Source organism: Salmo salar, chromosome 26 (assembly GCF_965601325.2).
Source record: "Salmo salar chromosome 26, fSalSal1, whole genome shotgun sequence".
Classification (NCBI taxonomy): Eukaryota; Metazoa; Chordata; class Actinopteri; order Salmoniformes; family Salmonidae; genus Salmo; species Salmo salar.
In genome coordinates this window covers 49,282,744-49,354,832 of record NC_138316.1, presented here as the reverse complement: position 1 = coordinate 49,354,832, position 72,089 = coordinate 49,282,744, and the positions used below count along the sequence as shown (strand labels likewise).

The 72,089-nt window shown below is 44.6% G+C and overlaps 2 protein-coding genes across 2 annotated transcripts; one reads left to right on the top strand and one right to left on the bottom strand.

The window, feature by feature from the left end:
• The first annotated feature begins 13,440 nt into the window (after positions 1 to 13,440).
• On the top strand, positions 13,441 to 39,328 carry cdhr5a (cadherin-related family member 5a). The gene is made up of 14 exons (XM_082969812.1): positions 13,441 to 13,714; positions 17,348 to 17,520; positions 17,922 to 17,987; positions 19,147 to 19,236; positions 19,466 to 19,552; positions 19,747 to 19,851; positions 20,300 to 20,485; positions 21,118 to 21,208; positions 24,959 to 25,056; positions 31,762 to 31,968; positions 32,292 to 32,405; positions 33,339 to 33,405; positions 34,937 to 35,097; positions 36,623 to 39,328. Exons 1-14 carry the CDS (start codon positions 13,615 to 13,617, stop codon positions 37,214 to 37,216), a joined length of 2,139 nt encoding a protein of 712 aa, XP_082825938.1. The 5' UTR covers positions 13,441 to 13,614; the 3' UTR covers positions 37,217 to 39,328.
• Positions 39,329 to 39,655: 327 nt separating this feature from the next.
• Positions 39,656 to 55,001, bottom strand: LOC106587969 (cathepsin D). The gene is made up of 9 exons (XM_045708990.1): positions 54,758 to 55,001; positions 52,702 to 52,864; positions 49,492 to 49,615; positions 48,945 to 49,063; positions 48,464 to 48,663; positions 47,994 to 48,116; positions 45,789 to 45,933; positions 40,981 to 41,079; positions 39,656 to 40,394 (listed from the first exon to the last, which is right to left on the bottom strand). The coding sequence occupies exons 1-9, from the start codon at positions 54,817 to 54,819 to the stop codon at positions 40,233 to 40,235; spliced, it is 1,197 nt and encodes a 398-aa protein (XP_045564946.1). The 5' UTR covers positions 54,820 to 55,001; the 3' UTR covers positions 39,656 to 40,232.
• Positions 55,002 to 72,089: the final 17,088 nt, after the last annotated feature.

Genomic DNA, 72,089 nt, shown 5'->3' with positions numbered 1-72,089 from the left:
GTTACTGTAGACCTGTCTGTCTGTCTCACCATGCTACAGTCCTGGTAGTAGTGGTTACTGTAGACCTGTCTGTCTGTCTCACCATGCTACAGTCCTGGTAGTAGTGGTTACTGTAGACCTGTCTGTCTCACCATGCTACAGTCCTGGTAGTAGTGGTTACTGTAGACCTGTCTGTCTGTCTCACCATGCTACAGTCCTGGTAGTAGTGGTTACTGTAGACCTGTCTGTCTCACCATGCTACAGTACTGGTAGTAGTGGTTACTGTAGACCTGTCTGTCTGTCTCACCATGCTACAGTACTGGTAGTAGTGGTTACTGTAGACCTGTCTGTCTCACCATGCTACAGTACTGGTAGTAGTGGTTACTGTAGACCTGTCTGTCTCACCATGCTACAGTCCTGGTAGTAGTGGTTACTGTAGACCTGTCTGTCTGTCTCACCATGCTACAGTCCTGGTAGTAGTGGTTACTGTAGACCTGTCTGTCTGCCACCATGCTACAGTCCTGGTAGTAGTGGTTACTGTAGACCTGTCTGTCTGTCTCACCATGCTACAGTCCTGGTAGTAGTGGTTACTGTAGACCTGTCTGTCTCACCATGCTACAGTCCTGGTAGTAGTGGTTACTGTAGACCTGTCTGTCTGTCTCACCATGCTACAGTACTGGTAGTAGTGGTTACTGTAGACCTGTCTGTCTCACCATGCTACAGTCCTGGTAGTAGTGGTTACTGTAGACCTGTCTGTCTCACCATGCTACAGTCCTGGTAGTAGTGGTTACTGTAGACCTGTCTGTCTGTCTCACCATGCTACAGTCCTGGTAGTAGTGGTTACTGTAGACCTGTCTGTCTGTCTCACCATGCTACAGTCCTGGTAGTAGTGGTTACTGTAGACCTGTCTGTCTCACCATGCTACAGTCCTGGTAGTAGTGGTTACTGTAGACCTGTCTGTCTCACCATGCTACAGTCCTGGTAGTAGTGGTTACTGTAGACCTGTCTGTCTGTCTCACCATGCTACAGTCCTGGTAGTAGTGGTTACTGTAGACCTGTCTGTCTCACCATGCTACAGTCCTGGTAGTAGTGGTTACTGTAGACCTGTCTGTCTCACCATGCTACAGTCCTGGTAGTAGTGGTTACTGTAGACCTGTCTGTCTCACCATGCTACAGTACTGGTAGTAGTGGTTACTGTAGACCTGTCTGTCTCACCATGCTACAGTACTGGTAGTAGTGGTTACTGTAGACCTGTCTGTCTGTCTCACCATGCTACAGTCCTGGTAGTAGTGGTTACTGTAGACCTGTCTGTCTCACCATGCTACAGTCCTGGTAGTAGTGGTTACTGTAGACCTGTCTGTCTCACCATGCTACAGTCCTGGTAGTAGTGGTTACTGTAGACCTGTCTGTCTCACCATGCTACAGTCCTGGTAGTAGTGGTTACTGTAGACCTGTCTGTCTCACCATGCTACAGTCCTGGTAGTAGTGGTTACTGTAGACCTGTCTGTCTGTCTCACCATGCTACAGTCCTGGTAGTAGTGGTTACTGTAGACCTGTCTGTCTCACCATGCTACAGTCCTGGTAGTAGTGGTTACTGTAGACCTGTCTGTCTGTCTCACCATGCTACAGTCCTGGTAGTAGTGGTTACTGTAGACCTGTCTGTCTGTCTCACCATGCTACAGTCCTGGTAGTAGTGGTTACTGTAGACCTGTCTGTCTGCCACCATGCTACAGTCCTGGTAGTAGTGGTTACTGTAGACCTGTCTGTCTCACCATGCTACAGTCCTGGTAGTAGTGGTTACTGTAGACCTGTCTGTCTCACCATGCTACAGTACTGGTAGTAGTGGTTACTGTAGACCTGTCTGTCTCACCATGCTACAGTCCTGGTAGTAGTGGTTACTGTAGACCTGTCTGTCTCACCATGCTACAGTCCTGGTAGTAGTGGTTACTGTAGACCTGTCTGTCTCACCATGCTACAGTCCTGGTAGTAGTGGTTACTGTAGACCTGTCTGTCTCACCATGCTACAGTCCTGGTAGTAGTGGTTACTGTAGACCTGTCTGTCTCACCATGCTACAGTCCTGGTAGTAGTGGTTACTGTAGACCTGTCTGTCTCACCATGCTACAGTCCTGGTAGTAGTGGTTACTGTAGACCTGTCTGTCTGTCTCACCATGCTACAGTCCTGGTAGTAGTGGTTACTGTAGACCTGTCTGTCTGTCTCACCATGCTACAGTCCTGGTAGTAGTGGTTACTGTAGACCTGTCTGTCTGCTCACCATGCTACAGTCCTGGTAGTAGTGGTTACTGTAGACCTGTCTGTCTCACCATGCTACAGTCCTGGTAGTAGTGGTTACTGTAGACCTGTCTGTCTCACCATGCTACAGTCCTGGTAGTAGTGGTTACTGTAGACCTGTCTGTCTGTCTCACCATGCTACAGTCCTGGTAGTAGTGGTTACTGTAGACCTGTCTGTCTCACCATGCTACAGTCCTGGTAGTAGTGGTTACTGTAGACCTGTCTGTCTGTCTCACCATGCTACAGTCCTGGTAGTAGTGGTTACTGTAGACCTGTCTGTCTCACCATGCTACAGTCCTGGTAGTAGTGGTTACTGTAGACCTGTCTGTCTGCCACCATGCTACAGTCCTGGTAGTAGTGGTTACTGTAGACCTGTCTGTCTCACCATGCTACAGTCCTGGTAGTAGTGGTTACTGTAGACCTGTCTGTCTCACCATGCTACAGTCCTGGTAGTAGTGGTTACTGTAGACCTGTCTGTCTCACCATGCTACAGTCCTGGTAGTAGTGGTTACTGTAGACCTGTCTGTCTGTCTCACCATGCTACAGTCCTGGTAGTAGTGGTTACTGTAGACCTGTCTGTCTCACCATGCTACAGTCCTGGTAGTAGTGGTTACTGTAGACCTGTCTGTCTCACCATGCTACAGTCCTGGTAGTAGTGGTTACTGTAGACCTGTCTGTCTGTCTCACCATGCTACAGTCCTGGTAGTAGTGGTTACTGTAGACCTGTCTGTCTGTCTCACCATGCTACAGTCCTGGTAGTAGTGGTTACTGTAGACCTGTCTGTCTCACCATGCTACAGTCCTGGTAGTAGTGGTTACTGTAGACCTGTCTGTCTCACCATGCTACAGTCCTGGTAGTAGTGGTTACTGTAGACCTGTCTGTGTCTCACCATGCTACAGTCCTGGTAGTAGTGGTTACTGTAGACCTGTCTGTCTCACCATGCTACAGTCCTGGTAGTAGTGGTTACTGTAGACCTGTCTGTCTCACCATGCTACAGTCCTGGTAGTAGTGGTTACTGTAGACCTGTCTGTCTGTCTCACCATGCTACAGTCCTGGTAGTAGTGGTTACTGTAGACCTGTCCTGTCTCACCATGCTACAGTCCTGGTAGTAGTGGTTACTGTAGACCTGTCTGTCTCACCATGCTACAGTCCTGGTAGTAGTGGTTACTGTAGACCTGTCTGTCTGTCTCACCATGCTACAGTACTGGTAGTAGTGGTTACTGTAGACCTGTCTGTCTCACCATGCTACAGTCCTGGTAGTAGTGGTTACTGTAGACCTGTCTGTCTCACCATGCTACAGTCCTGGTAGTAGTGGTTACTGTAGACCTGTCTGTCTCACCATGCTACAGTCCTGGTAGTAGTGGTTACTGTAGACCTGTCTGTCTGTCTCACCATGCTACAGTCCTGGTAGTAGTGGTTACTGTAGACCTGTCTGTCTCACCATGCTACAGTCCTGGTAGTAGTGGTTACTGTAGACCTGTCTGTCTGTCTCACCATGCTACAGTCCTGGTAGTAGTGGTTACTGTAGACCTGTCTGTCTCACCATGCTACAGTCCTGGTAGTAGTGGTTACTGTAGACCTGTCTGTCTCACCATGCTACAGTCCTGGTAGTAGTGGTTACTGTAGACCTCTGTCTGTCTCACCATGCTACAGTACTGGTAGTAGTGGTTACTGTAGACCTGTCTGTCTGTCTCACCATGCTACAGTCCTGGTAGTAGTGGTTACTGTAGACCTGTCTGTCTCACCATGCTACAGTCCTGGTAGTAGTGGTTACTGTAGACCTGTCTGTCTCACCATGCTACAGTCCTGGTAGTAGTGGTTACTGTAGACCTGTCTGTCTCACCATGCTACAGTCCTGGTAGTAGTGGTTACTGTAGACCTGTCTGTCTCACCATGCTACAGTCCTGGTAGTAGTGGTTACTGTAGACCTGTCTGTCTCACCATGCTACAGTCCTGGTAGTAGTGGTTACTGTAGACCTGTCTGTCTGTCTCACCATGCTACAGTCCTGGTAGTAGTGGTTACTGTAGACCTGTCTGTCTCACCATGCTACAGTCCTGGTAGTAGTGGTTACTGTAGACCTGTCTGTCTCACCATGCTACAGTCCTGGTAGTAGTGGTTACTGTAGACCTGTCTGTCTCACCATGCTACAGTCCTGGTAGTAGTGGTTACTGTAGACCTGTCTGTCTCACCATGCTACAGTCCTGGTAGTAGTGGTTACTGTAGACCTGTCTGTCTGTCTCACCATGCTACAGTCCTGGTAGTAGTGGTTACTGTAGACCTGTCTGTCTCACCATGCTACAGTCCTGGTAGTAGTGGTTACTGTAGACCTGTCTGTCTGTCTCACCATGCTACAGTCCTGGTAGTAGTGGTTACTGTAGACCTTCTGTCTGTCTCACCATGCTACAGTCCTGGTAGTAGTGGTTACTGTAGACCTGTCTGTCTGTCTCACCATGCTACAGTCCTGGTAGTAGTGGTTACTGTAGACCTGTCTGTCTCACCATGCTACAGTCCTGGTAGTAGTGGTTACTGTAGACCTGTCTGTCTGTCTCACCATGCTACAGTCCTGGTAGTAGTGGTTACTGTAGACCTGTCTGTCTCACCATGCTACAGTCCTGGTAGTAGTGGTTACTGTAGACCTGTCTGTCTCACCATGCTACAGTCCTGGTAGTAGTGGTTACTGTAGACCTGTCTGTCTCACCATGCTACAGTCCTGGTAGTAGTGGTTACTGTAGACCTGTCTGTCTCACCATGCTACAGTCCTGGTAGTAGTGGTTACTGTAGACCTGTCTGTCTCACCATGCTACAGTCCTGGTAGTAGTGGTTACTGTAGACCTGTCTGTCTCACCATGCTACAGTCCTGGTAGTAGTGGTTACTGTAGACCTGTCTGTCTCACCATGCTACAGTCCTGGTAGTAGTGGTTACTGTAGACCTGTCTGTCTCACCATGCTACAGTCCTGGTAGTAGTGGTTACTGTAGACCTGTCTGTCTGTCTCACCATGCTACAGTCCTGGTAGTAGTGGTTACTGTAGACCTGTCTGTCTGTCTCACCATGCTACAGTCCTGGTAGTAGTGGTTACTGTAGACCTGTCTGTCTCACCATGCTACAGTCCTGGTAGTAGTGGTTACTGTAGACCTGTCTGTCTCACCATGCTACAGTCCTGGTAGTAGTGGTTACTGTAGACCTGTCTGTCTGTCTCACCATGCTACAGTACTGGTAGTAGTGGTTACTGTAGACCTGTCTGTCTGTCTCACCATGCTACAGTCCTGGTAGTAGTGGTTACTGTAGACCTGTCTGTCTCACCATGCTACAGTCCTGGTAGTAGTGGTTACTGTAGACCTGTCTGTCTCACCATGCTACAGTCCTGGTAGTAGTGGTTACTGTAGACCTGTCTGTCTCACCATGCTACAGTCCTGGTAGTAGTGGTTACTGTAGACCTGTCTGTCTCACCATGCTACAGTCCTGGTAGTAGTGGTTACTGTAGACCTGTCTGTCTGTCTCACCATGCTACAGTCCTGGTAGTAGTGGTTACTGTAGACCTGTCTGTCTCACCATGCTACAGTCCTGGTAGTAGTGGTTACTGTAGACCTGTCTGTCTCACCATGCTACAGTCCTGGTAGTAGTGGTTACTGTAGACCTGTCTGTCTGTCTCACCATGCTACAGTCCTGGTAGTAGTGGTTACTGTAGACCTGTCTGTCTCACCATGCTACAGTCCTGGTAGTAGTGGTTACTGTAGACCTGTCTGTCTGTCTCACCATGCTACAGTCCTGGTAGTAGTGGTTACTGTAGACCTGTCTGTCTCACCATGCTACAGTCCTGGTAGTAGTGGTTACTGTAGACCTGTCTGTCTCACCATGCTACAGTCCTGGTAGTAGTGGTTACTGTAGACCTGTCTGTCTCACCATGCTACAGTCCTGGTAGTAGTGGTTACTGTAGACCTGTCTGTCTGCCACCATGCTACAGTCCTGGTAGTAGTGGTTACTGTAGACCTGTCTGTCTGTCTCACCATGCTACAGTCCTGGTAGTAGTGGTTACTGTAGACCTGTCTGTCTCACCATGCTACAGTCCTGGTAGTAGTGGTTACTGTAGACCTGTCTGTCTGTCTCACCATGCTACAGTCCTGGTAGTAGTGGTTACTGTAGACCTGTCTGTCTGTCTCACCATGCTACAGTCCTGGTAGTAGTGGTTACTGTAGACCTGTCTGTCTCACCATGCTACAGTCCTGGTAGTAGTGGTTACTGTAGACCTGTCTGTCTCACCATGCTACAGTCCTGGTAGTAGTGGTTACTGTAGACCTGTCTGTCTGTCTCACCATGCTACAGTCCTGGTAGTAGTGGTTACTGTAGACCTGTCTGTCTCACCATGCTACAGTCCTGGTAGTAGTGGTTACTGTAGACCTGTCTGTCTGTCTCACCATGCTACAGTCCTGGTAGTAGTGGTTACTGTAGACCTGTCTGTCTCACCATGCTACAGTACTGGTAGTAGTGGTTACTGTAGACCTGTCTGTCTCACCATGCTACAGTCCTGGTAGTAGTGGTTACTGTAGACCTGTCTGTCTCACCATGCTACAGTCCTGGTAGTAGTGGTTACTGTAGACCTGTCTGTCTCACCATGCTACAGTCCTGGTAGTAGTGGTTACTGTAGACCTGTCTGTCTGTCTCACCATGCTACAGTCCTGGTAGTAGTGGTTACTGTAGACCTGTCTGTCTCACCATGCTACAGTCCTGGTAGTAGTGGTTACTGTAGACCTGTCTGTCTCACCATGCTACAGTCCTGGTAGTAGTGGTTACTGTAGACCTGTCTGTCTCACCATGCTACAGTACTGGTAGTAGTGGTTACTGTAGACCTGTCTGTCTCACCATGCTACAGTCCTGGTAGTAGTGGTTACTGTAGACCTGTCTGTCTCACCATGCTACAGTCCTGGTAGTAGTGGTTACTGTAGACCTGTCTGTCTCACCATGCTACAGTCCTGGTAGTAGTGGTTACTGTAGACCTGTCTGTCTGTCTCACCATGCTACAGTCCTGGTAGTAGTGGTTACTGTAGACCTGTCTGTCTCACCATGCTACAGTACTGGTAGTAGTGGTTACTGTAGACCTGTCTGTCTGTCTCACCATGCTACAGTACTGGTAGTAGTGGTTACTGTAGACCTGTCTGTCTGTCTCACCATGCTACAGTACTGGTAGTAGTGGTTACTGTAGACCTGTCTGTCTCACCATGCTACAGTCCTGGTAGTAGTGGTTACTGTAGACCTGTCTGTCTCACCATGCTACAGTCCTGGTAGTAGTGGTTACTGTAGACCTGTCTGTCTGTCTCACCATGCTACAGTCCTGGTAGTAGTGGTTACTGTAGACCTGTCTGTCTCACCATGCTACAGTCCTGGTAGTAGTGGTTACTGTAGACCTGTCTGTCTGTCTGTCTCACCATGCTACAGTCCTGGTAGTAGTGGTTACTGTAGACCTGTCTGTCTCACCATGCTACAGTCCTGGTAGTAGTGGTTACTGTAGACCTGTCTGTCTGTCTCACCATGCTACAGTCCTGGTAGTAGTGGTTACTGCAGACCTGTCTGTCTCACCATGCTACAGTCCTGGTAGTAGTGGTTACTGTAGACCTGTCTGTCTCACCATGCTACAGTCCTGGTAGTAGTGGTTACTGTAGACCTGTCTGTCTCACAATGCTACAGTCCTGGTAGTAGTGGTTACTGTAGACCTGTCTGTCTGTCTCACCATGCTACAGTCCTGGTAGTAGTGGTTACTGTAGACCTGTCTGTCTGTCTCACCATGCTACAGTCCTGGTAGTAGTGGTTACTGTAGACCTGTCTGTCTCACCATGCTACAGTCCTGGTAGTAGTGGTTACTGTAGACCTGTCTGTCTCACAATGCTACAGTCCTGGTAGTAGTGGTTACTGTAGACCTGTCTGTCTCACCATGCTACAGTCCTGGTAGTAGTGGTTACTGTAGACCTGTCTGTCTGTCTCACCATGCTACAGTCCTGGTAGTAGTGGTTACTGTAGACCTGTCTGTCTGTCTCACCATGCTACAGTACTGGTAGTAGTGGTTACTGTAGACCTGTCTGTCTGTCTCACCATGCTACAGTCCTGGTAGTAGTGGTTACTGTAGACCTGTCTGTCTCACAATGCTACAGTCCTGGTAGTAGTGGTTACTGTAGACCTGTCTGTCTCACCATGCTACAGTCCTGGTAGTAGTGGTTACTGTAGACCTGTCTGTCTGTCTCACCATGCTACAGTCCTGGTAGTAGTGGTTACTGTAGACCTGTCTGTCTGTCTCACCATGCTACAGTCCTGGTAGTAGTGGTTACTGTAGACCTGTCTGTCTGTCTCACCATGCTACAGTCCTGGTAGTAGTGGTTACTGTAGACCTGTCTGTCTCACCATGCTACAGTCCTGGTAGTAGTGGTTACTGTAGACCTGTCTGTCTGTCTCACCATGCTACAGTCCTGGTAGTAGTGGTTACTGTAGACCTGTCTGTCTCACCATGCTACAGTCCTGGTAGTAGTGGTTACTGTAGACCTGTCTGTCTCACCATGCTACAGTCCTGGTAGTAGTGGTTACTGTAGACCTGTCTGTCTCACCATGCTACAGTCCTGGTAGTAGTGGTTACTGTAGACCTGTCTGTCTCACCATGCTACAGTCCTGGTAGTAGTGGTTACTGCAGACCTGTCTGTCTGTCTCACCATGCTACAGTCCTGGTAGTAGTGGTTACTGTAGACCTGTCTGTCTCACCATGCTACAGTCCTGGTAGTAGTGGTTACCTGTCTGTCTCACCATGCTACAGTCCTGGTAGTAGTGGTTACTGTAGACCTGTCTGTCTGTCTCACCATGCTACAGTCCTGGTAGTAGTGGTTACTGTAGACCTGTCTGTCTGTCTCACCATGCTACAGTCCTGGTAGTAGTGGTTACTGTAGACCTGTCTGTCTCACCATGCTACAGTCCTGGTAGTAGTGGTTACTGTAGACCTGTCTGTCTCACCATGCTACAGTCCTGGTAGTAGTGGTTACTGTAGACCTGTCTGTCTCACAATGCTACAGTCCTGGCAGTAGTGGTTACTGTAGACCTGTCTGTCTGTCTCACCATGCTACAGTACTGGTAGTAGTGGTTACTGTAGACCTGTCTGTCTCACCATGCTACAGTCCTGGTAGTAGTGGTTACTGTAGACCTGTCTGTCTCACCATGCTACAGTCCTGGTAGTAGTGGTTACTGTAGACCTGTCTGTCTCACCATGCTACAGTACTGGTAGTAGTGGTTACTGTAGACCTGTCTGTCTGTCTGTCTCACCATGCTACAGTCCTGGTAGTAGTGGTTACTGTAGACCTGTCTGTCTCACCATGCTACAGTACTGGTAGTAGTGGTTACTGTAGACCTGTCTGTCTGTCTCACCATGCTACAGTCCTGGTAGTAGTGGTTACTGTAGACCTGTCTGTCTGTCTCACCATGCTACAGTCCTGGTAGTAGTGGTTACTGTAGACCTGTCTGTCTCACCATGCTACAGTCCTGGTAGTAGTGGTTACTGTAGACCTGTCTGTCTCACCATGCTACAGTCCTGGTAGTAGTGGTTACTGTAGACCTGTCTGTCTCACCATGCTACAGTCCTGGTAGTAGTGGTTACTGTAGACCTGTCTGTCTCACCATGCTACAGTCCTGGTAGTAGTGGTTACTGTAGACCTGTCTGTCTCACCATGCTACAGTCCTGGTAGTAGTGGTTACTGTAGACCTGTCTGTCTCACCATGCTACAGTACTGGCAGTAGTGGTTACTGTAGACCTGTCTGTCTCACCATGCTACAGTCCTGGTAGTAGTGGTTACTGTAGACCTGTCTGTCTCACCATGCTACAGTCCTGGTAGTAGTGGTTACTTTAGACCTGTCTGTCTGTCTCACCATGCTACAGTCCTGGTAGTAGTGGTTACTGTAGACCTGTCTGTCTCACCATGCTACAGTCCTGGTAGTAGTGGTTACTGTAGACCTGTCTGTCTCACCATGCTACAGTCCTGGTAGTAGTGGTTACTGTAGACCTGTCTGTCTCACCATGCTACAGTCCTGGTAGTAGTGGTTACTGTAGACCTGTCTGTCTCACCATGCTACAGTCCTGGTAGTAGTGGTTACTGTAGACCTGTCTGTCTCACCATGCTACAGTCCTGGTAGTAGTGGTTACTGTAGACCTGTCTGTCTCACCATGCTACAGTCCTGGTAGTAGTGGTTACTGTAGACCTGTCTGTCTCACCATGCTACAGTACTGGTAGTAGTGGTTACTGTAGACCTGTCTGTCTGTCTCACCATGCTACAGTCCTGGTAGTAGTGGTTACTGTAGACCTGTCTGTCTCACCATGCTACAGTCCTGGTAGTAGTGGTTACTGTAGACCTGTCTGTCTGTCTCACCATGCTACAGTACTGGTAGTAGTGGTTACTGTAGACCTGTCTGTCTGTCTCACCATGCTACAGTCCTGGTAGTAGTGGTTACTGTAGACCTGTCTGTCTCACCATGCTACAGTCCTGGTAGTAGTGGTTACTGTAGACCTGTCTGTCTCACCATGCTACAGTCCTGGTAGTAGTGGTTACTGTAGACCTGTCTGTCTCACCATGCTACAGTCCTGGTAGTAGTGGTTACTGTAGACCTGTCTGTCTGTCTCACCATGCTACAGTACTGGTAGTAGTGGTTACTGTAGACCTGTCTGTCTCACCATGCTACAGTCCTGGTAGTAGTGGTTACTGTAGACCTGTCTGTCTCACCATGCTACAGTCCTGGTAGTAGTGGTTACTGTAGACCTGTCTGTCTCACCATGCTACAGTCCTGGTAGTAGTGGTTACTGTAGACCTGTCTGTCTGACGCCATGCCACAGCACTTGGCTGGCAAAATTAAGCTTCATTACATATTCACAATGACATCACACCTCCCCAGTGTCCTGGTTACACAGCCCTCACGTGAGAGACAATTAACTATTCTCGATTTCACCTTTTAAAGTGTCAACAGTTTTACATTTCATGGTAAGTCCAGTGCTTAACTTGGACTGAAATAGGTGGTGGTACTGTTTATATATTTAGGTGCAGGTACTCCACAATACCTTTGACCTGATAAGAGGTTTCCGGAACTCCACAATACTTTTGACCTGATAAGAGGTTCCGGAACTCCACAATACTTTTGACCTGATAAGAGGTTTCTGGAACTCCACAATACTTTTGACCTGATAAGAGGTTTCTGGAACTCCACAATACCTTTGACCTGATAAGAGGTTTCCGGAACTCCACAATACTTTTGACCTGATAAGAGGTTCCGGAACTCCACAATACTTTTGACCTGATAAGAGGTTTCCGGAACTCCACGATACTTTTGGCCTGATAAGAGGTTCAGGAACTCCACAATACTTTTGACCTGATAAGAGGTTTGCGGAACTCCACAATACTTTTGACCTGATAAGAGGTTTCTGGAACTCCACAATACTTTTGACCTGATAAGAGGTTCAGGAACTCCACAATACTTTTGACCTGATAAGAGGTTCCGGAACTCCACAATACTTTTGACCTGATAAGAGGTTTCCGGAACTCCACAATACTTTTGACCTGATAAGAGGTTCAGGAACTCAGTAGAACATTTGATGTGCTGGCCCGGGAACTCAGTTCCTGTGAGCTCCTGCCCAAGTCAAGCACTGGGTAGTCAGGTAAATCAATTAAATTCATCAAGGTAAGTCATACAGTTCAATCTGCAATGACATGAAGAATGAGGCCACACTGTTCCAAGCCAACAGCTGGGTGTTGCTAGGGGCTCCCTCCCTCCTACAGCATGTCATTATGCCATGGTGTCTGGTGTATGGCAGCCTCCCACAACACAATGTGTTTGTTTCATGTGACACTATTACACTATGACACACAGCAGGTCTATAGTGGGGGGTGGACGGGCGTGGGAGTGGTGTTTGTGTGTGTGTGTGGGGGGGGAGTGATATATGGTTCCTGTGTGAAGGGGTACATGTCTCCCATTATGTATCAGTGTGTATGTCATTAGATGTCCAACGGGACGGAGACGGGGGACGGGTTGGGTAACCTATACCTTATAGTACACTTTGGTGAAAAGTAGGGCACTATATAGGGAATAGGGTGCCTATTTTTTCAAACCCCTTGAGAGAATGGGAGAAAGTGGATGGTGGTGGCTATATTCATGTGAAATACGTCCTAGTGACGCTCTAAACAGGACCAAGTCCAGAAAACAAGTCCTTTTATAAACACCTCAATATGATTTAGTAATAAGATGACGTGTTTTTGATCATGACGGCACACAGAGCTTCTGATTTCAGCCATGGGTTAATGTGATCCACGTGTTGTTGTAGTCAGTACTTCTAAACATTACACTGGATACATCTGACTGGTTACATCTGACTGGTTACATCTGACTGGTTACATCTGACTGGTTACATCTGACTGGTTACATCTGACTGGTTATAGCTGACTGGTTACATCTGACTGGTTACATCTGACTGGTTATAGCTGACTGGTTACATCTGACTGGTTACATCTGACTGGTTACATCTGACATTTCAGTTTCACAAATATTAAATAAAAGGTATTCAAATGCCCCACCCACCCACCCACCAATCCATCCATCCATCCATCCATCCATCCATCCATCCATCCATCCATCCATCCATCCATCCATCTATCCTCCCATCCACCTGCCGACACATTCATCCATCCATCCACCCATTCATCCATCCATCCATCCATCCATCCATCCATCCATCCATCCATCCATCCATCCATCCATCTATCCTCCCATCCACCCGCCCACACATTCATCCATTCATCCACCCACCGATCCATCCAGAAGCGGTCTCTTTTTGAGTGGAGGTAATCTGGGATGGATGGCACCCTATTCCCTATATAGTGCACTACTTTTAACCAGGGCCCTATTCGCTATATAGTGCACTACTTTTAACCAGGGCCCTATTCCCTATATAGTGCACTACTTTTAACCAGGGCCCTATTCCCTATATAGTGCACTACTTTTAACCAGGGCCCTATTCCCTATATAGTGCACTACTTTTAACCAGGGCCCATAAGGAATAGGATGCCATTTCAGACACTTCCAGTGTGATCCCTTCAAGCAGCAAAACAGATGCAAGTATTTTAGTAGGAGGCTAGCGGGTCACTATTGGCAGGCTCTTTAGGCAATAATATGACCCTAAGATGAAGTCACAAACATTGCAACTGTAGTCGACTCCCACACGTCAGGCAGGGCAACACAGACAAAGCATTATGCCCAGTGAGTACCAGCTGGTACCATCGTCTCCTCTCCTCGTCCTCTCTACGGACTTCATTTGTTGTGTCGTCTTGAAAACCAGGACATGGAACTATATAATTATAAAGGAAAACAGCAAACTGCAAATATCCTTCTGGGTTGTCTGGTGTTGTTTTTACTTTCTATACTTTGTCCAGCTGAGAAACGTGAGTAGTGATGTTCTATTGGCTGCTTTGGTCAAGTGGTCATCTTGGTGTGTTATGAGAGGGGTTGTGGATTGTGGTTTCTTGTTTAATGGGGGGGATACTGTACTCAAGCACCGTGCAATCTGACCTCTATCAAAAATGGTTTTATACATTGATAAGTACCTCTGTCACTGTTTCACAGGCCTTGAGGCCTGTACGTCATACTGACCATGGGCCTGATTCTGACTTAGGAAGTTATGCCTTTCCTCCACACGCTAGCCGTGCTTAGGTCAGCTGTTGGCTCACCCGCACCCGCCCGTAATTGCTAATAACCCATCCGCAACCGCCCGACTATGTGTGATAAAGTGAACATCTGAGACCTGCACCCAACCCTAACCCACTAATATACAAAATGTTCTGTAGGCTGCAGTCAGAGACAGCAGAAGGATTTTTTTTAATTAACAGGAGGTGCAGGATATTTTTGTTGTTGCCTGATTTAGATATGTTTCTGCTTATAATTTCCAACATTTTGGTAGGCTATTTGTTAGTCAACTTGTCTATAATTAGATGCAGCTTCTCTTCTGTCATTATAAATGGACCTAGAAGATTAAATCAACCCTTGCTCAACAGAATAATATAATTGATAGATCGATAGAATGCTTCAATATAGTTGACATCCGTAATGTTTTCTCTGTCATCTCTGATTCTTTCTCCAAGACCTTTAGGGGTCAGCGATAAAATGCAAGAAAATAGAAATCTGTGAAAACGACCCAACATGTTTCTGATAAGATTTCAGTTTGGCTTAGATGCATATTTTATGTGTTTGAAATAGTATGAGGTTTTATGATGCTGAAAAAGACAGCACCTTCACCTTTAGAGACGGTCCCTATCCACGCTATCAGGTTTTATGATGCTGATAAAGACAGCACCTTCACCTTTAGATACGGTCCCTATCCACGCTATCAGGTTTTATGATGCTGATAAAGACAGCACCTTCACCTTTAGATACGGTCCCTATCCACGCTATCAGGTTTTATGATGCTGATAAAGACAGCACCTTCACCTTTAGAGACGGTCCCTATCCACGCTATCAGGTTTTATGATGCTGATAAAGACAGCATCTCTACAGATGGTCCACTACATGGCCAAAGGTATGTGGACACCCCTTCAAATGACTGTATTTCGGCTATTTCAGCCACACTCATTGCTGACAGGTGTATAAAATCGAACACACAGCCATGCAATCTCCATAGACAAACATTGCCAGTAGAATGGGCGGTACTGAAGAGCTCAGTGACTTTCAAGGTGGCACCGTCATACAAGCCAGTTCGTCAAATGTCTGCCCTGCTAGAGCTGCCCCGGTCAACTGTAAGTCTTGTTATTGTGAAGTGGAAACGTCTAGAAGCAACAACGGCTCAGCCGGGAAGTGGTAGGCCACACAAGCTGACAGGACATGACTGCCGAGTGCTGAAGCACCGTAGCGAGTAAAAATCATCTGTCCTTGGTTGCAACACTCACAACACTCCCTACCGACTGCATCTGGAAGTAATGTCAGCACAATAACTGTTTGTCGAGAGCTTCATGAAAGGGGTTTCCATGGCTGAGCAGCCGCACACAAGACTAAGATAACCATGCGCAATGCCAAACGTCGACTGGAGTGGTGTAAAGCTAAATATGCGATTTGGAACACCTGAGTGTTCCTTACACTGGCGCAGTCGTAGTCTTGACCACGCCATATATTCACCGATATCCCCTTATACTTTCAGTTTATCTTTTATTTTTCACCTTTTCAGTCACATTCCTGAAGCTAAAAAAACAAACAAACACTTTGCTCCCTAGTACATCTGAAAATGAAAAAGGTTCATGAATGACTTGTTGGAGGGTTACTCTCAAAGTGATTTATTAAAATAAATAAAACATAGACATCGATGACATGAGCATGTGCCCCCAGACCTCGTGGGTCTCCCACCTTGCGGAAAACGCCTACAGGGCCTTCTTATTGTGACGTCATCACCCGTTACTAATGATCCTCAGCAACAACCACGTGGCCACGACGGCGTTTATAGAGGAAGCAAATGAAGCTACACGAAACAATGGAATTAAATGGAATGATAATGTCGGCTATTTACCAAATGACTGGAACTAACAGTTGAATTGTAGTGTGTTTGTTAGGCCTACTGACTGTCGATACTGATAATGGCTAATATTTAACGTGATAGAAATAGGAGATAGAGAAAGTCGGGGTAGCCTATAATTAAGACATTCAAGAGTGCCCATCCCTACAAGTTAAAAGGTCTTAACATTTAAATTCTGCATAATGGCACAACATTTCATAAACTTTATTGTGGGAAAGTTGATATGTTGATATGCTTCAGTTTGTTGCCATATGACTGGTTTCACATTTGTCTCTTGTGATTATTAGGTAAAATATATCTAAAACAAGTGTCATTTCTATTTACAATCCCCTTGTTCAAACGGATTACTCATTTACCTAGCTCTTATCAATAGCACACCTCCTCCATACCTTCATTAATACAGTGTACCTGTAGACACACCTTCATTAATACAGTGTATCTGTAGACACACCTCCTCCACACCTTCATTAATACAGTGTATCTGTAGACACACCTCCTCCATACCTTCATTAATACAGTGTACCTGTAGACACACCTTCATTAATACAGTGTATCTGTAGACACACCTCCTCCACACCTTCATTAATACAGTGTATCTGTAGACACACCTCCTCCACACCTTCATTAATACAGTGTATCTGTAGACACACCTCCACCACACCTTCATTAATACAGTGTATCTGTAGACACACCTCCACCACACCTTCATTAATACAGTGTATCTGTAGACACACCTCCTCCACACCTTCATTAATACAGTGTATCTGTAGACACACCTCCTCAACACCTTCATTAGTACAGTGTATCTGTAGACACACCTCCTCCACACCTTCATTAATACAGTGTATCTGTAGACACACCTCCTCCACACCTTCATTAATACAGTGTATCTGTAGACACACCTCCTCCATACCTTCATTAATACAGTGTACCTGTAGACACACCTTCATTAATACAGTGTATCTGTAGACACACCTCCTCCACACCTTCATTAATACAGTGTATCTGTAGACACACCTCCTCCATACCTTCATTAATACAGTGTACCTGTAGACACACCTTCATTAATACAGTGTATCTGTAGACACACCTCCTCCACACCTTCATTAATACAGTGTATCTGTAGACACACCTCCACCACACCTTCATTAATACAGTGTATCAGTAGACACACCTCCTCCACACCTTCATTAATACAGTGTATCTGTAGACACACCTTCATTAATACAGTGTGTCTGTAGACACACCTCCTCCACACCTTCATTAATACACTGTGTCTGTAGACACACCTCCTCCACACCTTCATTAATACAGTGTATCTGTAGACACACCTCCTCCACACCTTCATTAATACAGTGTATCTGTAGACACACCTCCACCACACCTTCATTAATACAGTGTATCTGTAGACACACCTCCTCCACACCTTCATTAATACAGTGTATCTGTAGACACACCTCCACCACACGTACAGTTTCTCCTGACCCCTGTATCTGTGTCTGTTTGACATCTCTCTCAGTCTGTACAGTTTCTCCTGACCCTGTGTCTATAAAAGAGAACAGCACTGTGGACATTCTAGTAGCCAGGATCAACTGTAGTGTTGATGTTCAGCTGACCATCACAGAGAACCCTGCGGAGGCTTTCTACCTGCGGGGGACGGACCTCATCGCCAAGAGAGGACTGGACTTTGAGGTGAGAGCTCAAGGACAATGTATCAAGCGATTCTAGGATCAGTTTTGCTTTGTAGAATACAAAGAATACAAGCAGGGGGAGACTGATTCTGGATCAGACCTCCTACTCTGAGACACTTTATACGTACAGTGTCAGAACTTTAACATTTATAGCATTTTTAACATGTCACAAAGTGCAGTTATTTTAAAACTGTGGACAAGTTCAGGTAGTGTTGTGAGGTCTGGCTTGCATGCCAACTGCAAAGTAGTTGGACTGGAACGTGGCCATGAACTGACTCAGTTATGGGGTCAAAGGTCATTTTTCCATTGACAAAAAGGTCAAAAGAAAGGTGGAGGGACTATGCCGATATATTCTGTCTATGATGTGAAATAACAGCTGGTGCTTTTGTGTTTGTTTCCCAGTCCCTGCCCAGTGTGGATGATGCTCTGTGGGTCCGGGTGCGCTGCAACAGAACTGGCTCCAGATCAGTGAGTAGTAGTGATGACATGTCTCATGGTCATGGGCCTGTGAGTCCGGGTGCGCTGCAACAGAACTGGCTCCAGATCAGTGAGTAGTAGTGATGACATGTCTCATGGTCATGGGCCTGTGAGTCCGGGTGCGCTGCAACAGAACTGGCTCCAGATCAGTGAGTAGTAGTGATGACATGTCTCATGGTCATGGGCCTGTGAGTCCGGGTGCGCTGCAACAGAACTGGCTCCAGATCAGTTAGTAGTAGTGATGACATGTCTCATACTGGTCCCACGGCGGACCAGTACAACAACAAAAAAGTATGAAATGTATGCATTCACTACTGTAAGTCGCTCTGGATAAGAGTGTCTGCTAAATGACTAAAATGTAAATGAAATGTCATAGTCATGGGTTATGTCCCAAATTGTACCTTATAGGGCTCTGGTCTAAAGTATATAGGGAATAGGGCTCTGGTCTATAGTAGTACCACTATATAGGGAATAGGGCTCTGGTCTATAGTAGTACCACTATATAGGGAATAGGACTCTGGTCTATAGTAGTACCACTATATAGGGAATAGGACTCTGGTCTATAGTAGTACCACTATATAGGGAATAGGGCTCTGGTCTATAGTAGTACCACTATATAGGGAATAGGGCTCTGGTCTATAGTAGTACCACTATATAGGGAATAGGGCTCTGGTCTATAGCAGTACCACTATATAGGGAATAGGGCTCTGGTCTATAGTAGTGCCACTATATAGGGAATAGGGCTCTGGTCTATAGTAGTACCACTATATAGGGAATAGGACTCTGGTCTATAGTAGTACCACTATATAGGGAATAGGGCTCTGGTCTATACTAGTACCACTATATAGGGAATAGGGCTCTGGTCTATAGTAGTACCACTATATAGGGAATAGGACTCTGGTCTATAGTAGTACCACTATATAGGGAATAGGACTCTGGATTCCTAAGCATCATTTGGCCTCGCTATTTCTGGGCTGTACCTGTCAATGGTCAAACCATATTTCTGCTCTGAAGCTATGGGTGAAGAACTTCAATGTGTAGAATATCAATTTGCTTTCACATCAAATCTTCAACTCTAAAAATAAGTAGGTTCTCTAAAATGTTTTGCTGCTTTCAAATGCAAACTAACAACGATCCACTCTTTTCTAAGGTGAACGTGTCTGTTGAAGTTTTCATTGAAAATGTGAATGATAATCCTCCAAACTTCGCTCAGAGTCATTACGTTCTCCAGGTGAACGAGGTGAGACTGACCATCTTTCATTTACTATATATTTTATAGCATTAGACACTTATATGTGGGCCTAAAAATACAATGGTGACTATGTTATGATGACTATAGTAATAAACTACTTGCACCCTTCATATAATACCACATCAGTTTGTATGAATTAACTTTCCATATCGGTACATTTCCAAGAAGTAACATTTCTGTAACATAATATGTTGATTCTGGGCCCTCTCTCCCACAGCTGACTCCTGTGAACACCAGTGTTGGTCGGATAGAGGCCACAGACATTGATTCTGAGCCACTGTACTATCGTTTAGAGTCAGCCACGGTAAGACCTTCCCTCTATCACCGATGAACACCATCACTGATCTGTTGATGCTGCTGTCTTGGTCCAGCTCTTTCCTGAATTTTTATTTTTTTTATCTCAACAAGACTAACCTGGTATAAATAAAGGTTCAGTCAAATCATTGCTCAGCAGTTAGGAGATTAAACAGACACGTTTGTCATTGTTGGTGTCACCAGAACAGGTATCTACGACTGGAGAACGCCAACACCCCCAACATACTGGTGCACAACATCATCGACTACGACTCCGTCCAAAAGATCTCCCTTGTCTTACATGTACAGGTATACTGTTCTTTACATTCTGCCCTACTGTTTATGTGAAATGGGATTTCAAAGTATTCTAGAAATATACTAGAATCTGTAAAGTATTCTAGAAATATACTAGAATCTGTAAAATATTCAATAAATATACTAGAATCTGTAAAGTATTCTTGAAATATACTAGAATCTGTAAAGTATTCAAGAAATATACTAGAATCTGTAAAGTATTCAAGAAATATACTAGAATCTGTAAAGTATTCAAGAAATATACTAGAATCTGAAAAGTATTCTAGAAATATACTAGAATCTGTAAAGTATTCAAGAAATATACTAGAATCTGAAAAGTATTCTAGAAATATACTAGAATCTGTAAAATAACATAATCCTATATAGTAGAGAACCAGGATTTGCTGTCCTCAGCTCAATGCCCCTTGACCTTCCTTGACAATCTATGAATACCCTTTCCCAGGACACGTATAACGTTTCTGAGTCTGGCGAGCCTTCGTTCACTGCCGTGGTGACCATCACGGTTAACGTGAAGGACATTGACAACCGTCCACCGTGGTTCCAGCCCTGTGTCAGAACCAACCTGGGGATAGCCAAACTGTGTGTCAGCTCCGGCTACAGGGCAAAGGTCAACCTCACAGAGAAAGAGGTGTGTGTTACAGTATATCTGTGTAACTTAACAGAGAAAGAGGTATGTGTTACAGTATATCTGTGTAACTTAACAGAGAGAGGTGTGTGTTACAGTATATCTGTGTAACTGAACAGAGAGAGGTGTGTATTACAGTATATCTGTGTAACTTAACAGAGAGAGGTGTGTGTTACAGTATATCTGTGTAACTTAACAGAGAGAGGTGTGTGTTACAGTATATCTGTGTAACTGAACAGAGAGAGGTGTGTGTTACAGTATATCTGTGTAACTGAACAGAGAGAGGTGTGTGTTACAGTATATCTGTGTAACTGAACAGAGAGAGGTGTGTGTTACAGTATATCTGTGTAACTGAACAGAGAGAGGTGTGTGTTACAGTATATCTGTGAAACTTAACAGAGAGAGGAACGTCTCTTCTTCTTGTTGTTAAAGTTGACCCGTTCTGCTTCATCAGTCCACATTGCACATCTAATAGAAGTGCAACATCCACTTGTAGAGTACTTATAGTGTATTTTAGTAATCGCGGTGAGTTTGACTATTCAATTGGTTCCATTAAACAGGGCAAACTAAACCAAGTGCAGCTCAAGTATTTCACATACAGTATGTATTTGACCCAGGTCTGTTGTTGTCCACAGGATGGTGCTTTATCTCTGGAGCCTGGTCCGTTATACGCCAAGGATGGAGACAGAAACAGGAGTGAGCTGATCAGCTACAGGATACTTAGAGGTACAACGGGTTGTTTATGTTCTCTCCACAGTAATCTAGTTGTGATGTTCTCCCCACAGTAATCTAGTTGTGATGTTCTCTCCACAGTAATCTAGTTGTGATGTTCTCTCCACAGTAATCTAGTTGTGATGTTCTCCCCACAGTAATCTAGTTGTGATGTTCTCTCCACAGTAATCTAGTTTTGATGTTCTCTCCACAGTAATCTAGTTTTGATGTTCTCTCCACAGTAATCTAGTTTTGATGTTCTCTCCACAGTAATCTAGTTGTGATGTTCTCCCCACAGTAATCTAGTTGTGATGTTCTCTCCACAGTAATCTAGTTGTGATGTTCTCCCCACAGTAATCTAGTTGTGATGTTCTCCCCACAGTAATCTAGTTGTGATGTTCTCTCCACAGTAATCTAGTTGTGATGTTCTCTCCACAGTAATCTAGTTGTGATGTTCTCCCCACAGTAATCTAGTTTTGCTGTCATCCCCACAGTAATCTAGTTTTGATGTTCTCTCCACAGTAATCTAGTTTTGATGTTCTCTCCACAGTAATCTAGTTTTGATGTTCTCTCCACAGTAATCTAGCTTTGATGTTCTCTCCACAGTAATCTAGTTTTGATGTTCTCTCCACAGTAATCTAGTTTTGATGTTCTCTCCACAGTAATATAGTTTTGATGATCTCCCCACAGTAATCTAGTTGTGATGTTCTCTCCACAGTAATCTAGTTGTGATGTTCTCTCCACAGTAATCTAGTTGTGATGTTCTCTCCACAGTAATCTAGTTGTGATGTTCTCTCCACAGTAATCTAGTTGTGATGTTCTCTCCACAGTAATCTAGTTTTGATGTTCTCCCCACAGTAATCTAGTTTTATGTTCTCCCCACAGTAATCTAGTTGTGATGTTCTCCCCACAGTAATCTAGTTTTGATGTTCTCTCCACAGTAATCTAGTTGTGATGTTCTCTCCACAGTAATCTAGTTGTGATGTTCTCTCCACAGTAATCTAGTTTTGATGTTCTCCCCACAGTAATCTAGTTTAGATGTTCTCTCCACAGTAATCTAGTTTAGATGTTCTCCCCACAGTAATCTAGTTTTGATGTTCTCCCCACAGTAATCTAGTTTTATGTTCTCCCCACAGTAATCTAGTTGTGATGTTCTCCCCACAGTAATCTAGTTTTGATGTTCTCTCCACAGTAATCTAGTTGTGATGTTCTCTCCACAGTAATCTAGTTGTGATGTTCTCTCCACAGTAATCTAGTTTTGATGTTCTCCCCACAGTAATCTAGTTTAGATGTTCTCTCCACAGTAATCTAGTTTAGATGTTCTCCCCACAGTAATCTAGTTTTGATGTTCTCCCCACAGTAATCTAGTTTTGATGTTCTCTCCACAGTAATCTAGTTTTGATGTTCTCTCCACAGTAATCTAGTTGTGATGTTCTCCCCACAGTAATCTAGTTGTGATGTTCTCTCCACAGTAATCTAGTTGTGATGTTCTCCCCACAGTAATCTAGTTGTGATGTTCTCTCCACAGTAATCTAGTTGTGATGTTCTCTCCACAGTAATCTAGTTGTGATGTTCTCCCCACAGTAATCTAGTTTTGCTGTCATCCCCACAGTAATCTAGTTTTGATGTTCTCTCCACAGTAATCTAGTTTTGATGTTCTCTCCACAGTAATCTAGTTGTGATGTTCTCTCCACAGTAATCTAGTTTTGATGTTCTCCCCACAGTAATCTAGTTTTATGTTCTCCCCACAGTAATCTAGTTGTGATGTTCTCCCCACAGTAATCTAGTTTTGATGTTCTCTCCACAGTAATCTAGTTGTGATGTTCTCTCCACAGTAATCTAGTTGTGATGTTCTCTCCACAGTAATCTAGTTTTGATGTTCTCCCCACAGTAATCTAGTTTAGATGTTCTCTCCACAGTAATCTAGTTTAGATGTTCTCCCCACAGTAATCTAGTTTTGATGTTCTCCCCACAGTAATCTAGTTTTATGTTCTCCCCACAGTAATCTAGTTGTGATGTTCTCCCCACAGTAATCTAGTTTTGATGTTCTCTCCACAGTAATCTAGTTGTGATGTTCTCTCCACAGTAATCTAGTTGTGATGTTCTCTCCACAGTAATCTAGTTTTGATGTTCTCCCCACAGTAATCTAGTTTAGATGTTCTCTCCACAGTAATCTAGTTTAGATGTTCTCCCCACAGTAATCTAGTTTTGATGTTCTCCCCACAGTAATCTAGTTTTGATGTTCTCTCCACAGTAATCTAGTTTTGATGTTCTCTCCACAGTAATCTAGTTGTGATGTTCTCCCCACAGTAATCTAGTTGTGATGTTCTCTCCACAGTAATCTAGTTGTGATGTTCTCCCCACAGTAATCTAGTTGTGATGTTCTCTCCACAGTAATCTAGTTGTGATGTTCTCTCCACAGTAATCTAGTTGTGATGTTCTCCCCACAGTAATCTAGTTTTGCTGTCATCCCCACAGTAATCTAGTTTTGATGTTCTCTCCACAGTAATCTAGTTTTGATGTTCTCTCCACAGTAATCTAGTTTTGATGTTCTCTCCACAGTAATCTAGTTGTGATGTTCTCCCCACAGTAATCTAGTTGCTGTTCTCCCCAGAGTAATCTAGTTGTGATGTTCTCTCCACAGTAATCTAGTTTTGCTGTCATCCCCACAGTAATCTAGTTTTGATGTTCTCCCCACAGTAATCTAGTTGTGATGTTCTCTCCACAGTAATCTAGTTGTGATGTTCTCCCCACAGTAATCTAGTTGTGATGTTTTCTCCACAGTAATCTAGTTGTGATGTTCTCCCCACAGTAATCTAGTTGTGATGTTCTCCCCACAGTAATCTAGTTTTAATGTTCTCCCCACAGTAATCTAGTTTTGCTGTCATCCCCACAGTAATCTAGTTTAGATGTTCTCTCCACAGTAATCTAGTTGTGATGTTCTCCCCACAGTAATCTAGTTGTGATGTTCTCTCCACAGTAATCTAGTTGTGATGTTCTCTCCACAGTAATCTAGTTGTGATGTTCTCTCCACAGTAATCTAGTTTTGATGTTCTCCCCACAGTAATCTAGTTTTGATGTTCTCCCCACAGTAATCTAGTTTTGATGTTCTCTCCACAGTAATCTAGTTGTGATGTTCTCTCCACAGTAATCTAGTTTTATGTTCTCCCCACAGTAATCTAGTTTTGCTGTTCTCTCCACAGTAATCTAGTTGTGATGTTCTCTCCACAGTAATCTAGTTGTGATGTTCTCTCCACAGTAATCTAGTTTTGATGTTCTCCCCACAGTAATCTAGTTGTGATGTTCTCTCCACAGTAATCTAGTTTTGCTGTCATCCCCACAGTAATCTAGTTTTGATGTTCTCTCCACAGTAATCTAGTTTTGACGTTCTCCCCACAGTAATCTAGTTTTGATGTTCTCTCCACAGTAATCTAGTTGTGATGTTCTCCCCACAGTAATCTAGTTGTGATGTTCTCCCCACAGTAATCTAGTTTTGCATCTCATAACAGACTGATCTTGACTTCATGGTTTCTCCTCTGTATCTCATAACAGACTGATCTTGACTTCATGGTTTCTCCTCTGTATCTCATAACAGACTGATCTTGACCTCATGGTTTCTCCTCTGTATCTCATAACAGACTGATCTTGACTTCATGGTTTCTGCTCTGTATCTCATAACAGACTGATCTTGACTTCATGGTTTCTCCTCTGTATCTCATAACAGACTAATGTTGACTTCATGGTTTGTGTATCTTTCCCTCCCAGGGAATGAAGGCAGCATCTTCCAGATCGATGAGGAGACGGGGAACATCTCTATGGCCAAAGCCGCAGACATAGCAGGCCCAATAACCCTCACTGTCCTGGTAAGAGATGTCTTTTCAATCTGTATTTCCATCTGTGGACTCAATTTCTTCTTTTGTCATTTAATCGATTGAAAGCTATGATTGTGTTCAACATTGAAATTGATCTTCAGATCATGGATCTTTTCAAATGATGATGAATGAGATGCATTTTTCTTACTAGAACGTAATTTGGGGTTTCAGAACACATTTTATAAACATATAGTTCATAAAGTAGCTATAGACTTCTAAAAGTCACTAATATAAAATACATTGTGGTGACTTTATCTGATCCCATTTGGGTTTGAGAAGAATTCTAGTTTATGATATAGTAATCTGGAAACCCAGAACCAAATCTTGTGTGTGCTGGTCATGCTATTTGATATTTATATTAACAGTCTGTCACAGGAGACTACAGAGAGCTAGCAGCATACCACCCTGCATCCCACTGCTGGCTTGCTTCTGAAGCTAAGCAGGGTTGGTCCTGGTCAGTCCCTGGATGGGAGACTGGGTGCTGCTGGAAGTGGTGTTGGAGGGCCAGTAGGAGGTGCTCTTTCCTCTGGTCTAAAAAAAAAAGATATATCCCAATACCCCAGGGCAGTGATTGTGACACTGCACTGTGTAGGGTGCCATCTTTCAGATGGGATGTTGAACAGGTGTCCTGACTCTGTGGTCACTGAAGATCCCATGGCACTTATCATAAAAGTAGGGGTGTTAACCCTGGTGTTAACCCTGGTGTTAACCCTGGTGTTAACCCTGGTGTTAACCCTGGTGTTAACCCTGGTGTTAACCCTGGTGTTAACCCTGGTGTTAACCCTGGTGTTAACCCTGGTGTTAACCCTGGTGTCCTGGCAAAAATGCCCAAGCTGTCCCACACACCATCATGGTCACCTAATCATCCACAGCTTACAATTGGTTCATTCATCCCCTCTTCTCTCCCCTGTAACTATTCCCCAGGTCGTTGCTGTAAATGAGAACGTGTTCTCAGTCAACTTACCTGGTAAAATGACAGAAAAATACAAGGACTAGACTACCTCCCCCTCTCTACTAGATAGACCACCTCCCTCTACTAGACTTAATTACAAGGTGGGAGTTAAAACATGTCCAATTAAGACCTAGGCAACAGGGTTAAGGGAGCTTGGTAGAAAATTACAGGCTGGTGTTTTAATACTGTTTATTCATCAACTAAGGTTTCTCAGTACTCTCTCTTCTGTGTCTGTGTGGCCTGAGTTCGGCCTCTGGGGCTTGGCGCTGGCAATTGATTTATGATGGCTCGCTGATCGAACCTACAGCCTGCATTACATAGAATGAGCTGGCGTTTCTGTACTATGAGGTACCAGGAAGGAGATGTCTCTGGTATGGATAGCTGATGAGAAGAACCTGGTCTTAGGGGCCAAACCCTGCTTTCTATACAATTGGAACAGTCTTCACAACAAATGCTATCTGGCTCGGGGATACTCCTTTCTCATATACCAAGCCTCACCTTTTGACCCATTCCACACATCTGCTTCACACTTATTAAATGTATATTATTTTAAGATTTAACATGTAATGCGCCACATGTATAAAATACATCAGCCAATTCCTAAGGGAAAATATAAATTTTGATGGGAGCTAAAATAGTTCACAAAACTAGAGCCTCTTACTGCCCACAAATTCAATCCATTGCAGTTGTAGCCATGTTTTATCATAATCAGGGTTACAGCTCTGTCGCAATTTGCACCTCTGTCATGGTTACAGCTTGCTGATTTAAAATGCATTACATGTAGGTAACAGTCCCTTCTGATTAGACTACAGGTAATAAAACAAACACTGTCTGTTATTGACAAGGATAGATTCAGTTCATATCCATACTATTAATATTTCATTCAGGGATTGAAATTACCACACCATTCTCAGTAGCCTATTCTAGCAGGCTATTAGGCATCACAAAAACGTATTATCTTGAAATCGCCTCGCTATTCATGTTGAATAAATTAGTCTGTTCATTTGAACTGAGCGAGCTGCTAAATCGTCCAGTTTACCTGTTAAAACAAACACCGGCTGCTGTATCTAGCTAAGAAAACCATGGCAACAGTTGAATTACAATCAGAAACCCAGATTTGAGTCAGTAACACAGACCCAATGCTATTGAAATGACAAGTAAATCCCGCAAATAGACCATTTATAATTGTTTGTAGTCTTAACATCTACATTTAAGTCATTTAGCAGATGCTCTTATCCAGAGCGACTTACAAATTGGTGCATTCACCTTAAGATATCCAGTGGAACTACCACTTTACAATAGTGCATCTAAATCTTTTAAGGGGGGGGTTAGAAGGATAACTATATCCTATCCTAGGTATTCCTTAAAGAGGTGGGGTTTCAGGTGTCTCTGGAAGGTGGTGATTGACTCCGCTGTCCTGGTGTCGTGAGGGAGCTTGTTCCACCATTGGGGTGCCAGAGCAGCGAACAGTTTTGACTGGGCTGAGCGGGAACTGTGCTTCCTCAGAGGTAGGGAGGCGAGCAGGCCAGAGGTGGATGAACGGAGTGCCCTTGTTTGGGTGTAGGGGCTGATCAGAGCCTGAAGGTACGGAGGTGCCGTTCCCCTCACAGCTCCGTAGGCAAGCACCATGGTCTTGTAGCGGATGCGAGCTTCGACTGGAAGCCAGTGGAGAGAGCGGAGGAGCGGGGTGACGTGAGAGAACTTCGTTCTGGATGAGTTGTAGGGGTTTAATCTACCAAATAATAACGACACAATTACCAGTTCGTCCAACATTTGGTGAAATGTTATATGCGCAAAGGGATTCATTTACAATCAGGGCAGTCAAACGAGTAAATGGACATCCACTGATTTGGAAACAGATCTGTCGAGTTTAATAAAAGCGGATTATATTTTCTCTTGCGACATATTGAAATTCCTGTATTACATAAAATTTGCACCACAATGACAATTATTTTGATAGAAAACCTACTTAGGCTTTTTACGTCGATCCAAGTTACTGTTTCAGTATGATATATTGGATAAAGTAATAAAGACAGACACCAATGTCTAGTTCAATAGCCTTGTTCATGCATTGTACAAATCCCTACACGTGGAGTCCGGGGAACAGTCCGGCCAGTCGATTACCTATCAACTAGACTCCGTAACAGTTACGTCGATATTCCATCTGAATTCTCTCTGACTTTATAGAAAAATTGATTATCCGATAATATGTAGCAACTCGTCTCTTGCTGCGAAAAAGAGAGAGGTTGAAAAACTAATTTCCAGGCATTATGGGCAGGTTTTCCCCCCCAAATGTATTACCAGGACGGAGAAAAACCCATTAGCTTTTTATAGTTTTATTGGTTAGTGTAAATCAATTCCCCGTACTTTTACCAAAAGTGAACATACGCCAATCTTTTATTTAATTTAAAAAAACCTCTTATTTCCCAGACCCTTTAGACAGTCATACAATGGTCAATGCTTAATAACCTTATCTTTATCAAATGATCCATAAAGGGACCACTCTGAACTTTTCAGAATACTTTTTATTTAAAAAAAAATCTTATACCCCTTATGTACATCTACGTATGAGTTTAAAAAAAAAAGTTGCATATCATTATTATTTCGATTATTACTTGATCAAATCTCCAGTAATCGGTTATACTGTAACGACCCTGGGTTCATAAGCGCGGGAATCGACTCGAGCATGTTTTCGCGGTACAGTCGATAGCGCACCGGACCTCGGGCTAGAAGGTCGAGGGTTCGAGGCCTGCTCCCTGCTGTTTCATTACAATACACACATACAATTATTCCTTTTTTTAATATATATATTCACAGAATCCATCAATAACGTTATAGTCATCTTTTATTATCCAGTAACTCTCATATCACATTCACACTGTACTGTTCCCAAAACACAATAATCAATTAGTTTTCTACAATATAACCTGTAGGAATATTTTCTCATTTCTATCTCAGGGTTAGTTCCTGGCATACCGTAACTCATACATTTACATCTTACTATACTAACCCAGGGCATTACCTATATTTTATTATTTACATACTATATTTTCACTCATTTCATTAGTCATGGGTATCTCTCAGAAATCCCACAGCCCAGGCTTTTAATCAGTCCTAACTTCACTAGTCATAGGTGTCCTGTTTCCAGAATCCTAAACCCCAGGCTTTTAGATGGTCTTACTAGTTTAACTAGTCGTAGGTATTCCTATTTCAGAACCCCTCACCCTAGGCTTTTAACTAGTCGTAGTCGTCCCTGTTTCAGAACCCCACATAATTCTCTATGATGGCAACCCGCAGGTCCACTTAGATTCACAGCAGCCCCCTTAGGATTTCTTTATCGATTGTTTTCAAGAAACATTAGTCTCACCCATAATTCAGTTCGAAATGACGTATCCATTCTGCTGATGCTCCCAGCCAGGGCTGGGATCCACTCTTCTCTGTCTAGTGGAGTATGGCTTCCCCAGCTGCATCTAATGCAACTCCCATGCACGAGACAGCAGATGATAGGTCAAAAGGTGAGGCTTGGTACAGTATATGAGAAAGGAGTATCCCCCCAGCCAGATAGCATTTGCTGTGAAGACTGTTGTATTTGTATAGAAAGCAGGGTTTGGCCCCTGAGACCAGGTTCTTCTCATCATGTCCCTGCTGAATGGAGAGTAGGAACCCTCTGATCCTGAGAGGGAATCTGATCCTCATCTATTTGGCCTACGTATATGCGTTACCAAATGACATTTTGATGATAATGATGATACTCAGGAACTAGAGCAAGTTTTGGGGGCAGCAGGTAGCCTAGTGGTTAGAGCATTGGACCAGTAACCAGCAGGTAGCCTAGTGGGTAGAGCATTGGACCAGTAACCAGCAGGTAGCCTAGTGGTTAGAGCATTGGACCAGTAACCAGCAGGTAGCCTAGTGGTTAGAGCGTTGGACTAGTAACCAGCAGGTAGCCTAGTGGTTAGAGCGTTGGGTCAGTAACCAGCAGGTATTCTAGTGGTTAGAGCGTTGGACTAGTAACCAGTAGGTAGCCTAGTGGTTAGAGTGTTGGGCCAGTAACCAGCAGGTAGCCTAGTGGTTAGAGCATTGGACCAGTAACCAGCAGGTAGCCTAGTGGGTAGAGCATTGGACCAGTAACCAGCAGGTAGCCTAGTGGTTAGAGCATTGGACCAGTAACCAGCAGGTAGCCTAGTGGGTAGAGCATTGGGCCAGTAACCAGCAGGTAGCCTAGTGGTTAGAGTGTTGGGCCAGTAACCAGCAGGTAGCCTAGTGGTTAGAGCATTGGACCAGTAACCAGCAGGTAGCCTAGTGGGTAGAGCATTGGACCAGTAACCAGCAGGTAGCCTAGTGGTTAGAGCATTGGACCAGTAACCAGCAGGTAGCCTAGTGGGTAGAGCATTGGGCCAGTAACCAGCAGGTAGCCTAGTGGTTAGAGCATTGGACCAGTAACCAGCAGGTAGCCTAGTGGGTAGAGCATTGGACCAGTAACCAGCAGGTAGCCTAGTGGGTAGAGCGTTGGGCCAGTAACCAGCAGGTAGCCTAGTGGTTAGAGCATTGGACCAGTAACCAGCAGGTAGCCTAGTGGTTAGAGCGTTGGACCAGTAACCAGCAGGTAGCCTAGTGGGTAGAGCATTGGGCCAGTAACCAGCAGGTAGCCTAGTGGTTAGAGCGTTGGGCCAGTAACCAGCAGGTAGCCTAGTGGTTAGAGCATTGGACCAGTAACCAGCAGGTAGCCTAGTGGTTAGAGCGTTGGGTCAGTAACCAGCAGGTAGCCTAGTGGTTAGAGCGTTGGGTCAGTAACCAGCAGGTAGCCTAGTGGTTAGAGCGTTGGGTCAGTAACCAGCAGGTAGCCTAGTGGTTAGAGCATTGGACCAGTAACCTGCAGGTAGACTAGTGGTTAGAGCATTGGACCAGTAACCAGCAGGTAGCCTAGTGGTTAGAGCGTTGGGTCAGTAACCTGCAGGTAGACTAGTGGTTAGAGCATTGGACCAGTAACCAGCAGGTAGCCTAGTGGTTAGAGCGTTGGGTCAGTAACCTGCAGGTAGACTAGTGGTTAGAGCATTGGACCAGTAACCAACAGGTAGCCTAGTGGGTAGAGCATTGGGCCAGTAACCAAAATGTTGCTTGATCGAATCCCTGAGCTGACAAGGTACAAATCTGTTGTTCTGCCCCTGAACAAGGCAGTTAACCCACTGTTCCTAGGCTGTCATTGTAAATAAGAATATGTTCTTAACTGACTTGCCTACTTAAATTAAAAAAAGGTTTGTGTTAATGGCACATAGACTCCATTAGATGTTGCCTTTATAAATAGTGGGATCATAATGGGGCCAAACCCTGGTTTATATACAATTAGAACAGTCTTCACAGCAAATGCTATCTGGCTCCTTTCTCATATACCAAGCCTCACCTTCTGACCCATTCCACACATCTGTTGTTTGTCATGTAGACCTCTGTATTCTCTGTATGATTGAGCTCTTGGCATCACACTTCAGAGTGTTGGGATCGACCAGCTACATTATTGCAATTCTTATTAAATAAAGGTTGATTGTTTGAAGAATTAACAAAGTCTTTCGCACTTGGTTAGAATTTCCACAACAGGAGTTCCTAACCAATCAATGACCTTAATCACAAGGGGGAAGTAATAACCTGCAGACACTAGGCCCTCGGGGACTGGAGATGGACAATACTCTCTCCCATATCTCTCCCACCTCTCCCACCTCTCCCATCTCTCCCACCTCTCCCACCTCTCCCAGGCCTCCCAGGTCACCAACAGGGACCAGTTTGCGGTGACTCAGGTCACCATCGAGGTGCTGAAGAAGAGCAGGAACCCTCCGCGGTTTGAGAAGGAGCGTTATGAAGGATATATCTACAGTAACTCAGTCCCAGAGACCATGATCCTACGAGACAGAACCTCCAACAGACCCTTCAGGGTCAGGGCTAGAGACGAGGACTTTGCCACCGTAAGAGTCAGAAGAGATCAACATTTACATTTGAATCATTTTAGCAGACACTTGTCTTACAATCTCAGTCTGTGTTTGTTCATGGGACCTCTAAATGTAATGTCACGTCTTATATACAGTAGAGACATACTCGTCTGGCACCATGACAGTCCTAGAAATGACACAATTACCATCAATTCTGGGTAGTTACGCTTCTGTTCTGTGTGGGATTTGAAACACTGACACACAACTTTAATCAGCTTGTTTGTGTGTGTGTGTTTATTTGTGTGTGTGTGTGTGTGTATATATGTTTGTGCGTGTGTGTGGTTGTGCGTGTGTTTCAGGGTGTAAACCCAGACATGAGATACGAGGTGCAGTACAGCAGTTATGTCAACGTGACAACCGAAGGGTTTGTTCTTCTGAAGAGGATAGTGAAGACAGAGTCCTTCGCTCTGCAGGTGAGTGGTAACCAGTCTCATTGTTCTTCTGAAGAAGGTTGTGAAGACAGAGTCCTTCGCTCTGCAGGTGAGTGGTAACCAGTCTCATTGTTCTTCTGGAGAAGGTTGTGAAGACAGAGTCCTTCGCTCTGCAGGTGAGTGGTTACCAGTCTCATTGTTCTTCTGAAGAAGGTTGTGAAGACAGAGTCCTTCGCTCTGCAGGTGAGTGGTTACCAGTCTCATTGTTCTTCTGGAGAAGGTTGTGAAGACAGAGTCCTTCGCTCTGCAGGTGAGTGGTTACCAGTCTCATTGTTCTTCTGAAGAAGGTTGTGAAGACAGAGTCCTTCGCTCTGCAGGTGAGTGGTTACCAGTCTTATTGTTCTTCTGGAGAAGGTTGTGAAGACAGAGTCCTTCGCTCTGCAGGTGAGTGGTAACCAGTCTCATTGTTCTTCTGGAGAAGGTTGTGAAGACAGAGTCCTTCGCTCTGCAGGTGAGTGGTTACCAGTCTCATTGTTCTTCTGAAGAAGGTTGTGAAGACAGAGTCCTTCGCTCTGCAGGTGAGTGGTAACCAGTCTCATTGTTCTTCTGAAGAAGGTTGTGAAGACAGAGTCCTTCGCTCTGCAGGTGAGTGGTTACCAGTCTCATTGTTCTTCTGAAGAGGGTTGTGAAGGCAGAGTCCTTCGCTCTGCAGGTGAGTGGTTACCAGTCTCATTGTTCTTCTGAAGAGGGTTGTGAAGGCAGAGTCCTTCGCTCTGCAGGTGAGTGGTTACCAGTCTCATTGTTCTTCTGAAGAAGGTTGTGAAGGCAGAGTCCTTCGCTCTGCAGCTGAGTAGTTACCTGCCTCTTACTAGACTACTATAATTGTTTTGATAAATGTTTTGGTTAATGCTGGGGGGTTGCAGAGACATTCATAGGCATGATAATAATGTATTTTTCCTTGTGATGTGTGTGTAGATTCGTGCTATGGACCTGTCTACAGGGGAGTTTGGTACAGCGGCCCTCTCTGTCCTGGTTATACCAGGTACGACTTTCACATAGCACCACAAGGGAAGGTTAATTCATAGCAAAGAGAAATGAGCCCTTGATGGTGGACGACTGACTGTTCAGATTATCTACTCCTACCAACAGCAGACTCTGTACTCTCCATATTAAAGCCTGTATTAATATACTATGGTGGGGATCTACTCCTACCAACAGCAGGCTCTATACTCTTCATATTAAAGCCTGTATTAATATACTATGGTGGGGATCTACTCCTACCAACAGCAGGCTCTGTACTCTCCATATTAAAGCCTGTATTAATATACTATGGTGGGGATCTACTCCTACCAACAGCAGACTCTGTACTCTCCATATTAAAGCCTGTATTAATATACTATGGTGGGGATCTACTCCTACCAACAGCAGACTCTGTACTCTCCATATTAAAGCCTGTATTAATATACTATGGTGGGGATCTACTCCTACCAACAGCAGACTCTGTACTCTCCATATTAAAGCCTGTATTAATATACTATGGTGGGGATCTACTCCTACCAACAGCAGGCTCTGTACTCTCCATATTAAAGCCTGTATTAATATACTATGGTGGGGATCTACTCCTACCAACAGCAGGCTCTGTACTCTCCATATTAAAGCCTGTATTAATATACTATGGTGGGGATCTACTCCTACCAACAGCAGGCTCTGTACTCTCCATATTAAAGCCTGTATTAATATACTATGGTGGGGATCTACTCCTACCAACAGCAGGCTCTGTACTCTCCATATTAAAGCCTGTATTAATATACTATGGTGGGGATCTACTCCTACCAACAGCAGGCTCTGTACTCTCCATATTAAAGCCTGTATTAATATACTATGGTGGGGATCTACTCCTACCAACAGCAGGCTCTGTACTCTCCATATTAAAGCCTGTATTAATATACTATGGTGGGGATCTACTCCTACCAACAGCAGGCTCTGTACTCTCCATATTAAAGCCTGTATTAATATACTATGGTGGGGATCTACTCCTACCAACAGCAGACTCTGTACTCTCCATATTAAAGCCTGTATTAATATACTATGGTGGGGATCTACTCCTACCAACAGCAGACTGTACTCTCCATATTAAAGCCTGTATTAATATACTATGGTGGGGATCTACTCCTACCAACAGCAGACTCTGTACTCTCCATATTAAAGCCTGTATTAATATACTATGATGGGGATCTACTCCTACCAACAGCAGACTCTGTACTCTCCATATTAAAGCCTGTATTAATATACTATGGTGGGGATCTACTCCTACCAACAGCAGACTCTGTACTCTCCATATTAAAGCCTGTATTGATATGCTATGATGGGGTTCAAGTTAGAAGTGAAGTGGAGTAGAGCTTAGGTACATCTCAAAGGCCATTGTCTGCTGTAACGGCTTGATTGACTAATATATTGGTTGATTGATAACTTGATTGGTTGATTGATATCTTGATTTTATATGTTGATTGATTGATATCTTGACTGATTGCCTTGACTGACTATTATTTTCCCTGACCTCTGACCCTCTACAGCTGTGGCGGTTCCCTTGCCCTCTGGGGCAGGGTACCGGGCGGGGGACATGGCTCTGCTAGGATTGGTCATGGCAGCCATCTTGGTTCTCTGCTTCATCGTGATTGGCTTCCTGATCTCCCGCCTGATGAAAGAAGGCACCAACCTGGACAACATAACTGAGGTCAGCACCATTCTGTGAGTTCAGCTCAGAACTGATGCTGCATTCATTACAAGTGGGAAACTCCGAAAATACTACTTGTAAACTGGGATCAACGAGTTGTATGTGTTGAAGTGCTTTAAACTCGTTGAGTAGGCCTGTTGGCTAATGGCAAACAAGCTGCATAACCCATACACTAACAGCACAGCTATCAGCCTACCCATACACTAACAGCACAGCTATCAGCCTACCCATACACTAACAGTACAGCTATCAGCCTACCCATACACTAACAGCACAGCTATCAGCCTACCCATACACTAACAGCACAGCTATCAGCCTACCCATACACTAACAGCACAGCTATCAGCCTACCCATACACTAACAGCACAGCTATCAGCCTACCCATACACTAACAGTACAGCTATCAGCCTACCCATACACTAACAGCACAGCTATCAGCCTACCCATACACTAACAGCACAGCTATCAGCCTACCCATACACTGACAGCACAGCTATCAGCCTACCCATACACTAACAGCACAGCTATCAGCCTCGCAGACTAATTATAGTGTTAAAAAAAACATATTAATAGATAATTTTTTTGCAGGAATAATGTTTTGTTGTTGTATTTAACTGCCAAAAATGCTGTTATCCAGGTCATTTCCTTAGTATGTGACATCAGAGGTCAGTAGGTGGGAGAAGTCAGAGATGATAGGTGAGTTTCCCCACTAGTAATCACCAGTTGGACGGGCGTTCATGTGGGTTTCTCCCAGTGGGATGTGACATCAGAGGTCAGTATGTGGGAGATGTCAGAGATGATAGGTGAGTTTCCCCACTAGTAATCACCAGTTGGAGGGGCGTTCATGTGGATTCCTCCCAGTGGGATGCTGGTATTGAGGAAGTTCCGCAGCATGACACTTGGTGAAAGTTCTGTCCTGTAAGTGTTTTTGAAGCGGCCTTAGCCCTAACAAGAAGGTAACCTATCGTCAGAACTGTTTGTGTTGTCTTGCCAACACCTTGGCAGGACTTAACAAACAGATCTGGGAGCAGGTAAGCAGGCTAGCCGGGGCTGTTGGATGGAGTAGTGAAGGCTGGTTGAATAACCCTGGATAGGATTAGATGCTGATGGAAGGCCTGTGAGCAAGGCATTTATCCTGATCGAATTGAACAGCTTCACTGAATATTTATGAGTAGTACTTCACAGAAGGGCTCTCTGTGTTAAAGCAGAATAAATGAACCTAACGCTATAGGAAGGCAGAAGCATCTGTGACATTGAACAATGCCTAGAGATCAATGGTTCATTAACTTGTGTGTAAATGACAGCTTTCTCTCTCTCTCTACTCCTCTCTCTCTAGTGCTTCAGTTTTTAACTCATAGGCCAACTTTATTACTATTATTTATGACTATTTATCACCTTTTATTATTTATTTGTTACTATTTATTCAACCAAATGATATACACAACACATAAAGCCCTTATCCTGTGATCCTTGTACTTGTCAGATTTGACATGGTAGCTGTCCTGTATTCTGTCCTGTCTGTAGTGTTTGGCTCCGTGTCTGAAGATGGCGAGACCCCATGGGAGACCCAAGGACACCCTGCAGTACACCAACGATGGCTACCAGGGTACCGAGGGTGATGCCCTGCGCGGCGGACCCAGACGTCCAGAGCCGGTAGACAAGAGGGGCCGAGGTGCTACTGTCCCTGGGGACAGAGGCAGGGCCATCCCCCTGGAGCGACGCCGGAGCGACCGCCACTGTGGCTTCTGCGGCCTGTACGCCAACCACAACCACCATGCCAAGCCCAGCCCGGCCAGCAGCCCTGCTAGGGGAGGGGGGAGAGGAGGAGGAGACAAGGACGGGATGAGGTCCATCCTCGCCAAGGGGGGAAGGAAGGAAGGAGGGAAGTCAGTGTGGTTTAAGGAGAACGAGGATGCTTCTGGGATCGAGGTGGAGATCATCCCGGATACTCTGGGTCAGGAGGAGGAGACTGAGGAGGTGGTGTTGGACATGGAGGAGATGGAGGGGGGAGACAGGAGCATGGCTAGCCAGACAGAGATCGATGGTGGGCATGGGGACCAGGAGAGCCATGGAGAGTCTGATTCAGCTGCTAAAGAGGAAAAAGAGAAGGAGGGTTGAGAGGAGACGATATCTGGGTTATATTAAATAGGGAGAGGATATATCTGGGTTATATTCTATAGGCAGGAGGATATCTGGGTTATAGTCTATAGGGAGAGGATATCTGGGTTATATTAAACAGGGAGAGGATATCTGGGTTATATTAAATAGGGAGAGAATATCTGGGTTATAGTCTATAGGGAGAGGATATCTGGGTTATAGTCTATAGGCAGGAGGATATCTGGGTTATAGTCTATAGGCAGGAGGATATCTGGGTTATATTCTATAGGCAGGAGGATATCTGGGTTATAGTCTATAGGGAGAGGATATCTGGGTTATATTCTAAAGGCAGGAGGATATCTGGGTTATAGTCTATAGGAAGAGGCTATCTGGGTTATATTCTATAGGCAGGAGGATATCTGGGTTATATTAAATAGGGAGAGGATATCTGGGTTATATTAAATAGGGAGAGGATATCTGGGTTATATTCAATAGGGAGAGGATATCTGGGTTATAGTCTATAGGCAGGAGGATATCTGGGTTATAGTCTATAGGCAGGAGGATATCTGGGTTATAGTCTATAGGCAGGAGGATATCTAGGTTATATTAAATAGGGAGAGGATATCTGGGTTATATTACATATGGAGAGGATATCTGGGTTATAGTCTATAGGGAGAGGATATCTGGGTTATATTCTATAGGGAGAGGATATCTGGGTTATAGTCTATAGGGAGAGGATATCTGGGTTATATTCTATAGGGAGAGGATATCTGGGTGATATTAAATAGGGAGAGGATATCTGGGTTATATTCTATAGGCACGAGGATATCTGGGTTATAGTCTATAGGCAGGAGGATATCTGGGTTATATTAAACAGGGAGAGGATATCTGGGTTATATTAAATAGGGAGAGGATATCTGGGTTATAGTCTATAGGGAGAGGATATCTGGGTTATAGTCTATAGGCAGGAGGATATCTGGGTTATATTAAACAGGGAGAGGATATCTGGGTTATAGTCTATAGGCAGGAGGATATCTGGGTTATATTAAATAGGGAGAGGATATCTGGGTTATAGTCTATAGGGAGAGGATATCTGGGTTATAGTGTATAGGGAGAGGATATCTGGGTTAGAATAAATAGGGAGAGGATATGTGTTAAAGGCACAAAACAGAAGAAAACAGTAAAACAGGGAGGTATCTGAAGATGTCCAGTACGAACGGACCACTCTAAAGAACATACCCCAGCCGGGAAGAGAAGTGGAGTTTCCATCATCATGGGAAAACCTGATTCCAGAGTGGTATTCTGGAATATTTACATTAGTTCACACAGATTGGAGGGAATTACCCTTTTTGGATAAGTGTGTGTCTACATTATGTGGCTTCCATCACACTATGGTGAGTTATTCAATATATAAAGACAATTTCCATGAAGAACTACAAGGGCATCAAGTTGGACACAATACTTTTTAACTTGGTATCTTTTAATGATCGTTCTGAGAGCGAATCCATCAAGTCCTTGGGAAAGATTTGAGTATTACTAATGAGGAAAAAAAATACTTTGAAAATGTGGACATTTACCACTGAAAAAAAGGTTTGTAAGGAGAACACGTCTACTGAATACTAAACAAATTGAGGACATATTGTATTGCATTTTTATTTATGTTGGAAGAAAAAAGTATGAAATGTAATAACCTTATTACAGTATGTAAAGTATGTGGATACAAATTCTGACATTTTATACTATTTATGAGTTATTAAGCAGGCTTGTGGTCAATTCAGGAAGTACACATTCCAATTCTCTTCGATGCCTTTTAAAACGGGAACATTTCTAATTAGAATTTGGTTTACTCTATGAATTGACTGGACCCCAACCCTGGTTATTACAGAGATTTGATGAAATAATAAAGTTTGATTGAAGTGACTGATGTGGGAAAATGTACAAGGTTCAATTTTGAAATGTGGTTGTGCTTGAGCAGTTTTTCCTCTTGTTATGTCATTCACAGGCAGCTCTTATAGAGCTGTTTATAACCTGTCTGAAATGTCCAGTTGATCAACTACTGGTCATGTTAGCGAGATAGCTGGTTAGCCTAACTTACCCATCTAAAATCTTGTAGTCATCCAGATCACATGACCAGAGGCCTCAACCCCAGTGCCCCCCCCCCCCCCATTGATTGAGTCACTCAGGTATCATATGAACACACAAAGCATGTCAAAATGTGTAGAATTGCAGGAAATGAATTTCTAAAACAGAAAAATCTAACTCCACTAATGAGAGTGGTGTGACCAGTTTGGGGGTCACATGGTCGCTTGGTGGGGGTTTGTTACTACGCTGATAAATGACAATATCAATCCTGACCTTTGACATTTGTGTGAGCTGAATTTCTGAAACAGGAGTGGAGTACTCCTACTCTACAGCATCTATTAGAAGGGGGAATGACAGTGACATTAAAGAAAGGGGAACTTCACTTTTTACAATTATTTTATTGAATCCAATCTTTTGAAGATACATCTTAAAGTCATTGACAAGAGGTCCATTGCCTCATAAAACGCAAATTAAAAATGTTACATTGTTCGGTTGCTTTAAAAATAAAACAAGTCCCTGATTTAACACATACAGCAGATCACCCAGATGGTAAAACTCAGTCTGTTCTGATAGTCATCTTTGACTCCCGATCCTGTACATCCAACACCACGTTTTCGGTTTCACTTTCACAGCAAATAACTCAGAAATTAATGCTTGTTTAGATCAGTGCATTTGAACTCTACACAAATCAAATTGCTAGTTTAAAGATTTCAGAAAAGCAACGGAAAGCTTGTGCAAGTTACAAGTAGTGTCTTTCCCCCACACTTTGATTTTGCCCGTCTAAAATCGTAAAATCTCGATCCACTTTAAATGTACCGCAAAACATTGTCCTAAAACCTTGACTACTTCCCAATTCTCCAAATCCATGACATGTAGTGTGCAGAACAAGTGTACACTTCAGGAGAAGGGTAGATGATGGATAGTGGAGAATGGGGACGTAGCCATCGTTGTAGTTCTACTTGGACTTAGCGAAGCCCACCCTGTTGTTGTCACGGTCGAACACAGTGTAGTATTGGCCAATGAATACATCTCCCAGGATCCAAAGCGGCCCGGCGGGGGCGGGGATGTCCAGGCCCATGAAGCCACTCAGGCAGATGGTCTTACCAGCCTGGCTCTCCTGGAGTGGGGGAAGGAATACAGAGACGCACAGTCAGGCGCAGAGCAGAAGGGGGAAGGAATACAGAGACGCACACAGTCCCACATCATGTCCACACAGTCCCACACCAAACAGTTTGAAACAGAGGGGTAGTATGCATCTGAACTTATTCATTGCTGAAATGCTCATTTTTGTTTTCTGTTGCACAATGTTTTGCTACGGTGTGCACTAATGAACAAGAACCTGATATGTAATGACCAAACAACAGAAATACTAACATCGTAGCCAACAGAGGGACGGTTTGTAAAGAAAGTTAGGCCATTATTACGCAGTAATAATTGTTAAAATAACTGAATTACATTCTGAGACCAACATTCAAATCAATGTACGTTGTCTCCCATGGTTCTGAGAATAGCTTAGTGAACTAAACAATGCCCTGTTTGTGTGGTATAGTGACTGATTGGACACTGTTGCTATGGTTGTTGAATTAGACTACCACCCTCTGCTGGATATCTGCCGCTACTGGACATTTACGTGTAGAAAAACAATGTAGAATCTCTAGAGAGACAGAGAGGAGGGAAAAAAATAAAGAGCGAGAGAGACTCACCTTGAGAACGTACTGCTCTGCAGTCAGACTGTAGGACTGTCCTCCCAGGTTGAATGTGATGTCAGGCATGGTGGGAATCTTATCACAGTTCACCATGTACTGAAACACAAGCAGAAACAGTCAGTGAAGGTGCTACTGTATTCAGGAAATAAAGTGGAGTATAGTTCTTCTAAGTAATAGGAGACGGGCCAGGTCAAGAGGGACTTCATTTAGCTGCAGTCGGGGCCCACAGTGTTGAACTAGAGGAGGAACGTAGCTGCAGTCGGGACCCACAGTGTTGAACTAGAGGAGGAGGAACGTAGCTGCAGTCGGGACCCACAGTGTTGAACTAGATGAGGAGCGTAGCTGCAGTCGGGGACCACAGTGTTGAACTAGAGGAGGAACGTAGCTGCAGTCGGGACCCACAGTGTTGAACTAGAGGAGGAGGAACGTAGCTGCAGTCGGGACCCACAGTGTTGAACTAGAGGAGGAGGAACGTAGCTGCAGTCGGGACCCACAGTGTTGAACTAGATGAGGAGCGTAGCTGCAGTCGGGACCCACAGTGTTGAACTAGATGAGGAGCGTAGCTGCAGTCGGGGACCACAGTGTTGAACTAGAGGAGCGTAGCTGCAGTCGGGACCCACAGTGTTGAACTAGAGGAGGAACGTAGCTGTAGTCGGGACCCACAGTGTTGAACTAGAGGAGAAGGAACGTAGCTGCAGTCGGGACCCACAGTGTTGAACTAGAGGAGGAGGAACGTAGCTGTAGTCGGGGCCCACAGTGTTGAACTAGAGGAGGAACGTAGCTGTAGTCGGGGCCCACAGTGTTGAACTAGAGGAGGAGGAGGAACGTAGCTGCAGTCGGGCCCACAGTGTTGAACTAGAGGAGGAGGAGGAACGTAGCTGCAGTCGGGACCCACAGTGTTGAACTAGAGGAGGAGGAACGTAGCTGCAGTCGGGACCCACAGTGTTGAACTAGATGAGGAGCGTAGCTGCAGTCGGGACCCACAGTGTTGAACTAGATGAGGAGCGTAGCTGCAGTCGGGGACCACAGTGTTGAACTAGAGGAGCGTAGCTGCAGTCGGGACCCACAGTGTTGAACTAGAGGAGGAACGTAGCTGTAGTCGGGACCCACAGTGTTGAACTAGAGGAGAAGGAACGTAGCTGCAGTCGGGACCCACAGTGTTGAACTAGAGGAGGAGGAACGTAGCTGTAGTCGGGGCCCACAGTGTTGAACTAGAGGAGGAACGTAGCTGTAGTCGGGGCCCACAGTGTTGAACTAGAGGAGGAGGAACGTAGCTGCAGTCGGGGCCCACAGTGTTGAACTAGAGGAGGAGGAACGTAGCTGTAGTCGGGGACCACAGTGTTGAACTAGAGGAGGAGGAACGTAGCTGTAGTCGGGGACCACAGTGTTGAACTAGAGGAGGAGGAGGAAGAACGTAGCTGTAGTCGGGGCCCACAGTGTTGAACTAGAGGAGGAGGAGGAACGTAGCTGTAGTCGGGGCCCACAGTGTTGAACTAGAGGAGGAAAGTAGCTGCAGTCGGGGCCCACAGTGTTGAACTAGAGGAGGAACGTAGCTGCAGTCGGGGCCCACAGTGTTGAACTAGAGGAGGAGGAAAGTAGCTGCAGTCGGGGCCCACAGTGTTGAACTAGAGGAGGAGGAAAGTAGCTGCAGTCGGGGCCCACAGTGTTGAACTAGAGGAGGAGGAACGTAGCTGCAGTCGGGGCCCACAGTGTTGAACTAGAGGAGGAGGAACGTAGCTGCAGTCGGGACCACAGTGTTGAACTAGAGGAGGAACGTAGCTGCAGTCGGGACCACAGTGTTGAACTAGAGGAGGAACGTAGCTGCAGTCGGGACCCACAGTGTTGAACTAGAGGAGGAGGAGGAACGTAGCTGCAGTCGGGGCCCACAGTGTTGAACTAGAGGAGGAGGAACGTAGCTGTAGTCGGGGCCCACAGTGTTGAACTAGAGGAGGAGGAGGAAAGTAGCTGCAGTCGGGGCCCACAGTGTTGAACTAGAGGAGGAGGAACGTAGCTGCAGTCGGGGCCCACAGTGTTGAACTAGAGGAGGAAAGTAGCTGCAGTCGGGGCCCACAGTGTTGAACTAGAGGAGGAGGAGGAAAGTAGCTGCAGTCGGGGCCCACAGTGTTGAACTAGAGGAGGAGGAGGAAAGTAGCTGCAGTCGGGGCCCACAGTGTTGAACTAGAGGAGGAGGAACGTAGCTGTAGTCGGGACCACAGTGTTGAACTAGAGGAGGAACGTAGCTGCAGTCGGGACCACAGTGTTGAACTAGAGGAGGAACGTAGCTGCAGTCGGGACCCACAGTGTTGAACTAGAGGAGGAGGAGGAACGTAGCTGCAGTCGGGGCCCACAGTGTTGAACTAGAGGAGGAGGAACGTAGCTGTAGTCGGGGCCCACAGTGTTGAACTAGAGGAGGAGGAACGTAGCTGCAGTCGGGGCCCACAGTGTTGAACTAGAGGAGGAGGAACGTAGCTGCAGTCGGGGCCCACAGTGTTGAACTTGAGGAGGAACGTAGCTGCAGTCGGGGCCCACAGTGTTGAACTAGAGGAGGAGGAAAGTAGCTGCAGTCGGGGCCCACAGTGTTGAACTAGAGGAGGAACGTAGCTGCAGTCGGGACCACAGTGTTGAACTAGAGGAGGAACGTAGCTGCAGTCGGGACCCACAGTGTTGAACTAGAGGAGGAACGTAGCTGCAGTCGGGGCCCACAGTGTTGAACTAGAGGAGGAGGAACGTAGCTGTAGTCGGGGCCCACAGTGTTGAACTAGAGGAGGAGGAGGAAAGTAGCTGCAGTCGGGGCCCACAGTGTTGAACTAGAGGAGGAGGAACGTAACTGCAGTCGGGACCACAGTGTTGAACTAGAGGAGGAGGAACGTAGCTGCAGTCGGGACCCACAGTGTTGAACTAGAGGAGGAACGTAGCTGCAGTCGGGACGTAGCTGCAGTCGGGGCCCACAGTGTTGAACTAGAGGAGGAACGTAGCTGCAGTCGGGACCACAGTGTTGAACTAGAGGAGGAGGAGGAACGTAGCTGTAGTCGGGGCCCACAAGGTTGAACTAGAGGAGGAGGAGGAACGTAGCTGTAGTCGGGACCCACAGTGTTGAACTAGAGGAGGAACGTAGCTGTAGTCGGGGCCCACAGTGTTGAACTAGAGGAGGAACGTAGCTGTAGTCGGGGCCCACAGTGTTGAACTAGAGGAGGAACGTAGCTGTAGTCGGGGCCCACAGTGTTGAACTAGAGGAGGAGGAGGAACGTAGCTGTAGTCGGGGCCCACAGTGTTGAACTAGAGGAGGAGGAGGAACGTAGCTGTAGTCGGGACCACAGTGTTGAACTAGAGGAGGAACGTAGCTGCAGTCGGGGACCACAGTGTTGAACTAGAGGAGGAGGAGGAACGTAGCTGTAGTCGGGACCCACAGTGTTGAACTAGAGGAGGAACGTAGCTGTAGTCGGGGCCCACAGTGTTGAACTAGAGGAGGAACGTAGCTGTAGTCGGGGCCCACAGTGTTGAACTAGAGGAGGAACGTAGCTGTAGTCGGGGCCCACAGTGTTGAACTAGAGGAGGAACGTAGCTGTAGTCGGGGCCCACAGTGTTGAACTAGAGGAGGAACGTAGCTGTAGTCGGGGCCCACAGTGTTGAACTAGAGGAGGAACGTAGCTGTAGTCGGGGCCCACAGTGTTGAACTAGAGGAGGAACGTAGCTGTAGTCGGGGCCCACAGTGTTGAACTAGAGGAGGAACGTAGCTGTAGTCGGGGCCCACAGTGTTGAACTAGAGGAGGAACGTAGCTGTAGTCGGGGCCCACAGTGTTGAACTAGAGGAGGAACGTAGCTGTAGTCGGGGCCCACAGTGTTGAACTAGAGGAGGAGGAGGAACGTAGCTGTAGTCGGGACCACAGTGTTGAACTAGAGGAGGAGGAGGAACGTAGCTGTAGTCGGGGACCACAGTGTTGAACTAGAGGAGGAGGAGGAACGTAGCTGTAGTCGGGGACCACAGTGTTGAACTAGAGGAGGAGGAGGAACGTAGCTGTAGTCGGGACCACAGTGTTGAACTAGAGGAGGAACGTAGCTGCAGTCGGGCCCACAGTGTTGAACTAGAGGAGGAGGAGGAACGTAGCTGCAGTCTGGGCCCACAGTGTTGAACTAGAGGAGGAGGAGGAACGTAGCTGTAGTCGGGACCCACAGTGTTGAACTAGAGTAGGAACGTAGCTGTAGTCGGGGCCCACAGTGTTGAACTAGAGGAGGAACGTAGCTGTAGTCGGGGACCACAGTGTTGAATTAGAGGAGGAACGTAGCTGTAGTCGGGGCCCACAGTGTTGAATTAGAGGAGGAACGTAGCTGTAGTCGGGGCCCACAGTGTTGAACTAGAGGAGGAGGAGGAACGTAGCTGTAGTCGGGGACCACAGTGTTGAACTAGAGGAGGAGGAGGAACGTAGCTGTAGTCGGGGACCACATTGTTGAACTAGATGAGGAGGAGGAACGTAGCTGTAGTCGGGACCACAGTGTTGAACTAGAGGAGGAGGAACGTAGCTGCAGTTGGGGCCCACAGTGTTGAACTAGAGGAGGAGGAGGAACGTAGCTGCAGTCGGGGCCCACAGTGTTGAACTAGAGGAGGAACGTAGCTGCAGTCGGGGCCCACAGTGTTGAACTAGAGGAGGAGGAACGTAGCTGTAGTCGGGGACCACAGTGTTGAACTAGAGGAGGAGGAGGAACGTAGCTGCAGTCGGGGCCCACAGTGTTGAACTAGAGGAGGAACGTAGCTGTAGTCGGGGACCACAGTGTGGAACTAGATGAGTGGGGTTGATCCTGTGTCTTACCTCTCCCTGGATGAGTGGGGTTGCTCCGATGGCCTTCTGCAGGGCCTTGACCTCGGCCGTGGGGCCGGTGATGAGGGACGTGCCGGTGTCCACGATGGCTTCACAGCCTCCCTTACACAGACTCAGCTGGCTCCCCACACCCATCCTGTACAAACACACACAGGTTTAAATCCAGCTCCCTTGGTGGTAGGAGGGCTGCATGGTTACACAAGGTAACAATAGATCTATTGTCAGAGCAGTAAATGCCTTTTCACAGGCTTCTCCATTTAAACAACAACCCAATAACTCATCATTTGGGTTTACAGTTCCCTCTCTACATAGTGAAAACAGCATTTATTTAATTAGTGCTCGTAGCCGACAAGACTGAATTTTGCAGAACGCACAGTTACAGTTGAAGTCGGAAGTTTACATGCACCTTAGCCAAATATATTTAAACTCCGTTTTTCACAATTCCTAACATTTAATCCTAGTAAAAATTCCCTCCCTGTCTTAGGTCAGTTAGGATCACCACTTTATTTTAAGAATGTGAAAATGTCAGAATAATAGTAGAGAGAATGATTTATTTCAGCCTTTATTTCTTTCATCACATTCCCAGTGGGTCAGAAGTTTACATACACTCAATTAGTATTTGGTAGCATTGCCTTTAAAATGTTTAACTTATGTTAAACGTTTCAGGTAACCTTCCACAAGCTTCCCACAATATGTTGGGTGAATTTTGGCCCATTCCTCCTGACAGAGCTGGTGTAACTGAGTCAGGTTTGTAGGTCTCCTTGCTTGCACATGCTTTTTCAGTTCTGCCCACAAATTTTCAATAGGATTGACGTCAGGGCTTTGTGATGGCCACTCCAATACCTTGACTTTGTGGTCCTTAAGCCATTTTGCCACAACTTTGGAAGTATGCTTGGGGTCATTGTCCATTTGGAAGACCCATTTGCGACCAAGCTTCAACTTCCTGACTGATGTCTTGAGATGTTGCTTCAATACATCCACATATTTTCCTCACTCTTGGTCTTCCAGTCTGAAGGTACAGAGCCCAGTTGATAGGTGGTAACTAAGGAGGGGGATGTACTTCCTGTCCATGCTTCAGCAAAGATGTTGTTCAGGACCTCAACCTCGTCAGTTTCCACACCATCAAATCGGTATCGTACCTCCAGGTGATTTTGATCAACCAGCTCTGTGATGATGTCCCACAACCCTTTTTGGATTCTTCTTTTTTGGAGTGCTTGAATTTACATTTTGTCGTCTAGTGGATTCTTAGTCCCTCAGATGAGCCTTTGAACAGAGTTCCTTGCCTTTTTCAATTTTGTTTTATCATCAGATCAATCATGGAGTCTCCACAGGTCTTGTTTTTGTCAACCTGTTTTAGACCTGGGTGGGATGAGGGCCTTAGTAGGTAGATGATTGAAATCCCCACATAAGACAACACCTGCTTCAGGTGACTTAACTTCAGAGTCGATGGTGTTAATGAGATCGTCAATGGCTTCCTGTTGCAGTTTCTTCTCATTAGCCGCTCCGGGTGCAACTGTATCCAGACACAAACTCATCTCTTCAGGTCCGGCCGTCTCCTAACCTGGAGACTATAAACATTGAGACAGATTTCTGCCTCTATGTTTGGGGACTCATCTGGAATGTTCTCATATGTCCATGATTCCGTTACACAACCAATTTCTGTCCTGGATGATCTGAGCAGAAGTTCAAACTCATCCACTTTGTTTTGCAAAGATATAGAATTGCAGGTTAGGATATTTGACAGTGGGGAGATTTAGCATCTTATGCCTTCTTAATTGCAGTTAAGACTCGGTCCCTTGGCACTTCTACATGAGACTGAAACCAACAGTGCAAATCTTCGTTTACCTCGGCCAGCCTTGGTTCCTCTTAGAAGGCTTCTAGCTCACAGAATGTTGTTTTCCAGAAGCTTCTGTTTGATGTGTGGAGCCAGAGGTGGCGGGTAAGTTTCCTGAGATTCCCAAGGGAATGCGGTGGGTATTCACAAAATGTTTTTGTCATCCATTTCGCTTGCTCAAAAAGTCCTAAAATTTTTTGAAAACTGACTAATTCTGACAGAACTGATCACAGACATACTAATATAGTGTCCACCAACAACAGATGGCTAATGTAGGAGATAGTTAGTGCATTCTAACGCCACAATAACAAACACAAGCAGCGGCAGAAGTGGCAGCATATAGACAATGGAAGAGCACTCACCCGTCCATGTGGACCTGCCAGTAGGCCTGGCGGCTGACGTTGAGGTATTGGAAGTCTCCACTGTAGTACTTAGGGTCAGTTCCTCCCAGCAGGAGCTCACCGCCGGGCTCAGACTCTGGGTTCCTGACACACACAGGACCAAACAGTCATTTTACTATTTTTATAATGTCTTTGCAGAGCAGAAACAAACTCAGAATTGTTATGCTAGTTTCCTGGATACAGATTAAACCTGGTACTTGAAGCCTTTTGGTAGGCCGTCATTGTAAATAATAATCTGTTCTTAACTGACTTGACTAGTTAAATAAAGGTTAAATAAAAATAACCAGCTTTTTCAATAGACATGGGCTTTTTAGTTCAGTACTAGGCTTAATCCGTGTCCAGGAAACCAGGCCTAAATCTCCAAAAAGGACTCCGGAGCCCCAAAAATTTAAATAAAATAGGTGAGGCACTCCTCTCTGAGGCACTCCTACCTGTTGAGGTAGAAGGAGAACACGTTCTGCTCTACTTTCTTCTGGCTCATGATGTTGTCAAACGGTGGAGCAACCCCGTCCACAGAGATACGGGGGTAGGCCATGCCCAGGATGCCATCAAACTTAGCAGCGATGAAGGCTACACCAGGCTGCTTGATGGCCTCACCGAACACCTGCTCCTCTATGGACAGTCCTCCAATCTACCAGAGAGATGAGCAGCACATTCATTAAAAAAGCATCTATAGACCATCAGGTCACCAAATTGACACCTAACACAGAGAGATAGTATTTTTAGATCATCAAATAAAATCAATTTCAGGCAGAAAAGTGGAAACGCTGTTTAAAATCATTAAGGACACAAAAACTGCCTTAAAAAGGGCATTGCTTTGGAGAATAGTACAATAGTGACAATGGATTTGATTTATACAGCACCTTTCTAGATGCTAGGGCTATTTAACAAGTGTGTAACCTTGGAACCTACCGTGCATGTGTCTTGGCTGAGGTACCCAGACAGACTGCCAGACCCATACTGGATGGCGAAGGCCGTTCCATTCTTTACATACGTGCTGGACTTGGCACCGTTATACTTGTGGTGAAGCACTGACAGACAAAGAAGGGAAGTGTCACTTAAAAAAATAAAATAAAAAATAAATAAATAAAAATCGGTCAAAAATGGCCAATATCAATGGTTATATAACCTAGAAGGAAAAGCACGTTGAAGCATTCAACTAATGGAGGAGAGGCATTTGGCAGAAAGAACAAAGAAACAATAAAACAGAAGATTCTTAGAAACAGATTAAACCTAGAATTGGACTAAGAGGAACATACAGCTTGTTAATATTTATGCTGCTTATAAAAATCAGTGTTCTGGACGTGAGTAGGTCCTACTAGCTCCAGTCATGTGTGTACGAGTCAATGGCCCATTCCCAAAATGGAACCCTAGACCCCTATGGACTTGTGGAGGATCTGAGAGGACGTGACAACTGTATGAACACATATGGGATTGAGTCAGTGTAGTGTGGACTTACAGCAGGCGATGTCTGTGAAGGAGCAGTGGACAGAAGGAACCCACAAGTTGGAAGAGCCTGTATCAAACACCACAGTAAACGTCTGGGCGGGAGTCCCCAGGCCGATCTCACCATAGTACTGAGCCTGGAAAACACACACACGGCTGCATGAAATAAAAACTGTGGTTTCAAGGACCTCATTAAGCATACTGCTCCTGGACTAGAAAGCAGGTAGTAGGATCTTTACATTAAAGTTTACTCCAAACTGGTGGAGGACGGAGGCCCAGTTTCTGCTGGTTCTTCATATACCTATTCCCTCAGAAGAACAAGCACCACTATGCTTTGCTATTGTCACGTTGTAGGGATACAGTGAAGGCAATCCCTTCCAACAGGTAGAGCTGGCCTGAACACATCTGGCAAGATCTACCTAAACTTCTCTGTTCATGCACGTCATGTGATTACTTCAGGCCATTCTACTTCCAAGACAGAGAGAGAAGTTGGCTCTGCCAGTGTCAGAAACGGTTTGTCTGAAGTAAAACAGGTCAGAGTGATCTCTTCTCCTAGTCACGCTGTTGAACATACAAGTCAGTTAACCTTCTGTTGAAGAACAAATAATAATTACACAGTTTAAACGATGAGTCAACGTCCCTCTTTCTAGGACTCCAATCTAGCACTTTATATCTTCGGTCAATCCAATAGGTCTTAGTGATTTCTCTTCTCCTAGTCACGTTCTAACAGTCAGCTAACCTTCTGTTGCAAGCAGAGAATGAACGATTACTCAACATTTTTCAATACGTGACTCAACTTCCTTTTTCTAGGACTCATAGGAAATGAACCTCTTCAGTCAAAATCTCTTGAGACTGCTTGACCACTTCATTGTGATTAGATTAGCAGTCTTAGTGTGTGCGTATCAAATGGCCCAACTTCCTTTAATAGTGCACTACTTTTGACCAGAGCATTGTGGGGAATAGGGAGCCATTTTTGGACACAACCTTTCTCTTATTAACGAGCTGACTATTGAAGGGACAATGGGTTAATTCATTTACTGTGGTTGTATTGTGGTTGGTTGATATCCAAGTGGTTTGATGTGAAAGTTCAATTACTCTGCAAGTTGTTATGAAGTGGCTGAAACCATTCCATGTTTAAAACTGTATTCATTCACAGTTCCAACTTTCCAAGCTTCATAGGAGGAATTGCATTCAATTTTACATGGTAGATGTGGGTGTGTTACCTTGTACCTATCGTTGGATTAATCTACATATCGCAACTCACTTTCGGTGAGAGTCTAGGAAACAGTGGAAACCACAACCATTTCCTGTGTTTGCGCATCCCTCAGCTCGGTGGAAGGAACTATCAGAGTTCCGGACAAAACACACAGAAACCAGAACAATTACTGTACTGTGTAGGCTGCTCAGAATGTTTATCCAATGTTGGGGAACTGATATCATGAACACACACATTGGCCAGTTTATTAGGTACACCACTCCATTCACAAAAATGGTTCACTCCTACAGACAGTGAGTCAAGTGGCCAGACAGTGAGTCAAGTGGCCAGACAGTGAGTCAAGTGGCCAGGGCTTGCTATATAAAGCAGGCAGACCGGCATCGAGGCATTCAGTTACTGTTCGATTGAACGTTAGAAATGGGCAGAATGAGAGACCTAAGCGACTGAGCGTGGTATGAGTCAGTGCCAGGCACGCCGATTCCATTATCTCAGAAACAGACGGCCTCCTGGGCTTTTTATGCACAACAGTGTCTAGGGCAGGGCTAACCAACCCTGTTCTTGGAGTGCCACTAGTACTGCAACTAGGCACCACACCTGACTAACTGAGATAATCGATTAGTTCAAAGATTGAATTTAGTCAACACACCTGGTCTTCCAGGTCTGTTAAATCAAAAACATGAAATGCCTGTGGCATTCCAGGACCAGGGTTGCCTAGCCTGGGACTAGGGTATACCGAGACTCAGCGGCAGTCCTGTGGGCAAAAACAGCTCGTTGATGAGAGGTGGAAGGAGAATGACAAATCGTGCAAGTTAACAGGTGCCACAAACAGACAAATAATGGCGCAGTACAATAGTGGTGTGCAGAACGGCATCTCAGAACGCACAACTCGTCAGTCTTCCTCACAAATGGGCCATTGCAGCAGACGACCACACCGGGTTCCTCTCCTATCAGCTAAAAACAAGAAGAAGAGGCTCCAGTGGGAACGCATGAACCAACACTGGACAATTGAGGAGAGGAAAAGCAACACTTGATGGCAGTCAGGATTTGGTGTAAGCAGCATGAGTCCCATGGCCCCATCTTGCCTGGTATCAACAATACAGGCTGGTGGTGTAATGGTGTGGGGAATGTTTTCATGGCACACATTAGGTCCCTTGATACCAATTGAGCAACATTCTACGCCCCGAAGAATTTGAGCTGTTCTGGATGCAGGGGGGGGGTCTGACCCAGTACTAGATGGTGACCTAGAAAATAATAAATAAATTTAAAAAAAACGAAAAAAAAAAACAAGGCCCTCTTTTTTCTGGTGTATAGATTAAACTACATAAAACGACACAGCCTAGTGGATTTGCCGAGGATAAACCGTACATTATGTCTACAAATTGTCAGCTGATCAGGCTCAGGGAGCTTAGAAGATCAGGCCTTCCTTGCTCTCAGTCACCGGTCATATGACCAACTATTCCTAGTTCCTGTTCGGTCACACAGAGAAAACGATCCCGTCACTAGACCCAACACTGATGGGAAGCTGAGTTACCCGTCATATGACAAACGTTCTTGTTCCGTCACACTTAGAAACTAACAAATCTGATTACCCAACTTTAATGGGAAATCAGAAGGGATCTTCCATCTTCCCTTCAGGACAGGGAGGGGGAGTGGGCTTTGCCTTGTAACGTTCCTAATTCAGCTAGCTAGGAAGACTAGCCGGAAAGGCTGGACTGGCGACAAGAGATTCTTTGTTGGATTTCTCCTGGCCTACCTGCCTGGCTTTTAGCTTTTGCTACAGTACATTAGGGAAGTCAAGGGTGACCACTCCATTGGCACAGGTCACCTACGTCCCAAATGGCACCCTACTTCCTATTAAAGTGCACTACTTTTGACCAGGGCCCATAGCAAGGCTCTAATCAAAAGTAGTGCACTACGTAGGGAATAGGGCGCCATTTGGGACGCATACCAAGGGTAACTACTCCACTCCCAGGTCCCTGGTTAGTAGTGACTAAAGGATCTTCTTACATCCATAAAGTTCTTCAGGGTTTCTGGAGTGGGTCCATTGCTGGAGGAGGGGAAGCCCAGGTTGTTGTACTTAGTGTGTTCCTTCCCGGCCAACAGCTCTTCTGCTGCCCTCCCCGAGTCAGTCAGGGTACGCCTGATGGAACGGAACTTCCTCAACGGAATTCTGTAGGAGAGAGAGAAGGAGAGAAAGGGGAAGAGAGAGAGATACAGGGGGAGGGAAAGAGAGGGAGACATAGCGAGAGAGAATCTATTAGAGAACTCCTTTGAAATGGTTAGTCAGCCCTGAACAGTTGGTAGGTCAAGCAGAATCTCAGCAGGCCTACTGGTCAGCACTGTCTAGTGTCTACTCAACCTAGTTCCTGCTGGGAAACAACTTCTGAATAGTTACAGGTCTCCTAATATCAGACAGACACAGTGAAGAACACTGCTGCCAACATACTTTGCTAGCTAGAACAAGTGCTGCATGTGGCAACCTAGCTATGTGTAATATCTGTTTTACAAGGACATTGACGAATGGGAAACATAAACAATATAACAATCAATGGGGCATACACTAATCAAAGATAACATGACAAGATTACATAGGAAGTTCCCAGTTCAATTGATGAAGCAGATGGTATTGTTATCAGACAGGTTAAGGCCAGTTTATACTTGGTCTAACGACATGTCTGTAGACATTTATAATGCGACAAGTGTCACTGGTCTGAACGACATTTAAAGTTATCTGCAGCTGTCGCAACGTCCGTTGTCGTGGTTACCGGTCAGCCACAGCAACCAGACCTAATCTTACTGTGACAAGTTGGTGCAGGAGTTAATAAACAATTCTCCGATAGAATGACCTACTTTAATGTCATCAGATTATTTTCTGTAAATTTACCACTACCTTATAAATAATGTTGTGGGTTTAGTTTCCTGTAATAATGAATAAAAAGTAGCTAAAGTTAAGACGTCAGCTATACTATGATCATTAACGTTATTTGAACTAACTAGCCAACTAGCTAATTAGCAACGAACCAAAACATTGTTAAGAAAATAGCTTTTAGTTGCCCGGCTTGCTAGATTGCCATTAATAACTTTTGAACGGATGGGTTTATTTTGTTAAAATAGATAAAGTATACAATTTGGAGCACCGGGCTGCTGTGCTGATTTAATGCACACATACGACACGTTTGATTTCAGACGACAAAAGAATGTTAATGATCTCGCTACGACAGTTGTTTTACTACATGACACAGGTCAGACGGTCTGTAAACCAGCCTTAATCTAATTTACTACTACATGACACAGGTCAGACGGTCTGTAAACCAGCCTTAATCTAATTTACTACTACATGACACAGGTCAGACGGTCTGTAAACCAGCCTTAATCTAATTTACTACTACATGACACAGGTCAGACGGTCTGTAAACCAGCCTTAATCTAATTTACTACTACATGACACAGGTCAGACGGTCTGTAAACCAGCCTTAATCTAATTTACTACTACATGACACAGGTCAGACGGTCTGTAAACCAGCCTTAATCTAATTTACTACTACATGACACAGGTCAGACGGTCTGTAAACCAGCCTTAATCTAATTTACTACTACATGACACAGGTCAGACGGTCTGTAAACCAGCCTTAATCTAATTTACTACTACATGACACAGGTCAGACGGTCTGTAAACCAGCCTTAATCTAATTTACTACTACATGACACAGGTCAGACGGTCTGTAAACCAGCCTTAAATCGCGTTTGGGATCTTGACTTTAGCGGATTTTTATTTTGACATTGTCACAACATGTTTGCCTGGGCGAGAAACTTAGTACTAGCTAATGAAAAAACAAACACCTTTCTCTAGTGCCACTTGATAACATTTAGTTAACGTCACTTTGTAGCCCCAGGGCGTCTTCACTATTCATTCAGCAGAGTAAATATTCACAAACCTAGCTAGGCCTATGGATTTTGTAATACTAGCTAGCTATTTTAATAAGGACGTAACATTAGCTCAACTATTTAAAGATCATTGCTTTTCTAGCTGAGAAGCTAGCTTGGCTAATATGACTTGACTTACCGGACGAGTGCATCAGATGCCAAAGCAAGTGCCGCGAAAAGACACAGGTACAAAACCTTCATTTTACAGCTGCAGAATAACTTTAGCTACAACCTGATCAGCCAGCACAATGACTGGACAATTTGACTTGAGATAACAACAACAGAACTTTATCACCTGACTGTGTCGACGTTGAGTTAAAATCATGTGATGATGGGTGCGTTCCAGGAGTTAAGGCAGCTGCGCGTGCGCATTGCCAATGCGTGCGTTCCAGATACACACATTTGGCGCAGACCTGCGCTGAATGTCATAGATTTACAATGTCTGCAAAAGCGCTTACGGTCTCCAAATGTGTATTTCTTGAACGCACCCAATCCGTGCCGGCATGCTGTCAGAGATGTGTGTCTATCAAATTGTGGGAATAAAGATTTTAGTAACCTGCCCAGGATTTACAGTTGAAAATTAGCCAGCTGGCTAAAACCAGCACTTTTACTGAAATGTTGATTAATGTTCACCAGTGGAGGCTGCTGAGGGGAGGACAGCTCATAATAATGTCTGGAACTGAGTTAATGTAATTCCACTGATTCAGCTCCAGCCATTACCGCCAACCTCCTGTGATGTGCTCTGTCCCTGCAAAAATAATCTCAATAAAGAAGTGTAAACCAAGACACAATGTATCTTCAATGCAGACCAGAATTTGACATAAATATATTTGATATTTGACACTGTTTGCAGATAATAAAATTGTCTTGATGGCTTTGTACTGCATAGTCTACAAGTCATTTATATTGTGGGACAGGATAGGATATATCAAGATAGGATATATCAGGATAGGATAGGATATATCAGGATAGGATAGGATATATCAGGATAGGATAGGATATATCAGGATAAGATGTATCAGGATAGGATAGGATGTGATATATCAGGATTGGATAGGATATATCAGGATAGGATAGAATATATCAGGATAAGAACCATATTGTTGATCTGTATTTCCCCTGGGCCTCTAATGTGAAATGGTATAAAAACTCACCCCTTACACCTGTTCAGATGAGAGCTTTTCTTTTAGTTCCTGATGTGCTGCGTTGTGCTGTAGGGACCTAGTTTATTTGTGAGAGCAACTATTTTGTGTTTGGGATGTGGTTGAGTGTTTTCTGAGAAGATATGTTTCTTCATTCCTCTCTGTGTTTTAGTTGGACAATATTCCACATGATATTTGTGGGCTATACTCGGCCTTGTCTCAGGATGGTAAGTTGGTGGGTGAAGATATCTCTCTAGTGGTGTGGGGGCTGTGCTTTGGCAAAGTGGGTGGGGTTATATCCTGCCTGTTTGGCCCTGTCCGGGGGTATCATCGGATGGGGCCACAGTGTCTCCTGACCCCTCCTGTCTCAGCCTCCAGTATTTATGCTGCAGTAGTTTATGTGTCGGGGGGCTAGGGTCAGTCTGTTATATCTGGAGTATTTCTCCTGTCTTATCCGGTGTCCTGTGTGAATTTAAGTATGCTCTCTCTAATTCTCTCTTTTTCTCTTTCTTTCTCTCTCTCGGAGGACCTGAGCCCTAGGACCATGCCTCAGGACTACCTGGCATGATGAGTCCTTGCTGTCCCCAGTCCACCTGGCCGTGCTGCTGCTCCAGTTTCAACTGTTCTGCCTGCGGCTATGGAACCCTGACCTGTTCACCGGAGGTGCTACCTGTCCCAGACCTGCTGTTTTCAACTCTCTAGAGACAGCAGGAGCGGTAGAGATACTCTCAATGATCGGCTATGAAAAGCCAACTGACATTTACTCCTGAGGTGCTGACTTGTTGCACCCTCGACAACTGCTGTGATTATTATTATTTGACCATGCTGGTCATTTATGAACATTTGAACATCTTGGCTATGTTCTGTTATAATCTCCACCCGGCACAGCCAGAAGAGGACTGGCCACCCCTTATAGCCTGGTTCCTCTCTAGGTTTCTTCCTAGGTTTTGGCCTTTCTAGGAAGTTTTTCCTAGCCACTGTGCTTCTACACCTGCATTGCTTGCTGTTTGGGGTTTTAGGCTGGGTTTCTGTACAGCACTTTGAGATATCAGCTGAAGGGCTATATAAATACATTTGATTTGATTTGATATTCTGTGAAGTTATGCCACTGCAGTAAGGTTTTTTCCTTTGAATTGCAGTTTATTCCATGTGTTTGAAGAGTGGCAAATGGGTATCCAAGCCAATCCTAACGCCATTAAAGTTAATGTCTTTTCATTTTTGTATTTATATTGCAATGACTATTTCTTTGTAAATGCAATTCATTCAGAAGTTTTGTTTGTCACTCTTTTTGGTTGAAGTGTTGTGAACTTGGTCAGCTACAAGTAAACCTGAAGTCTGGACCTGCCTATGTAGGAAGTGATGGCACCTCATACCTGCCTATGTGAAGGCACTGTTGTGCTGTAGGAAGTGATGGCACCTCAGCCCTGCCTATGTGAAGACACTGTTGTGCTGTAGGAAGGGATGGCACCTCAGCCCTGCCTATGTGAAGGCACTGTTGTGCTGTAGGAAGTGATGGCACCTCATACCTGCCTATGTGAAGGCACTGTTGTGCTGTAGGAAGTGATGGCACCTCAGCCCTGCCTATGTGAAGACACTGTTGTGCTGTAGGAAGGGATGGCACCTCAGCCCTGCCTATGTGAAGGCACTGTTGTGCTGTAGGAAGTGAAAGTAGAACAAAGAACATGTTTTGTACAGTACCCATTACAAACACTCCTAATCATTTAATAAATGTTGCTTTAAAACATACATATATATATATATATATATATATATATATATATATATATATATATATATATATATATATATATATATATATATTGCATGCTGTTTCCCTATACATGAACCTAGAACCTGTGGTTTGAATAGATGTTACACAATCAATAGCTAAATCATGTGGGGACATTATGTCTTGTAACCTATTAGCCTCAATGACTCAAGAAATGTGACTCACTTCTCTAAAAAAAAGCCTTTATTTCACTCTGACTTTGCAAATATTTAGAGAAGGCAAGTATGCCTTTTGTGCAATGAAGTCTATATACTGATAGTTACTCGTGACAGACAGCTGAGATTTTGTCATGGGTGACGAGGTTATATGCTGACCAATGTAGTCCATATATGCTGACCAATGTAGTCCATATATGCTGACCAATGAAGTTCATATTTGAAGACCAATCAAGTCTATAGTGTGTTAGACTTGTGATACTGCTGATTTACTGATGTGAATGAGTTACATGGGTTAACGGTTGCTGTACGTGACATGTTCCTGCTCTCCTATCTATTATAGGATGTTGTTTACTATTCAGAGAGAAAATGAATAGACCCTTGACAGCTGGATGGATGCTTGATTGAACTCCTAAAAGGAGTGGGTAGGTTTTTTAAGAAATGTGGTGGACATGCCACCAAGCTTATCAGAGTACAATGTGGAGCTACCACCGTATTGAGTAGGCTACTTTTTTAAAATGATTTCAGATTACATGAAGTGCTGAGAGGTTGTTACTGGACAAGAGCATCATACCATTGATCAAGGTGCTGTTCTCTCTTCTGCCAGCAGTCAGCACTATAGACCTCCTGTCTTCTGCCAGCAGTCAGCACTATAGAGCTCCTGTCTTCTGCCAGCAGTCAGCACTATAGAGCTCCTGTCTTCTGACAGCAGTCAGCACTATAGACCTCCTGTCTTCTGGCAGCAGTCAGCACTATAGACCTCCTGTCTTCTGACAGCAGTCAGCACTATAGAGCTCCTGTCTTCTGCCAGCAGTCAGCACTATAGAGCTCCTGTCTTCTGCCAGCAGTCAGCACTATAGAGCTCCTGTCTTCTGCCAGCAGTCGGCACTATAGACCTCCTGTCTTCTGACAGCAGTCAGCACTATAGAGCTCCTGTCTTCTGCCAGCAGTCAGCACTATAGAGCTCCTGTCTTCTGACAGCAGTCAGCACTATAGAGCTCCTGTCTTCTGCCAGCAGTCAGCACTATAGAGCTCCTGTCTTCTGGCAGCAGTCAACACTATAGAGCTCCTGTCTTCTGACAGCAGTCAGCACTATAGAGCTCCTGTCTTCTGACAGCAGTCAGCACTATAGAGCTCCTGTCTTCTGACAGCAGTCGGCACTATAGAGCTCCTGTCTTCTGACAGCAGTCGGCACTATAGAGCTCCTGTCTTCTGACAGCAGTCGGCACTATAGAGCTCCTGTCTTCTGCCAGCAGTCGGCACTATAGAGCTCCTGTCTTCTGCCAGCAGTCGGCACTATAGAGCTCCTGTCTTCTGACAGCAGTCGGCACTATAGGGCTCCTGTCTTCTGCCAGCAGTTGGCACTATAGAGCTCCTGTCTTCTGACAGCAGTCAGCACTATAGAGCTCCTGTCTTCTGACAGCAGTCAGCACTATAGAGCTCCTGTCTTCTGCCAGCAGTCGGCACTATAGTCTTCTGCCAGCAGTCAGCACTATAGAGCTCCTGTCTTCTGACAGCAGTCAGCACTATAGAGCTCCTGTCTTCTGACAGCAGATCAGAGACCACTGGACACAGAGCAGTGATGAGGAGCCCAGTGCAGCTGCTCTTCCTCTGAATGATGTCCCAGTACTCAGTCGGTGTGGAGTGGAGCTGCTCTTCCTCTGCATGATGTCCCAGTACTCAGTCAGTGTGGAGTGGAGCTGAGCCTGCTGCTGCTCTTATGACCACCATATTATACCTTATACTGTCCCCAGCCCACCAATCAGAGTGGATTCCTTAACTCACCTGTTCACCCAACTCACCAATTAGAACGCTTCCTTAGCTCACGTACCCACTGGCAATCAATTAGATAGATTTTATGTTGTTGTACACAAATGAACAACCAAATAAATCTTCCTTAAAAACACATTAAAAAAACGCACACTGCTCTTTCCCAAGCTGGAATACAGCTGTAAAATAAGGCCTGTATCTATAAAGTAAATTGTTGCCCTAGACACATGGACAATCTATCACAGTTCAATGGTCCAAAATAAACTTTATCCAAAATGTGGTCCAAAATAAATTGTATCCAAAATGTTGATGGATATCTCTCCACAGTGGATCTGTGCAGGGCTCAGTGCTGCTGTGTTGATGTTGAAGATACTGTCTGTAATTAAAGGAAGACGTCCAAGATTAAAAACCAAAAACTACATTTTAAGTGAGAATAGGTATTGGTCTGAAGCCGAAAAAGAAAGGAAATTCACATGAGCACCACAATGCCTATTCCACCCATGCTCTACTAAGGTTTTCCAGCACACAGCTTTGACCTACTACAGTAGCTATGTTGGTATTGTACTTCAAACTATGTGCAGGCAGGTTGCTTAGGATTCAAACCTCCTCAAACAGCCTAATTAATGGAAACCTTGGTAGAGCATGGGTGGAGTAGGCATTTTGTCCTCATGTGAATTTCCTTTATTTTTCGGCTTCAGACCAATGCCTATTGTAACTTAAAATGTAGTTTTTAGTTTTTAATATCCATGTTTTTTACACCGGAAGGTGATTATCCAACATTATAGTACCGCATTATAATACAGCTTAACACAGCAGTAAACGTTAAGTAAAAGTACACAATAATGACAATGGTAACAGACATAATGTTACTCCCTGATCTGTTTCACCTGTCCTTGTGCTTGTCTCCACCCCCTTCCAGGTGTCGCCTATCTTCCCCATTATCCCCTGGGAACTTATACCTGTGTTCTCTGTTTGTCTGTTGACAGTTGGTCTTGTTTATCAAGTCAACCAGCGTTTTGTCTCTGCTCCTGCTTTTCCCCAGTCTCTCTTTTTCTCGCTCTCCAGGTTTTGACCCTTGCCTGTCCTGACTCTGAGCCCGCCTGTCTGAGCACACAGCCTGACCCTGCCTGCCGTCCTGTACCTTCGCCCCTACTCTGGATTACCAACGTTTGCCTGACCTTGACCCTGAGCCTGCCTGCCGTCCTCTACCTTTGCCCCACCACTCTGGATTATCAACCCCTGCCTGCCTTGACCTGTCGTTTGCCTGCCCCTGTTGCTATAATAAACATTGTTACTTCAACACAATCTGCATTTGGGTCTTACCTTCAAACCTGATACATAATGTAGTTGTCAGTATTTATTTAATATTAACCTCTATGGGCTAGGTGGGACGCCCACCTACTCAACAGCCAGTGTAATCCCGTGGCGCGTTATTCAAATTCCTCAAAAAACTTCAATTTTTCAAACATATGACTATTTTACACCATTTTAAAGATAAGACTCTCGTTAATCTAACCACACTGTCTGATTTCAAAAAGGCTTTACAACGAAAGCAAAACATTAGATTATGTCAGCAGAGTACCCAGCCAGAAATAATCAGACACCCATTTTTCAAGCTAGCATATAATGTCACATAAACCCAAACCACAGCTAAATGTAGCACTAACCTTTGATGATCTTCATCAGATGACAACCCTAGGACATTATGTTATACAATACATGCATGTTTTGTTCAATCAAGTTCATATTTATATCAAAAACCAGCTTTTTACATTAGCATGTGACTAGCATGTGACTAGCATTCCCACCGAACACTGCCGGTGAATTTACTAAATTACTCACGATAAACGTTCACAAAAAGCATAACAATTATTTTAAGAATTATAGATACAGAACTCCTCTATGCACTCGATATGTCCGATTTTAAAATAGCTTTTCGGTGAAAGCTCATTTTGCAATATTCTCAGTAGATAGCCCGGCATCACAGGGCTAGCTATTTAGACACCCAGCAAGTTTAGCACTCATCAAAGTCAGATTTACTATAAGAAAAATGTTATTACCTTTGCTGTCTTCGTCAGAATGCACTCCCAGGACTTCTACTTCAATAACAAATGTTGGTTTGGTTCAAAATAATCCATAGTTATATCCAAACAGCGGCGTTTTGTTTGTGCGTTCAAGACACTATCCGAAAGGGTAAATAAGGGTGACGAGCATGGCGCAATTCGTGACAAAAAAATTCTAAATATGCCATTACCATACCTCGAAGCATGTCAACCGCTGTTTAAAATCAGTTTTTATGCCATTTTTCTCATAAAAAAGCGATAATATTCCGACCGGGAATCTGCGTTTAGGTAAACAGACGAAAGAAAATAAAGCATTCGGTCGACTCGGGCATGCGCCTAAGCCCATAGTACTCTGATCGGCCACTTGCCAAAAGCGATAATGTGTTTCAGCCAGAGCCTGCCTCGATATCGTTCAGCTTTTTCCCGGGCTCTGAGAGCCTATGGGAGCCGTAGGAAGTGTCACGTTATTGCAAAGATCCTCAGTCTTCAATAAAAAGAGCCAAGATGAAACACAATTTGTCAGACAGGCCACTTCCTGCATGGAATCTTCTCAGGTTTTGGCCTGCCATATGAGTTCTGTTATACGCACAGACACCATTCAAACAGTTTTAGAAACTTTAGGGTGTTTTCTATCCAAAGCCAATAATTATATGCATATTCTAGTTACTGGGCAGGAGTAGTAACCAGATTAAATCGGGTATGTTTTTTATCCGGCTGTGTCAATACTGCCCCCTAGCCCTAACAGGTTAACAGCTGATTTTCCATAGAGAAGCGAGAAACCAATTTAAGCCAATATGTAATAAACTGGAAAAATGGTTCCTTATCTATGTTAAGAGCACATCTTTTGGCTCAAATCCCGTTAATGGGATCGATTTGACAACAGCCAGTGAAATTGCAGGGCGCCAAATTCAAACAACAGAAATCTCATAATTAAAATTCCTCAAAAATACAAGTATTATACACCATTTTAAAGATAAACTTCTTGTTAATCCAACCACAGTGTCCGATTTCAAAAAGGCTGTACAGCGAAAGCATACCTTGCGATTATGTTAGGTCAGCGCCTAGTCACAAAAAAACACAGCCATTTTCCAGCCAAAGAGAGGAGTCACAAAAAGCAGAAATAGAGATAGAATTAATCACTAACCTTTGATGATCTTCATCAGATGGCACTCATAGGACTTCATGTTACACAATACATGTATGTTTTGTTTGATAAAGTTCATATTTATATCCAAAAATCTCAGTTTACATTGGCACGTTATGTTCAGTAATGTTTTGCCTCTAAAAAACATCCGGTGAATTTGCAGAGAGCCACATTAATTTCCAGAAACACTCATCATAAACTTTTCTATAAGATACAAGTGTTATACATAGGATTAGAGATAAACTTCTCCTTAATGCAACCGCTGTGTCAGATTTCAAAAAAGCTTTACGGTGAAAGCACACCATGCGATAATCTGAGTGCAGCGCTCAGCCACCAAAACAAGCCATACAGATACCCGCCATGTTGTGGTGTCAACAAAAGTCAGAAATAGCGTTATAAATATTCACTTACCTTTGATGATCTTCATCGGAATGCACTCCCAGGAATACCAGTTCCACAATAAATGTTTGTTTTGTTCGATAAAGTCCATATTTATATCCAAATACCTCCTTTTTGTTCACTAATCCAAATGCACAAGGCGCGAGCACAAAGTCCAGACAAAAAGTCAAAAAAGTTCCATTGAAGTTTGTAGAAAAATGTCAAATGATGTACAGTGGGGGAAAAAAGTATTTGAGATCAAGAGCAATTTTTATAACTCCTGAAACAAACACTTAAACAAATGACAAACTGCTGAGAAACACCTGCAAAATACAACATCAATAGACAAGTACAAAACTCTTAAGAAAAATGATTGACATATTTACACATCTGAAATTGGATAGGTGCTCTAAACCCTACAAACTTCTGCTACACATGTCCTAAGTAATGCTGTACACAACTTTCCAACTCCAGTAAAACAGCACACATGTCCTCATTTATAAATGGCTGTATAAATATGAAAACAAGTGGGAGAACTCACAGATTTGGAAACAGAACATACATTTTAAGTGTTGATGGTGTACAATGTACCGTGTTTACTGCTTGCATTTGAATTGGCATAAGTCATTTGTCAGTTCCACATGAGCCAGTTTGCATTTCTCAGTGATTGACGCATTCCCACAATCCGTCACTCTGCCATAAAGCACTGTGGCACTAGGCAGTACCGTAGTGAGGGCGTGTATCTCACGGATGAGGGCAACGACGTCTTCCTTTAGAGTCTGAGAGCTGGTCTCTCCTCCGTTCTAGCAAGACACATGCAGTAGTTCACACCACCACGCTCGCTGCCACTTGCCTGGCCCTCCACGAACCCAAAGGCTCTTTTAAGAGCCACCTAATAAATTAAAATAAGTGTTTGTTTGTGTGTGTGTGCATGCACGTGTGGGTGTGTGTTGTGTGGGTTGGAAGGGGGCTGTCAAAATTAAAAATAAAACGCTGATTTCGACAGACCATTTAAAATGGACAGTCTTGAAGCTTTCGTTCAACCATCAGATCCTCCTCTCCACCCTCTCCGAGCTGGGCATCTCCGGCGCCGGCGCCGCCCACGCTTGGATTGCGTCCTACCTGACAGGTCGCTCCTACCAGGTGGCGTGGCGAGAATCTGTCTCCGCACCACGTGCTCTCACCACTGGTGTCCCCCAGGGCTCTGTTCTTGGCCCACTCCTATTCTCGCTATACACCAAGTCACTTGGCTCTGTCATATCCTCACATGGTCTCTCATATCATTGCTATGCAGATGACACACAATTAATCTTCTCCTTTCCCCCTTCTGACAACCAGGTGGCGAATCGCATCTCTGCATGTCTGGCAGACATATCAGTGTGGATGACGGATCACCACCTCAAGCTGAACCTCGGCAAGACGGAGCTGCTCTTCCTCCCGGGGAAGGACTGCCCGTTCCATGATCTCGCCATCACGGTTGACAACTCCCTTGTGTCCTCCTCCCAGAGTGCTAAGAGCCTTGGCGTGACCCTGGACAACACCCTGTCGTTCTCCACCAACATCAAGGCGGTGACCCGATCCTGTAGGTTCATGCTCTACAACATTCGCAGAGTACGACCCTGCCTCACACAGGAAGCGGCGCAGGTCCTAATCCAGGCACTTGTCATCTCCCGTCTGGATTATTGCAACTCGCTGTTGGCTGGGCTCCCTGCCTGTGCCATTAAACCCCTACAACTCATCCAGAATGCCGCAGCCCGTCTGGTGTTCAACCGTCCCAAGTTCTCTCACGTCACCCCGCTCCTCCGCTCTCTCCACTGGCTTCCAGTCGAAGCTCGCATCCGCTACAAGACCATGGTGCTTGCCTACGGAGCTGTGAGGGGAACGGCACCTCCGTACCTTCAGGCTCTGATCAGGCCCTACACCCAAACAAGGGCACTCCGTTCATCCACCTCTGGCCTGCTCGCCTCCCTACCTCTGAGGAAGCACAGTTCCCGCTCAGCCCAGTCAAAACTGTTCGCTGCTCTGGCACCCCAATGGTGGAACAAGCTCTCTCACGACGCCAGGACAGCGGAGTCAATCACCACCTTCCGGAGACACCTGAAACCCCACCTCTTCAAGGAATACCTGGGATAGGATAAAGTAATCCTTCTAAACCCCCCCTTAAAAGATTTAGATGCACTATTGTAAAGTGGTTGTTCCACTGGATATTATAAGGTGAATGCACCAATCTGTAAGTCGCTCTGGATAAGAGCGTCTGCTAAATGACTTAAATGTAAATGTAAAGAAGATTTGTTAGTTTATTTATTTTGCTTGGTTAAAAAAAACTGTCTAAAGCAGTTGATTTTTTGAAAACAGACCAAATTAATCACGTTAGCAATCATGTAATTTTCTTTTGACTGCGCACAGCATGGTGCACAATAAGCAAGTAGAGAGGTGGTTCGATTAATCTGACATGGGGTACACAATCGGGCGAAAGCAATCCCTTTTCCATATGAAAACACAGAATTCCACTCATTACCAGTGGTGGGAAAAGTACCCAATTGTCATAAGATGGCTTAATAGAAAATTACTCCACAAAAACTGAGTAACCAAGTAAAATACTACTTGAGAAAAAGTCTAAAAGTATTTAGTTTTAAATATACTTAAGTATCAAAGTTAAAGTATAAATCATTTAAACATCGTTATATTAAGCAAACCAGAAGACACAATTTTTTGTTTTTAATTTACAGATAGCCAGGACTCACTAAACACTTTTGTGTTTAGTGAGTCCGTCAGATCAGAGGCAGTAGGGATGACAAGGGATATTCTCTTGATAAGTTTGTAAATGGGACCATTTTCCTGTCCTGCTAACCATTCAAAATGTAATGAGTACTTTTGGGTGTCAGGGAAAAAGAGTAAAAAGCACATGATTTTCTTTAGGAATGTAGCGAAGTAAAAGTTGTCAAAAATATAAATAATAAAGTACAGATACCCCCCCCCCCCCCTAAAAAAAAACCATTACTTAATAAGTAGTACTTTAAAGTATTTTTCACGTAAGTACTTTACACCACTGCTCATTACTACATGTGCTTAATTACCTCACTTTTGTTTGGAACCGACTTCGCCACCAGACAGAGCGGGCACCAGAATCACTACCGGTGGCAGTCCAGTTCCAAATCGAATACGATTCATTTTTAACCAGGGCAAAACATGCCGACACGGCACCCGGACCAGATTAATCTAACCCCCTTAATGATTCTAACGTGGTTTTACCTGGGTGCACCGTGTGCAGCACACACTGGAAAGTAACTTGACACTGTGTTAATCAGTCAGCACAAATGTGTATCATAATAATGACAAGGAAGGAGCTGGAATGTATTCTATATGTTTGAAACAGTGATGCTGTTAACTAGCTATGTTTTTTTGTAAGAAAGTATGATATATTGTGGTGCATGAACTGGCCATAGACGTTAGATAACTAGCTAGTTAACTGGCTATCATAGCAGCCAAGGATGTTCGCTATCTTATGATTGTTAACAGGATATCATAGCAGCCAAGGATGTTCGCTATGTATGTTTGTTAACAGGATATCATAACAGCCAAGGATGTTCGCTATGTATGTTTGTTTGTGCTTCAATTACATGCATGTGTCTAGATCAACAGTTTACACATGATGACTTCAGCCAATCATGAAAAACCTTAATTTGCAAAATATAGCTAGCTAGCTTTCCTTGTTTGTTGGTTAGCTACCTAGCCAACGTTAGCTGTCATCTGACTGGTATAACATTACTAACTTGTTAGCTTGCTATCTAATTAATAAAAACAAATGTACATTCATTGTCTAGCTACCTTTATTTGCCTGTTTGATAGCTAGCTAGTTGGCTTTCAGCTGACGGGTGTTAGCTAGCTACTGAGGCTAACCACGACTTTGTACAAGCAAGCTAACATTAGCTAGTTAGCTACCTAGCTAATCAATATATCAGCTTGAATACCACCATAGAGCTAGTTAGATACAGTAGCCTATGTTTGTTCCATACACTTCTTATGACTGGCAGCATAGTGCCGAGCAACCGACCCGGTGTTAGAACTCTGAGATTCTGGCTGAAAAGATGTTAGCATTGTCAGAAATGCTACAAAAAGGTCCTTAACGGACAAAAAAAATTCACATGAGAGCGATACATCATAAATGTAATCAACACGGTTGACCCTACAAACGTTTGAGTCCGAAAGGTGCTAAGTATAATGGTGACTTTATGGACGCTGTAGTCTTGTTCCTAAACGACGCCTAGATATTGAGCTAGTACTGGTCTGAAGACCCTAACGCTAAAGACAATGTTAAAAGCTCATGACGAGAAGGGACGGGGGGTGTACCTCCAATCAAGATGGTTTGCGAATTTTAATCGAAATTGGTGTCATATTGGCTTAGGTATGATTGTATGGAGATTTGAATTTAACACAGAGATTCAACTAATGCCTATAATAGAAGCAACGGTAATGTAGGCCTAATATTTTAGCCATCATGTTGATTTCCTCATGGTTTTAGAAGGACTCTGTGTATAACTGCCTGACATGGCTTAGTACCGCTTTCCTCCTTTATCATCGTCCTAAAATCATCTCTTACAGGAACATGCAGAAAAAATATATACTTTAGACATTCTAAAAAGTGATTTGTATTCCTTAGCTATGAATCAAATTATAGAAAGATTACTCTTCCTAACAGTGTGTATTACTGTATTCCTTAGCTATAAATCAAATGATAAAGACAGAAAGATGACTCTTCCTAACAGTGTGTATTACTATATTCCTTAGCTATAATCAAATGATAAAGACAGACAGATGACTCTTCCTAACAGTGTCTATTACTATATTCCTTAGCTATGAATCAAATTATAAAGACAGACAGAAAGAGGACTCTTCCTAACATTTTTACATTTTCTTTTTACATTTTAGTCATTTAGCAGACGCTCTTATCCAGAGCGACTTACAGTAGTGAATGCATACATTTCATATATATTTTTTCTTCCCGTACTGGTCCCCCGTGGGAATCGAACCCACAACCCTGGCATTGCAAACACCATGCTCTACCAACTTAGCCACACGGGACTGTATTTACTAACAGTGTGTATTACTGTATTCCTTAGCTATTAATCAAATTATAAAGACAGACAGAAAAAGGACTCTTCCTAACAGTGTGTATTACTGTATTCCTTAGCTATGAATGAAATTATAAAGACAGACAGAAAGAGGACTCTTCCTAACAGTGTGTAATACAGTATTACAGTAGAACAGAGTTGGTTGTACAGTGACTGCTAAGTATTCTACATTTGCTACAACAGTATAGAGTAAAATGTTCATTATTTGAATCACTACAGGTTTAATGAACATTTAGTTTTAAATTCAGTGTGAATACATATAGTCAAACAGAGAACACACCTTGGGAAAGAGGTCTTTCTGGTTAAATAATGTTTAAATTCAAATTATTGCTCGTCGTAAATATTGATCTTTCATACGTTTTTACTTCAGTTATCACCAAAGGTATAAATGCCTGGCTCTGCTAGGAGTCCCTCATGTGGAGCAGAGGAAGTTCCTCCTCTCCTCACAGTCCCTGGTTCCCCAAAGCTCTCCCTCTCTGACCAGGGTCCCACAATACAGGTGTTGCGCAGGGCAGTGGGGCAGCCTCCCCCCGGTCCAGGCCTGGTACTCTAGGGGGTCCCCGTTCACCCACAGCCACTCGCTGGCCAGGAAGCGCAGTCCTGTCCACAAATGCTCTGTCTGGGCCCCCTTTGAATTCATCATTCTCTGGACGAGGAGCTGCTCATTCTCAGACAGCAGGCTGGTGAGGTCAGTGAAGTGCTTCCTGCAGTGATCCAGGGCCTCCTCCCATGTCTTGTTCTCCTTCACCAGGACCACGTTCAGATCAAAGCACAAGAAGGGATATTGCTCAGTGCATTGCTTATCATTCATCTCATGGTTCTTCACATCGACACAGTCCTGTTTGCCATTGAGATTGTTTGGCTGGCCTTGCTCCCAAAACCTGAATGATGAGTTCCACCCTCCAGACCACTTCCACTCTGTTGGGTGAGAGGGATCTCTGTACAGACCAATCCAAACATAATCCGTTCTTGATATGTGATTGACCTCATCTACTTCGTCTTGGTTGCTGATGAAGGCCAGGTCAATGTACTTCTCTCTGCAGTACTGCTGAGCCTTTTCCCAGGTCTTTCCTCCTTCCTCCACATAGTGGAACTGTTTGTTCAGACAACAGGAGACCACTGCACACAGAGCAGTGATGAGGAGCCCAGTGAAGCTGCTCTTCCTCTGCATGATGTCCCAGTACTCAGTCAGTGTGGAGTGGAGCTGCTCTTCCTCTGCATGATGTCCCAGGACTCAGTCAGTGTGGAGTGGAGCTGCTCTTCCTCTGCATGATGTCCCAGGACTCAGTCAGTGTGGAGTGGAGCTGCTCTTCCTCTGCATGATGTCCCAGGACTCAGTCAGTGTGGAGTGGAGCTGCTCTTCCTCTGCATGATGTCCCAGGACTCAGTCAGTGTGGAGTGGAGCTGAGCTGACCCTACTGCTCTATCCCCTCACCTGTACACCCAACCAACCAATCAGAGAGGCTTCCTTAGCTCACCATTACACCCAGCCCAACGATCAGAGAGGATTCCTTAGCTCACATTTACAGCCAGCCCATAGAGGTCTACTCTGCTCCCCTGTATACACAGGCTGGCTATTCGACAGCTTTTCTGTTCTTACCTGCACACAAATGAACAACCAAATAGAGAATCCTTACAGACATCAAAGCAGTGCAACATGGAACACTGCAGTCAGATAAACCCTGTACTGGGTCTAATAACTAAACCCCTAAGGATGCAACATTTTGGTAACTTTCACCACATTTCCCAGGTTTTCCAGAAATCCTGGTTGAAAGATTACCGGAATCAGCTGGGAATAAGCAGGACATCTGGAATTCCCCAACTAGGATTTCTGGAAAACCTGGGAATTGTAGGAAGTAACCAAAGCTTTGCAATCTCATACTAAAGACACAAAGAAAATCTCATGGCCCGACAGTCCAAAATAAACTTTATCCAATATGTTGATGGAAATCTCTCCACAGTGGATCTGTACTGGGCTCAGTGCTGCTGTGTTGATGTTGAAGATACTGTCAGTAATTAAAGGAACTACATAAATGTAATCGTTTTGATTTCCGTAATGGTATTTGAAGCTTTGAATGAAGTTTGGGCTTTCGTAGCCCTATAACATCTGGATCTGGATCATTTGCGTAATGTGACCTTCGGAAGAGAGGGGAAGAAAGAAAAACAATGCTTTCCATGTGTTTACAGGAAATATGTAAATGTAGGTTTTTGCCTGAAACGTGATTTGCCTGCCATCTCTGAACAAACAGAGGCCCACAGAGGGAAATGTCCACTGTAGTGACAGCATAACACATCTGAAACCACTGTAGTGACAACATAACACATCTGAAACCACTGTAGTGACAGCATAACACATCTGAAACTATTGTAGTGACAGGATAACACCTCTGAAACCACTGTAGTGACAGGATAACACCTCTGAAACCACTGCAGTGACAGGATAACACATCTGAAACCACTGTAGTGACAGGATAACACCTCTGAAACCACTGTAGTGACAGGATAACACCTCTGAAACCACTGTAGTGACAGGATAACACCTCTGAAACCACTGTAGTGACAGGATAACACCTCTGAAACCACTGTAGTGACAGGATAACACATCTGAAACCACTGTAGTGACAGGATAACACCTCTGAAACCACTGTAGTGACAGGATAACACATCTGAAACCACTGTAGTGACAGGATAACACCTCTGAAACCACTGCAGTGACAGGATAACACCTCTGAAACCACTGTAGTGACAGGATAACACCTCTGAAACCACTGTAGTGACAGGATAACACCTCTGAAACCACTGTAGTGACAGGATAACACCTCTGAAACCATTGTAGTGACAGGATAACACCTCTGAAACCACTGTAGTGACAGGATAACACCTCTGAAACCACTGTAGTGACAGGATAACACCTCTGAAACCACTGCAGTGACAGGATAACACCTCTGAAACCACTGTAGTGACAGGATAACACCTCTGAAACCACTGTAGTGACAGGATAACACCTCTGAAACCACTGTAGTGACAGGATAACACCTCTGAAACCACTGTAGTGACAGGATAACACCTCTGAAACCACTGTAGTGACAGGATAACACCTCTGAAACCACTGTAGTGACAGGATAACACCTCTGAAACCACTGTAGTGACAGGATAACACCTCTGAAACCACTGTAGTGACAGGATAACACCTCTGAAACCACTGTAGTGACAGGATAACACCTCTGAAACCACTGTAGTGACAGGATAACACCTCTGAAACCACTGTAGTGACAGGATAACACATCTGAAACCACTGTAGTGACAGGATAACACCTCTGAAACCACTGTAGTGACAGGATAACACATCTGAAACCACTGTAGTGACAGGATAACACCTCTGAAACCACTGTAGTGACAGGATAACACCTCTGAAACCACTGTAGTGACAGGATAACACATCTGAAACCACTGTAGTGACAGGATAACACCTCTGAAACCACTGTAGTGACAGGATAACACCTCTGAAACCACTGTAGTGACAGGATAACACCTCTGAAACCACTGTAGTGACAGGATAACACCTCTGAAACCACTGTAGTGACAGGATAACACCTCTGAAACCACTGTAGTGACAGGATAACACCTCTGAAACCACTGTAGTGACAGGATAACACCTCTGAAACCACTGTAGTGACAGGATAACACCTCTGAAACCACTGTAGTGACAGGATAACACATCTGAAACCACTGTAGTGACAGGATAACACCTCTGAAACCACTGTAGTGACAGGATAACACATCTGAAACCAAAGTTAGGCCCCTGGCCAGAGCTGTGTCATAACAAGTGCTGCTTTTATGTTGAGATTTTTCTTTCATTATTTTAGGGTTTCTGGTCTTACTGCATAAACCTAAACTT

Coding starts and splice junctions, on each gene's coding strand:
- cdhr5a (XM_082969812.1), top strand. CDS start 13,615: ATGGAACTATATAATTATAAAGGAAAACAGCAAACTGCAAATATCCTT. Junction 17,988..19,146: donor ACAGAACTGGCTCCAGATCA/GTGAGTAGTAGT, acceptor CTCTTTTCTAAG/GTGAACGTGTCTGTTGAAGT. Junction 19,852..20,299: donor CCCTTGTCTTACATGTACAG/GTATACTGTTCT, acceptor ACCCTTTCCCAG/GACACGTATAACGTTTCTGA.
- LOC106587969 (XM_045708990.1), bottom strand. CDS start 54,819: ATGAAGGTTTTGTACCTGTGTCTTTTCGCGGCACTTGCTTTGGCATCT. Junction 49,616..52,701: donor CCCTGAAGAACTTTATGGAT/GTAAGAAGATCC, acceptor TGTGTTTTCCAG/GCTCAGTACTATGGTGAGAT. Junction 48,664..48,944: donor TCAGCCAAGACACATGCACG/GTAGGTTCCAAG, acceptor TCTCTCTGGTAG/ATTGGAGGACTGTCCATAGA.